Source organism: Oncorhynchus gorbuscha, linkage group LG01, assembly GCF_021184085.1.
Source record: "Oncorhynchus gorbuscha isolate QuinsamMale2020 ecotype Even-year linkage group LG01, OgorEven_v1.0, whole genome shotgun sequence".
Lineage (NCBI taxonomy): Eukaryota > Metazoa > Chordata > Actinopteri > Salmoniformes > Salmonidae > Oncorhynchus > Oncorhynchus gorbuscha.
This window is the reverse complement of record NC_060173.1, coordinates 61,566,342-61,638,430: the sequence shown is the minus strand read 5'-3', so window position 1 is coordinate 61,638,430 and position 72,089 is coordinate 61,566,342. Positions and strand designations below refer to the sequence as shown.

Genomic DNA, 72,089 nt, shown 5'->3' with positions numbered 1-72,089 from the left:
TTCACCACAAATTTCTTAAAATAATAGAATGGTCAATAGTTCATAATGTCGTTGACATCATTAAAATGTTCTCTTTCATTTCTGCTTCTCTCGCAGTGCAAGGACGTTTAGGGACCAGGGAGATTTCCAAATAACATCAGTTTGACCGGTTGAAAGGAGATGAAAAGCTGTGAAAACGATTCAACATGTTTCTGATAGTACTTCAGTTTGTTTTGGATGGATGTTTGATGTGGTTAAAAATGTAATACTGTCAGCTTTTATGTTGCTGAAAGCAATTTCATGTTTAGGCTACACAACAGGTTCCTAAGGACATTCTCTCAAGATGCTGAAAGAAAGAAATCATATTTCTACACTCCTATCATTTTACTGTGAGGAACACTTCATTCTGCAGGTGTTCATATTATAATAGGCTACATGTGAGGCCTACAGTCAGTTTCCAGACTTTAGTTACATTTCAATTATTAGGCTAGCATCCATATAGTGCCAGTTGACAAATGCAAAGAGACATCACTTCCAAAAACATACAAAAAAGTGTTATGAATGACATTCAGTATAAGGGCACAAGGCGAGACCCAAATGCATACACAGGAGGCAGATGGTTGAGCTCCGATATTTTTTACACCAAAATGGGAAGGCAAAAGGCAGGTAGACGAATAAAAATGTTAAGTTCAGTTGATAGGCAGTTCCAGTTGATAGGCAGGCTTGTGGACAGGACAGGCAGGAGTTCAGTGAACAGGTCCGGGTCCAAACAGTACAAGGGGATAGACAGGCTCTAGGTCAGAACAGGCAGAGTGTTCAGACAGACGGATTCGGCGTCAGGACAGTCAAGGGTCAAAACCAGTAAGGGCTAGGGAAAAGCAGAGACTGGGAAAATATAGGAGCTAGGAGAAACACTGGTTGACTTGGCAAAAAACAAGATGAACTGCCCCAGAGAGACAGGAAACACAGACATAAATACACCAGGGATTTATGGGGAAAACAGGAGACACCTGGAGGTGGGTGGAGACAATCACCGAGACTGGTGAAACAGATCACGGCGTGACATTCAGTGATTATTATTAATTAGCCCTACACAAGTCTTACAACCTTAACTGATGCGTACACTGCTGTCTGGGCGCGTCTCGCCACTTATCTTTGCCTTGGCAAATTGTCAGTGTTATCATCAAACCATACTGCAGTTTGGAGCATATTCCACAAGTTTTCAAGTCTTTTCGCAAAATTTGTTTGTGGTAGTGATAATGTGTAACAGCCTATAGTTTTCTTGGAATCTGTGTTTTAATTATTGTGATAGGTTCATGTTGATGGTTTGGATTGGTTGAGGGAACATTGGTTGAGGGAACATAGGTCTGAGGGAACATACAGTGCATTCGGAAAGTAGGTGGTGCCCCGTTTACTGTAGAATATAGATAGATCCATTGTTTATATTTCACAATTAATTCCACAATTAATTAGACATTTTCATAACTTTAGCCCACTCCGCCACAGATGGCCATATTAGCTAGCAATGCTACTGTAGACATTGTCTGTTTTAGCTAGCTAACATTAGCATTGCTAGCTATTATTGACTTTACTAGTAACAGTAATGGCAATATTGCCATCTACTGTATAGCGGAGTGGCCTAAAGGTATGATCATGTCTATCATTGGGTAATTAATTATGGAATATAAACTATGGATGTATCTATATTCTACAGTAAACAGGGAACCACCTATCACTTAAGGCGATAGGAAACGTTCTTAGCAAGTAGGGATAAACCTTACTTATCACAATTATATAATCTGATTGGTCTGTAGAGTTCTTTTAATGACTAGTCAGTTTCAAAATCTCAGAGACAATGATGAAATTTAAGAAAACAAAGATTAATCATAAAAACATGGTGTCGTGACTTGACTTTAACATTAATCTGAAGACTGTTATTTATCTAATTACCTAACTATGTTACTCAATTCAATTAATCAATTAATCAACAACTAACTCTTTAGTATCTGGGGAACCACGAGAGCGGTTCTTTAATTCAACTATTAAAGGTCTTTACCTATCACATCTATAAACAGTCAACTTATTAATCATAACCTCGTATCATGTCAACCTTCTGAACAGTCATTCGTGCAAAAACTTGAGCCTTACTTATGATTCAGTATTACTCAAATTGTTTAATTATTTATTTACTAGCTAATTAAATGGGAACATGGGATAAACATACACACTTTGCATCGGTTATCAACTGGAAATCTAATATGCTGAAAACAGTCCCCAAGCGGAATGACAACAACATTAAGGCTTGTTAAAGAAGAGATGGAGAAAGGGACAGAGACACTTAACATTGGTACATTTAGAAACTACTCTCACTTACATTAACCATATACGTTGCACACGAACCACTGCCCTCTTTGAGCAAAAAAATCATGAATGTATTTGCATGAAATGCCTGGGTTCGCCATTTATCTCTCTCGGAAGGGGGCTTGGGCATTTTCGTGGCACATTACATTTACATTTACATTTAAGTCATTTAGCAGACGCTCTTATCCAGAGCGACTTACAAATTGGTGCATTCACCTTATGACATCCAGTGGAACAGCCACTTTACAATAGTGCATCTAAATCTTTTAAGGGGGGGGTGAGAAGGATTACTTTATCCTATCCTAGGTATTCTTTAAAGAGGTGGGGTTTCAGGTGTCTCCGGAAGGTGGTGATTGACTCCGCTGTCCTGGCGTCGTGAGGAAGTTTGTTCCACCATTGGGGAGCCAGAGCAGCGAACAGTTTTGACTGGGCTGAGCGGGAACTGTACTTCCTCAGTGGTAGGGAGGCGAGCAGGCCAGAGGTGGATGAACGCAGTGCCCTTATTTGGGTGTAGGGCCTGATCAGAGCCTGGAGGTACTGAGGTGCCGTTCCCCTCACAGCTCCGTAGGCAAGCACCATGGTCTTGTAGCGGATGCGAGCTTCAACTGGAAGCCAGTGGAGAGAGCGGAGGAGCGGGGTGACGTGAGAGAACTTGGGAAGGTTGAACACTAGACGGGCTGCGGCGTTCTGGATGAGTTGTAGGGGTTTAATGGCACAGGCAGGGAGCCCAGCCAACAGCGAGTTGCAGTAATCCAGACGGGAGATGACAAGTGCCTGGATTAGGACCTGCGCCGCTTCCTGTGTGAGGCAGGGTCGTACTCTGCGGATGTTGTAGAGCATGAACCTACAGGAACGGGCCACCGCCTTGATGTTAGTTGAGAACGACAGGGTGTTGTCCAGGATCACGCCAAGGTTCTTAGCGCTCTGGGAGGTGGACACAATGGAGTTGTCAACCGTGATGGCGAGATCATGGAACGGGCAGTCCTTCCCCGGGAGGAAGAGCAGCTCCGTCTTGCCGAAGTTCAGCTTGAGGTGGTGATCCGTCATCCACACTGATATGTCTGCCAGACATGCAGAGATGCGATTCGCCACCTGGTCATCAGAAGGGGGAAAGGAGAAGATTAATTGTGTGTCGTCTGCATAGCAATGATAGGAGAGACCATGTGAGGTTATGACAGAGCCAAGTGACTTGGTGTATAGCGAGAATAGGAGAGGGCCTAGAACAGAGCCCTGGGGGACACCAGTGGTGATAGCACGTGGTGAGGAGACAGATTCTCGCCACGCCACCTGGTAGGAGCGACCTGTCAGGTAGGACGCAATCCAAGCGTGGGCCGCGCCGGAGATGCCCAACTCGGAGAGGGTGGAGAGGAGGATCTGATGGTTCACAGTATCGAAGGCAGCCGATAGGTCTAGAAGGATGAGAGCAGAGGAGAGAGAGTTAGCTTTAGCGGTGCGGAGCGCCTCCGTGATACAGAGAAGAGCAGTCTCAGTTGAATGACTAGTCTTGAAACCTGACTGATTTGGATCAAGAAGGTCATTCTGAGAGAGATAGCGGGAGAGCTGACCAAGGACGGCACGTTCAAGAGTTTTGGAGAGAAAAGAAAGAAGGGATACTGGTCTGTAGTTGTTGACATCGGAGGGATCGAGTGTAGGTTTTTTCAGAAGGGGTGCAACTCTCGCTCTCTTGAAACCGGAAGGGACGTAGCCAGCGGTCAGGGATAAGTTGATGAGCGAGGTGAGGTAAGGGAGAAGGTCTCCGAAAATGGTCTGGAGAAGAGAGGAGGGGATAGGGTCGAGCGGGCAGGTTGTTGGGCGGCCGGCCGTCACAAGACGCGAGATTTCATCTGGAGAGAGAGGGGAGAAAGAGGTCAGAGCACAGGGTAGGGCAGTGTGAGCAGAACCAGCGGTGTCGTTTGACTTAGCAAACGAGGATCGGATGTCGTCGACCTTCTTTTCAAAATGGTTGACGAAGTCATCTGCAGAGAGGGAGGAGGGGGGGGGGATTCAGGAGGGAGGAGAAGGTGGCAAAGAGCTTCCTAGGGTTAGAGGCAGATGCTTGGAATTTAGAGTGGTAGAAAGTGGCTTTAGCAGCAGAGACAGAGGAGGAAAATGTAGAGAGGAGGGAGTGAAAGGATGCCAGGTCCGCAGGGAGGCGAGTTTTCCTCCATTTCCGCTCGGCTGCCCGGAGCCCTGTTCTGTGAGCTCGCAATGAGTCGTCAAGCCACGGAGCGGGAGGGGAGGACCGAGCCGGCCTGGAAGATAGGGGACATAGAGAGTCAAAGGATGCAGAAAGGGAGGAGAGGAGGGTTGAGGAGGCAGAATCAGGAGATAGGTTGGAGAAGGTTTGAGCAGAGGGAAGAGATGATAGGATGGAAGAGGAGAGAGTAGCGGGGGAGAGAGAGCGAAGGTTGGGACAGCGCGATACCATCCGAGTAGGGGCAGTGTGGGAAGTGTTGGATGAGAGCGAGAGGGAAAAGGATACAAGGTAGTGGTCGGAGACTTGGAGGGGAGTTGCAATGAGGTTAGTGGAAGAACAGCATCTAGTAAAGATGAGGTCGAGCGTATTGCCTGCCTTGTGAGTAGGGGGGGGGAGGTGAGAGGGTGAGGTCAAAAGAGGAGAGGAGTGGAAAGAAGGAGGCAGAGAGGAATGAGTCAAAGGTAGACGTGGGGAGGTTAAAGTCGCCCAGAACTGTAAGAGGTGAGCCGTCCTCAGGAAAGGAGCTTATCAAGGCATCAAGCTCATTGATGAACTCTCCGAGGGGACCTGGAAGGCGATAAATGATAAGGATGTTAAGCTTGAAAGGGCTGGGAACTGTGACAGCATGAAATTCAAAGGAGGCGATAGACAGATGGGTAAGGGGAGAAAGAGAGAATGACCACTTGGGAGAGATGAGGATCCCGGTGCCACCACCCCGCTGACCAGAAGCTCTCGGGGTGTGCGAGAACACGTGGGCGGACGAAGAGAGAGCAGTAGGAGTAGCAGTGTTATCTGTGGTGATCCATGTTTCTGTCAGTGCCAAGAAGTCGAGGGACTGGAGGGAGGCATAGGCTGAGATGAACTCTGCCTTGTTGGCCGCAGATCGGCAGTTCCAGAGGCTACCGGAGACCTGGAACTCCACGTGGGTCGTGCGCGCTGGGACCACCAGATTAGGGTGGCCGCGGCCACGCGGTGTGGAGCTTTTGTATGGTCTGTGCAGAGAGGAGAGAACAGGGATAGACAGACACATAGTTGACAGGCTACAGAAGAGGCTACGCTAATGCAAGGAGATTGGAATGACAAGTGGACTACACGTCTCGAATGTTCAGAAAGTTAAGCTTACGTAGCAAGAATCTTATTGACTAAAATGATTAAAATGATACAGTACTGCTGAAGTAGGCTAGCTGGCAGTGGCTGCGTTGTTGACACTACACTAATCAAGTCGTTCCGTTGAGTGTAATAGTTTCTACAGTGCTGCTATTCGGGGGCTAGCTGGCTAGCTAGCAGTGTTGATTACGTTACGTTGCGTTAAAAGAACGACAATAGCTGGCTAGCTAACCTAGAAAATCGCTCTAGACTACACAATTATCTTTGATACACAGACGGCTATGTAGTAGCTAGCTACGATCAAACAAATCAAACCGTTGTGCTGTAATGAAATGAAATGAAAAATGTGATACTATCTGTGGAGCGAAGCGGAATGCGACCGGGTTGTTGAGTGCGGAAGTTCTATTCAGTAGACGTTGGCTAGCTGTTGGCTAGCTAGCAGTGTCTCCTACGTTAAGGACGACAAATAGCTGGCTAGCTAACCTCAGTAAATTAAGATAATCACTCTAAGACTACACGCTCTAAACTACACAATTATCTTGGATACGAAGATAGCAAAGACAACTATGTAGCTAGCTAACACTACACTAATCAAGTCGTTCAGTTGAGTGTAATAGTTTCTACAGTGCTGCTATTCGGTAGACGGTGGACGTTTGCTAGCTGGCTAGCTGCTGGGCAGATAGCAGTGTAGACTACGTTAGGACGACGAAATACGAAGTTGCAATAGAAGTGCTGACTGTTTCACTTTGTTGTCCTCTTTCTTTTCCTTTTTCTTCTGTCCTTCTTTTGTCCTTATTTTGTCTTCCTTTCTTCTGTTAACTAGATATTTTTTGTTGTTATTCTTTGTAAGCTAGCTAGCTTCTTCCAGGAGAGTCCCTAGCAACTGCTTAGCAACAAGTAAACAATTCCGCTAGCAATTCAGCTAGCTAAGATAACTGTACAATTTTATGAAAAATAGTTAATTTTTCAAAAGCCTGTCTTTTTTGGTTTGTTCCTTGTTTTGTCTTCTATTGAGTCTTGCAGTTTTCTCTTGATTTTTTCGATGTACTTCACTCTAAAAAAACATTTAAATCTCAATATATACAGGAGCTCATTTTTCAGCAGCTGCTCAATTTAGAACTCCGGAACACGCACACTTGTAAGGCTCTGATTGTCCAAAATAGTTCCAACAAGTCTTATACTGTTGTCCTTCTTTGTAGTTGTCCAGTATCTGGTGACTTGTCGTGTAGTCCTGAATAGAACTACAGAGTTTATTTTCCTTTCATTCGCTCTTGAACATGTTTCTTTGAAGATAGGCTAGCCAGCTGTATCGATGGTTTGAGTAGCAGAATGGTCCTACTTAAATTTGCTTTCGAAGATACTTTACTTAGGACAGCTAATATTTTGGGGTTATTTTTATTTAAATGTTTTACTTATATATTTTTTACTTAACACTTATTTTTCTTAACTGGTTGGTTAAGGGCTTATAAACAATTCACTGTAAAGTCTAAACCTGTTTTATTCAGCGCATGTGACAAATAAAATTTGATTTGATTTTTAACCAGCCATACCAGTGATTGTCCGGGAGGTGAGTTTATCGTCTCTACCTTGTGTTGAGATTCAAAGTTCAAACCACTAAATGTGCAGCTGCAACTTCACACTTTTCTGATCTGGTATGTTAATTTCTTAACTCACCATTTATAAGGTTGTTTTTTATAAATGTTTTATTTTTTATTATTATTTTTATCAGAGGAGAGCGCGGACAGTTTGTTCGAAATGTGCAGTTCTGTCAGGCTGACACGCCCTCTGACCTCACTCTGGGGCGTGACTTGTCATGATCATTTATGTAAAACAATTACCTCTTATAGCTTCTCAAATTTACAACCTTCTCTTTAACAAAAACAGTTTCATCATTTTTCATGTTACAATTACAAGACATAGTATGGAAACTTTTTATATGTAGTGGGTATACATTCCAAGTTACGGTATTTCCTTAGTGTTCTATAGATTGCCTCTGACCATTCCTCACGTTCTATGATAGAAATATTGTTCCAGGGTCTCCCGAGTGGCGCAATGGTCTAAGGCACTGCATCGCAGTGCTAGCTGTGTCACTACAGATCCTTGTTCAATTCCAGGCTGTGTCGCAGCCGGCCGCAACCGGGAGAACCATGAAGCGTCGCACAATTGGGTTTAGGTGAGGGTTTGTTCGGCCGGGATGTCGTTATCCCGTCACGCTCTCTGTGGTGGGCCGGGCGCATGCATGCTGACACAGTCGACAGGTGTACGGTGTTTCCTCCGACATGTTGGTGCGTCTGGCTTCCGGGTTAAGCGGGCATTGTGTCAAGAAGCAGTGTGGCTTGGCGGGGTCGGGTTTTGGAGGACGCACGGCTCTCGACTGCCTCTCCTGAGTCTATATACGAGAGTTGCAGCGATGGGACAAGACTGTAACTTCCAACTGGATACCACGAAATTGGGGAGAAATATATATCTTTTTTTTATAGTAAAAAACAAATAAATAAAATTGTTTCGTTTTTCACTTTTGAACGTGCTAGAGTTTCAGCGGGAAAAGTCTATTGAAACAAAGGACACTCCTTTGGTGAATCTGGGAGAGGGAGACCTGAATCTTCTTCCATTGATTTACAACAGGACGTGAGTTGTTAATCCCCACAAGTTCTTTCCTCCCACCCCTCTGTGGGTGAGAGGGGGTCTGAATAAAGTTATTCATTGCAAATCTGATCTGATCTATTTGGATTCTCGTGGACAGTCATGACAGTCCCTTTCTGGTGGGTTCAATCTTTGAAGGATTCTGCAAGTTGCAACCCATCACAAGAATGACCAAGGTATGTCCTGGTTTGTGGATTATTCTAACAGTCCTCTTCTGATAGTTTAACATGGTAGGATTTCTGCAAGCTGCAGATCCCCACAAGGATGGCCATGGGATGTCCTGGTTGTGGATCGTTGTTCCGTAGCCGTCGTTCGGTTGTTCAGGCTGGTGGATTTAGACAGACGTTAATAGCGCATCACACTCACGCAATACATCATTACGTTTCTTCCCCAATGAGCAGCATTGTTGCCCTAACTGGTTCATGTATGGCAGTATATCTTCCTTAGTGTCAAAGAAAATGAAATAAAAATTAAGAATAAAAACAAACAAAAATATACACAAAATATATATGTCCACAATCTTCGCTAAGTGACTATCATGGCATTTTGTCTAATGTCATATCTAGGGCGATCCTACTTCGCAGTGTGTTGCTTAGGGCACTATCCTACATTGATAACTACATGATAAAGCTACAGCTGTAAGGCACTAGCTTCGGACAGTCGACTGGGATGACCTATGGACCGCTGTGGAGAAACTGGTGACTATAGTAATTAATTTTGCACACATACAATTTGTCACATTTTCATATATTCACAGAATCCATATAGAACGTTAGAGATTTTAGGTACTCACATCCAACACTCCATGTTCATTTTGTCCCATGATATTCTATGATGGGCAGTGATGGACGGAACCCCAAGACAAGGTTATATCAACACTTATTATCCAAATTTAAGAGTAATACTTATTTCTACCCTCACACAATACCGTATCACATTCACAGAAACATATATAAGGAACACACAGGGGAATGGGACAAATGAGGAAAACCAGTTGGCTCTGTTTTTAGATTTCAAACTCCTGTCTATGTAAACAGGGAAACGCATAACATTGTGCTTCACACAGAACCCACAGTCAACCTGACCCCTCACCCCTACAGACCGCACAAATCCCTACTGTGATCAATTCAGCGTCAGAACGGCTCTAAGTCGCCAGCAACCGACCAGTGGCAGAGTATCTTTGAGTTTACAAATTTTCAGATTACTCTCCTCTGAATCGGCCCTGCTTACGTCTCTACGGTGTCCCCTCACACAGGACCACACTCAGAGCCTACATAACCAAGTATTTTCTTAAAAACTCTACTTCGTGTGGTTCGCACACATCTTTCTTTTTCAAACTATGTGAGGGATGTGGTAACCAATCGGCTCACTTCCTCTCAGATCTTAGGCGGGTCCATCTGATCGGTTCCCGAAGTGTGTTTCTCTCCCAAGTTTGAGGAATCCCTCATGCACAATTTACCCAGTATGTCAGGAGAGGTCACCAAGTGAAGACTCACATTCTGTCCTCGTCGCCAAATGTGGTGGTTCATTTCTGTATTCTCAAATTAGGAAAGACAAAAGTCAGAGTTATACTTAAACTGAATCTTTATTAGTGAGAGCTCCACAATTACAATGGCTGGCCGACATTGCAACCTCAGATGATTCGTTGAGAGCACCAACACAAAGGATATAAAGATCTTTTATAGCAAAGATACACCTCCATAGTCTACATGACAAACAATAGATGTGTGGAATGGGTCACAAGGTGAGACTTGATAAATGAGAAAGGAGTATCACCCAGTCAGATAGCATTTGCTAAGAAGACTGTTCTTATTGTACTTATTGAGTTTGGCCCCTAAAACAAGGCTCTGATCTCGTCCCTGATTCTTCATAGTATAATATAGAAACACCAACTCATTCTATGGCATAAATCAATTGTCAACTCCAGATACCCCTATCTCAAGTAAAACCCATGTCCTTGGCCACACGCCTAGACGTGCTCATTGAGGGGAGTGATGGACATCTGTGGATTAGGCGAAGGAGGGGTTGAGGTCAGGAGGTCAGGTCAGTTCCCCTGAAGAGAGAAATAATGGTTTATTATTCTGTTACCCTCTTCCTGTGGAACCATAAGATGTAAGGATTGGAGAGAAGGAGGAGTACCTAAAGTGGAGTATATATACTTGTGATGGTGGGAACATGTTTTTGTCTGAATACAGCTGTGTCAACCTTTTTGGAAGAATTAAGCTTGGTTAAGCTTCTCTAGTGTCCCTGAGTTATTTACTCTGAAAAATTAGAACCCAACAGGTGCAACATCAGAGAGGAAGTACAATGATTCCATACACTACCCCAGACGTCCTGTCTCAGACCTTATCTCCCCAAAGCCGAAGGAGGAATTGATTGGGCACAGACATTGTGGAGACAAGTAATTGGTTCCCCACTAATCACGACATCCCTTAACATGGTTTGTAATAGGTAAAGATGCATATTCACATATGAAGACAATGTTCCCTCCTGTCCTCTTGTCTTTCTGATATTCTGCATAGCAACAGGGACATGTGATAGACAAGCCTGGCTTCTCCCCTCTCTGGGCCCCGGGTGACTGAGGCCCATATGAGGGAGGAAGTGCAACTGCCAACACCAGAGTCCGATGGGATATACTCTAATAACAAGAGTTCAACAGTTTCAATCATATAAGCCTATTAAGCAGCGAAGACATCTGAATTATCTATGTTACCGAGCTAATTCTGATTCTCCCGCCACATACATTTGAGAGCCCATTTGTGAAACATAATTGATTATGTGTTGCTTATTACATTTGATAATCTAATTGTGAAACATAATTAATTATTTGTTACCTATTTTCTACTTCTTAGTTGCATATAATGTCCAGGGCATAACCTAGCCTGGTGGAACCAGCCTAATCGCTGGGTTCACCATTCTATTCCAAATTTTATGATATCTGAAGTGAAATATAAAGGAGAACGCAGCCATCAGGTTGGTTCCACCAAGCAAATTATAAATTGCCATTGAAAATGTAATCAGTGCTTTCTCTCTCTCTCTCTCTTTGTCTCTTTGTCTCTGTGTGTGACAGACCAGTGTCTTTGATGAGGGGCCAGGCGCTGATATCACCTCCATCCTCAACTCTTACCTGCTCACCAACAGTCGTCGATGGAGAGAACAGAATTAGGTAGGTTTAGTCTGACCTGTTTAAACTTCAACATGGTACCTGTTTGTGGGTCAGATATTACCTATCCAAACTGCCATTGGTAATAGAACAGTGACTATGTGTGTGTGTGTTCACAGAAACATGACAGACGAGCATGATACTGATGTCTCTGAATGGACAGACACACAACTTTTACCTGTATTGTCTTTTTTTATGAATTGAGTGATATTAGTCAATATGGGGAGGGAGAAACCCTTTGTATTCTTCACCAGGATCAGGGACCTCCTGTTGTATACGCAACACCCCACAGGAAGGTACGAACACTCTGACATGTTTTCCAAGGTAGCCCCATTACCACCAGACAAAATCCCGACAGACACAGTATCTGTTTTGACTGAGAATGACAATGAAAGATAAAATGTGCAAAATTTAGTAACTCAATCCCATAATGGTTTGAAACGGACACTAGATTGGGTAGTTTATTAATTTAACTCACATTGGAAACATTTTCAGATGTAAATAGTATATGTTCTAAACTCTTAAGTACTAAACTCTTAACTGATAACTTGTCTTATGTTCAGAATCTTTGATTGTGTATTCATACTCTTCAGTGCAATATGTTCAGCACCAGTCAAAAGTTTGCACACACCTACTCATTCAAGGGTTTTTCTTTATTTTGACTATTTTCTACATTATAGAATAATAGTGAAGACATAAAAACTATGAAATAACACATATGGAATCATGTAGTAACTAAAAAAGTGTCCATTGCTTGTGTTTTTTTGGCACAAGTAAGTCTCTTCTTATTATTGGTGTCCTTTAGTAGTGATTTCTTTGCAGCAATTCAACCGTGAACACCTGATTCACTCAGTCTCCTCTGAACAGTTGGTGTTGAGATGTGTCTGTTACTTGAACTCTGTGAGGCATTTATTTGGTGTGCAATTTCTGAGGCTGGTAACTCTAATGAACTTATCCTCTGCAGCAGAGGTAACTCTGGGTCTTCCATTCCTGTGGCGGTCCTCATGAGAGCCAGTCTCATCATAGCGCTTGATGTTTTTTTTGCGACTGCACTTGAAGAAACTTCCAAAGTTCTTGACATTTTCCCGATTGACTGACCTTCATGTCTTAAAGCAATGATGGACTGTCGTTTCTATTTGCTTATTTGAGCTGTTCTTGCCATAACATGGGCCTGGTATTTTACCAAATAGGGCTATCTTCTGTATACCACCCCTACCTTGTCACAACACAACTGATTGTCCCAAACGCATTAAGAAGGAATTCCACAAATTCACTTTTAACAAGGCACACCTGTTAATTGAAATGCACCTCATGAAGCTCGTTGAGAGAATGCCAATAGTGTGCAAAGCTGTAAAGGCAAAGGGTGGCTACTTTGAAGAATCTCAAATATAAAATATATTTTGATTTGTTTAACACTTTTTTGGTTACTACATGATTCCATATGTATTATTTCAGAGTTTTGATGTCGTCACTATTGTTCTACAATGAAACATTTTTAAAAGTAAAGAATAACCCTTTTATTTATTTTTTGATGTGTATTTAACCTTTATTTAACTAGGCAAGTCAGTTAAGAACAAATTCTTATTTACAATGACGGCCCACCAAAAGGCCTCCTGTGGGGACGGGGGTTTGGATTAAAAAAAATAAAAAATAATACAGGACAAAACATACATCACAACAAGAGAGACAACACTACATGAAGAGAGACCTAAGACAACATCATAACATAGCATCAACACATGACAACACAGCATGGTAGCAACTCAACAGGACAACAACATGGTTGCAACACAACATGGCAGCAGCACAACACGGTAGCAGCATAAAATATGGTAGAAACATTATTGGGCACAGACAACAGCACAAAGGGCATGAAGGTAGAGACAACAATACATCACGCAAAGCACCCACAACTGTCAGTAAGAGTGTCCATGATCGAATCTTTGAATGAAGTTATTAAGATAAAACTGTCCAGTTTGACAGTTTGCTGCAGCTCGTTCCAGTCGCTAACTGCAGCGAACTGAAAAGACGAGCGACCCAGGGATGTGTGTGCTTTGGGGACCTTTAACAGAATGTGACTGGCAGAATGGGTGTTGTATGTGGAGGATGAGGGCTGCAGTAAATATCTCAGATAGGGGGGAGTGAGGTCTAACAGGGTTTTATAAATAAGCATCAACCAGTGGGTCTTGCGACTGGTATACAGAGATGACCAGTTTACAAAGGAGTATAGAGTGCAGTGATGTGTCCTATAAGGAGCATTGGTGGCACATTTGATGGCCGAATGATAAAGAACATCTAGCCCCTTGAGAGCACCCTTACCTGCTGATCTATAAATTATGTCTCCGTAATCTAGCATGGGTAGTATGGTCATCTGAATCAGGGTTAGTTTGGCAGCTGGGGTGAAAAACGAGCGATTACAATAGAGGAAACCAAATCTAGATTTAACTTTAGTCTGCAGCTTTGATATGTGCTGAGAGGACAGTGTACAGTCTATCTATACTCCCAAGTACTTGTATGAGGTGACTACCTCAAGCTCCAAACCCTCAGAGGTCGTAATCACACTTGTGGTGAGAGGGGGCATTCTTCTTACCAAAACACATGACCTTTGCTTTGGAGATGTTCAGAACAAGGTTAAGGGCAGAGAAAGCTTGTTGGACACTAAGGAAGCTTCGTTGTAGAGCATTTAACGCAAAATCCAGGGAGGGGCCAGCTGAGTATAAGACTCTGCATATAAATGGATGAGAGCACTTCCTACTGCCTGAGCTATGTTGTTGATATAAATTGTGTGGGGCCTACGATTGAGTCTTGGGGTACTCCTTTCGTGACAGGAAGTGGCTGAGACAGCAGATGTTCTGACTTTATACACTGCACTCTTTGAGAGAGGTAGTTAGCAAACCAGGGCAAGGACCCCTCAGAGACACCAATACTCCTTACCCGACTCACAATAATGGAATGGTCTACCATAACAAAAGCTTTGGCCAAGTCAATAAAAACAGCAGCACAACATTGCTTAGACTCAAGGGCAAGTCCCTCGAATGAGTATGTGTGTCCAAACTTCTGAATGGTACTATATGTCTAATATGAAAAACGTACTGCATTTAAGCTGATTGACCACTCTTTTTAAGGGCAGCAAAATGAGCTGGGGTGCTCCTCTGGGTGTAAACTCTGTGGATTTCCTCCTGAGTAGAATGGAACCCCCTTTTACTGTGACACAACGTACATTCAATTATGTATTGTGCAATATGTGAAGAAAAGAAAACAATTGGATTTAAGCTGATTGGACAATCTATATTGGCCGCCAAACAAGGAGCTACGCTCCTCTGGGTGTAAACTGTGGATTTGGAAACTAGAAGTGGTCCTGTGACATAACATACAGCCAATGATGTAAGGTTCATTAAATGATACGAGTACACATACACAACATGTTGACCATGTAGGCTGAAAATAAATCCATACACTACCGTTCAAAAGTTTGGGGTCACGTAGAAATGTCCTTGTTTTTGAAAGAAAAGCACATTTCTTGTCAATTAAAATAACATAAAATGAATTAGAAATACAGTGTAGACACTGTTAATGCCGTAAATGACTATTGTAGCTGGAAACGGCTGATGTTTAATGGAATATCTACATAGGCGTACAGAGGCCCATTATCAGCAACCATCACTCCTGTGTTCCAATGGCACGTTGTGTTAGCTAATCCAAGTTTATAATTTTAAAAGGCTATAGTGAAGAGACAATTCCGGGATGCTGGCCTTCTAGGCAGAGTTGCAAAGAAAAAGTAATATCTCGTACTGACCAATAAAAATAAAAGGTTAAGATGGGCAAAAGAACACAGACACTGGACAGAGGAACTCTGCCTAGAAGGCAGGCATCCCGGAGTTGCCTCTTCACTGTTGACGTTGTTTTGCGGGTACTATTTAATGAAGCTGCCAGTTGAGGACTTGTGAGGCGTCTGTTTTTCAAACTAGACACTCTAATGTACTTGTCTTCTTGCTCAGTTGTGCACCGGGGCCTCTCACTCCTCTTTCTATTCTGGTTAGAGCCAGTTTGCACTGTTCTGTGAAGGGAGTAGTACACAGCGGTGTACATGATCTACAGTTTCTTGGCAATTTCTCGCATGAAATAGCCTTCATTTCTCAGAACAAGAATAGACTGATGAGTTTCAGAATAAATGCTTTTGTTTCCGGTCATTTTGAGCCTGTAATCGAACCCACAAATGCTGATGCTCCAGATACTCAACTAGTCTAAAGAAGGCCAGTTTTATTGCTTCTTTAATCAGAACAAATGAAATCAAATGTATGTATATAGCCCTTCGTACATCAGCTGATATCTCAAAGTGCTGTACAGAAACCCAGCCTAAAACCCCAAACAGCAAGCAATGCAGGTGTAGAAGCACGGTAGCTAGAAAAAACTCCCTAGAAAGGCCAAAACCTAGGAAGAAACCTAGAGAGGATCGAGGCTATGTGGGGTGGCCAGTCCTCTTCTGGCTGTGCCGGGTGGAGATTATAATAGAACATGGCCAAGATGTTCAAATGTTCATAAATGACCAGCATGGTCAAATAATAATAATCACAGGCAGAACAGTTGAAACTGGAGCAGCAGCACGGCCAGGTGGATTGGGGACAGCAAGGAGTCATCATGTCAGGTAGTCCTGAGGCATGGTCCTAGGGCTCAGGTCCTCCGAGAGTGAGAAAAAAAAGAGAGAAAGAGAGAATTAGAGAGAGCATACTTAAATTCACACAGGACACTGGATAGGACAGGAGAAGTACTCCAGATATAACAAACTGACCCTAGCCCCCCGACACAAACTACTGCAGCATAAATACTGGAGGCTGAGACAGGAGGGGTCAGGAGACACTGTGGCCCCATCCGAGGACACCCCCGGACAGGGCCAAACAGGATGGATATAACCCCACCCACTTTGCCAAAGCACAGCCCCCACACCACGAGAGGGATATCTTCAACCACTAACTTACCATCCTGAGACAAGGCCGAGTATAGCCCACAAAGATCTTCACCACGGCACAACCCAAGGGGGGGGCGCCAACCCAGATAGGAAGATCACATCAGTGACTCAACCCACTCAAGTGATGCACCCCTCATGGGGACGGTATGAAAGAGCCCTAGTAAGCCAGTGACTCAGCCCCTGTAAATAGGGTTAGAGGCAGAGAATCCCAGTGGAAAGAGGGGAACCGGCCAGGCGAAGACAGCAAGGGCGGTTCGTTGCTCCAGAGCCTTTCCGTTCACCTTCACACTCCTGGGCCAGACTACACTCAATCATATGACCCACTGAAGAGATGAGACTTCAGTAAAGACTTAAAGGTTGAGACCGAGTTTGCGTCTCTCACATGGGTAGGCAGACCATTCCATAAAAATGGAGCTCTATAGGAGAAAGCCCTGCCTCCAGCTGTTTGCTTAGAAATTCTAGGGACAATTAGGAGGTCTGCGTCTTGTGACCGTAGCGTACGTGTAGGTATGTACGGCAGGAGCAAATCAGAGAGATAGGTAGGAGCAAGCCCATGTAATGCTTTGTAGGTTAGCAGTAAAACCTTGAAATCAGCCCTTGCCTTGACAGGAAGCCAGTGTAGGGAGGCTAGCACTGGAGTAATATGTTTTTAAAAAATTGGTTCAAGTCAGGATTCTAGCAGCCGTATTTAGCACTAACTGAAGTTTATTTAGTGCTTTATCCGGGTAGCCGGAAAGTAGAGCATTGCAGTAGTCTAACCTAGAAGTGACAACAGTTTTCAGCTGTGCACACATAATTGCAAAAGGGGTTTCTAATGATCAATAAGCCTTTTAAAACGATACTCTTGGATTAGCTAACACAACGTGCCATTGGAACACAGGAGTGATGGTTGTTGATAATGGGCCTCTGTGCGCCTATGTAGATATTCCATTAAAAATCAGCCGTTTCCAGCTACATTAGTCATTTACGACATTAACAATATCTACACTGTATTGCTGATCAATTTGATGTTATTTAAATTGACAAAAAAATGACCTTTCTTTCAAAAACAAGGACATTTCTACCTGACCCCACATTATTGAATGGTAGTGTTTATATATAATAATATCTTAACTAAATACTTTGAACGTATTTCTATGCTAGGTAATTTCGCCAAAATTATACAGCTACAAAAATGTACAGGACATGATTTATTCTGAAGCATCACAAAAAATATGCAACCCGGAAGTAATTAGTTATTCTTGCCTGTTTCACGTTGGTCTACGCAATTAAAATAATCTGTGCTACAATAGCAGCACGAAAATAGACACTTGTTGTCTTTTCTCGTTTTATCTTTTCGTTTTACTTTATTTTCCCTCGCCGTAATTAGTAGTTATCAATTTACTTTAGTGTTTGTAGTTCACATTTGAAATTGATTAGAACGACGTATTCCCAGTGAGGGTTTACGTGGCTAGCTAGGCTAACAAGTGAGGCTAGCTAAACTAGAAACGCCAGCTGCCTTGTTTAGCAGGTTGAGATAGGTACTTAGTTTTGCTAAATTCAAATGAGCAAGTGAGTCAACTACATTTTGAACCGTCGTATTTTATGAAGGCATGTAACGCCTGGTTATGGTTGACGTTTCTGGAAACAGCTAGCTAGTAGCTAGGTAGCCTGTCATACTTTTCATTCTGGCTGGGAATATTGAGCTGTCCACCCAACCTTAGCTAACCATTCACCACCTGGCAAAAAAATCACCATGGACTTCGAAAATGTCTTGTCGATCGCCTCCCAAAACCAGGGCCTCAGTAGCGTACCGGTGAGAATAAAGCTTTTGTTAACATATTTGTAAAAAATATAACGTTATGTTTACAACCAGTAAACAACCATTGAGCAGACTAGCTAACTAGTCTGCTCAATGTCTCCATAGCTTTTACCAACTCTGCTAAGTGACATCCACGTTGGCTGTCATTCGTCGAGATTGCTGGCCAGAATAGGTGCTAGCTAGCCATTCGTTTTGAATGTTTTCTAGATTGTTAACCATGTTGGTAGTGCCTAGTGGTGGACCCGGGTTTATAACTTTGGACTTAGCCTTATGACATAAGTTATGTTACCTATACATAAATCGTTTAAAACTTGGTGGTATGTATTCACATAGGTATCTAGTGACATATTTATGGACATAATAGCAGCTATTGTAGCCTTATTTGAGAATATCATGTTTTCCCATGTATAGGCTGTGATAAACAAAAAAAATCATCATTGCCTGCCTTGTGTATCCCAACTCGTTTTTTTAATGAGTAATTTCCCAAACGACTAGTAGGTTAAGCAACTAACCATCCCATGTTAATCTATATTTATCGATCTTTTCATTTCACATTTCTTTGCAGAAGCGGTACAGTTTACAAACTGGACCACCCAAAAAGGACCCTAAAGTGAAAGGTGTCAACTCAGCAGCTGTGCAGGCTTTCCTAAAGAAACAAGAGATTGAGAGTAAAAAGAAAGGTTTGTTTTTAAATCAATGTATCTGTATTTAGTAAAGTAGTGTGAAATTATGTTGCTTGTTAATGCCGATGCATATAATATTCTAATGTTGGGTTAATTGAAATGTGTTGTAATGTTTCCACAGAGGCCATGAGTATGAAAAAGAAAGAGGGGCTTCTCGCCAAAAGGGTGGAGCTAAAGTCTGACCGGAAGGCTCGAGCGATGGCATCTCGAACCAAGGACAACTTCAGGGGCTACAACGGCATCCCTGTGGTGGAGGAACCCAAGAAGAGGAGATCAAAGGGGGAGAGGGGCGAAGAGCAGCAGAGGAGTGACACTTACGACGAAGATGACGAGGACACGTACGAATACGCGCAGACTGACTCTGAGCCCGAGTCAGAACCGGACCCGGAACCCCAGATACCCAGACAGGCTGTTCCCAACTCCAAGCCCTCAAAGAGACCCAGCGGACCGCCTAAACCCGCCCCTCTACCCATGAACTTTGCCGAGCTGCTCAAACTGGCCCAGAAGAAGCAGTTTGAGCCAGTGGAGGTGAAAGCCAAGCCGAGCAAGAAGGGAGAGCCGGAGAGGCTGCGGACGGCCGATGAGATACGTGAGCTGGACCTGGAACGCAAGGCTAAGCGGCTTGATAAAGGTAGCAGAGACTCCAGACCCCAGGAGAGAGAACGAGATAGAGATGGGGACAGAGATAGGAACAGAGATGGAAGAGACAAATCCCAGGCCAGCTCAAGCTCCTCAAGGAAAAGCACTTCTGACAGAGATGTAAGGAACGGGAAGCAGCCACACAAGAGCTTGTTGGAGAGGCCCGTCCCCAGTGGGTCGGGGAGGAAGCCAAAGCCCCTGCTGCCATCTAGCTCGTCGAGCGAAAGAAGCCACCATGGTTCTGCCAAGCCGTCTCAGGACAGAGACAGAGACCGAGATAGAGAAAGGTCCAAAGCAAAACCTTCTCAGAGCTCCTCTTCCAGCTTGTCAGGTGCCTTAAGCAGAAAAGCCCCCACCAAAGGAGCCTCCTCTCAGGTCTCAGCCAAAAACCCCACACCCAGGCCCACTTCAACAGGCCACAAACCCACTGCCACAAGTGACCTTAACACCACCAGGAAGGGAAATGCCTCACTAACTCCAGGGCGACCCGGCAGCTCCGGGATGAGACCCAGCACAGCTCTGAGTTCCGTCCAGGCTAGACCACAGGGTTTGGGTCAAAGCAGGCCACAGCAAGGGGGCTCTTTGGGGCAGGCTCGAGCCAGCCAGGGCAGCTCAGTGAGGGGAGGACCCACTGGAGGACCCTCCAGGCCCGGAAAGGGAGTACCGGCACGACCTGGTGGTAGCTCCACGGCAAGACCACCGAGTAACGAACAGATGAGACCCACTGCAGTCGGTCCTCTCAGGCCAGGGGGGCCACCTCAGGCCAGGCCGGGTGGAGGTGGTGTCCAAGGTCGCCCTGGTGACGGGGGGGTCAGACCTCCAGGGAACGCACTCAGTCGGCCTGGGGGTGGGGGACCCGTGCCCAGGCGGCCAGCCAGCAGTATGGGCTCCGGGCCTGGGAGACCCAAATGCACTTTGGTGGCCGAGACCATCTCATCCAAGACCTTTGGTGGAGGCAGGGGAGCGCCACCTAGTAGGCCAGGCATGCCACCCAGTAGGCCAGGCATGCCACCTAGTAGGCCAGGCATGCCACCTAGTAGGCCAGGCATGCCACCTAGTAGGCCAGGCATGCCACCTAGTAGGCCAGGCATGCAGCCCAGCTCAATGATGAGACCTCAAGGTAAGGACCAGAAGGAGAAAATATTAGACTTGACATCAAGCTAATCTAAAATATTTATTAAAGGATGTCACTCCATGACAATACAGAATAAACAAGTACTAATATAAAACACATTTGGGGGATATAAACACGATAATAAAGCTAGGGTCTTGGCGTGCAGTGCTGTGTGGAAGACATGAGCACTGCAAATCTGGGGAATAATGAATAGAGACAAAACCAGGCAAATCCTTGATGAGGACCTGATTCAGTGCAAACAACCATAGGTGCTTCTACAAAGTATTGACTTAAGGGTGTGAATAATGTAAATGAGATTTCTGTATTTCATTTTTAATACACTTGCTAAAATTTCTAAAAACATGTTTTCACTTTGTCATTATGGGATATTGTGTGCAGATGGGTGAGAAAATATATTTAAACAATTTTAATTCGGGCAGTATCACAAAAAAATGTGGAATTAGTCAACAGGTATGAATACTTTCAGAAGGCACTGTATCGAAATATACTTCACTTGGCGCTGGTTTCCCGAACAGATCAAGCCTAGTCTTGGACTAAAAGGCACTTTCAATTGAGAATCTTCATTGAGCATGCTTTTTAGTCCAGGACTAGGCTTAATCTGTGTCTGGGAAACCAGCCCATAGGATGAGAAATACTTCAAGAATGATGTGCAACATACTGTTCTATATGTAGTCAATTACAATGATCATCTAGAATGGTCAGTAGAGCTTGGATGATCAACTGAAAATGATCAACACCGACTAAACCGACCATTTATCGAGGCCATTTTACTGAAGTCGTAAAAAAAAGTAGCTTTTACTTGAATGTGAGGTTTTAGAAGGAAAGAGGACAACGTCTTCTAATATGGGCTGTTGCTAACAGGACAAAAGATATGGGCTATTGCTAACAGGACAATTGATAACATTTTAAAATAGTAGGAGTAGTTTTAATGGTAATTTAAACTCTATGGTAATTTTCCATGAAAGATTGTGGGACTTAAGTGTTTTTGTGGTAGTAGAAAAATTTGAAAAAGTTTTACTTAAGCGAAGCAGTTAAACATAGTCAGTAACATTTAGTAAAGTAATTGGTCTGATTACTTTGATAGACTACTATATCAACCTTATTACTTTTGATGAATGGGCAGTTAGATCACACATTTCATCAGAAATAATCACTGACAACTACACTTTTATACACTCTCCTACTAGAATACGACAGTATATGAAAACTATAATAATGGAGTACACAAGTGAAGTTGTAAATTTAAAGTGTTTTAAAGTATTTTATCACTATGGTTTGAACAATAGCAGGATGTTCTTGAAGTCCTCTCTGATCCTCCTCCGGCCCAGTGGGAAGAAAGACCCACTGGCAGGAGAGTGGCACCCCTTCCCTCGGAGCACCTCTGCCCCCAGGGGGTTGAATTTGAATCAACTTTGAGTTATAAACAAAGAAAATTGAAAGAATTGAGGAAATGTTCATGACATGATTTTTGTCTGATTTATGTAGTTGGATAGGGATTGTTCTTTGGACCTGTTAGGAAAGAAAAGTGTGTGTGTCAGACCCTATGTTCAAATACTATAATTGTTTGTGAGGGTACATGTAGTGGTATTCCGTAAGAAAAGGGGAGATAGTCACATTTGAATATTTTCACACATTGGAATACAATAGACAAACAATCAAAACAATGCCTCAAACATTCATATCCTTATGGGAATGTAATTTTTGGATACTCGCCTTTAACCAATAGATTTGTGGACAAAATGGAGCTGCAAATGAGACAATTGTACTTTTTTCCTCATGCACAAAACATAAATATTTTAGCTACAGCAGGTTAATTAGCCTAAATTGTATTATTTAGCCCTACCTTTTTGTCCTATAATCAACAACTACTTTAGATTTAGTGTTCATCAGTATCTTTTAGTATCTGTAATGATCCTAGTGTTGTCCATTTAAAAAAAAAAATACAAATAAATCTACAAGCTAACTTGGCAAACCATGTCTATGATAGCTAGCAAGCTAACTTGCAAATAAACATTTTTCTACATGCGCAACACACACATATCAATATTATGGTCCCTAATCATGTCCACATAACGTTTATCAACGAAGTCAGATGACTGTTTGTGCACGAAGTCAGACGACTGTTTGTGGCACAATAGCAAACCGCCCTCTGCTGGACAGATGTCCCTCTGCTGGACAGATGTCCCTAACAAACAGACAGGGTCATGTGTGTGCCATTTCAGAAGGTTGCAGGAAAATATGAATCACTGATACATTTTGTTCATGTCTTATGATTAACATGGGCAAATGAATAAATGTTCTAAATAAAATATATTTAGGGGGGTTACTAAGCTATATGAAATTGTTATAAAATGGTCATGCCAAGGATCATTTAGCTTTTATGATTTTGAATTTTAACAGCACTTAAGGTATAATGAAAATGTGTATGTGTGTATATATAATATATATATATATATTTTTAAGAAACATTGAATTTGACGTTACTGATAAAATCCTTTAGAAACGCATTGAATAACAGATTCACGACATGGAACAGTCTCCAAAAAAACGTATAGTTTAAAACGTATAAAATATATCAAAGTTGTATGATAGCACAGTATTCCAGGCCGGTCTACACGTTTGGAAGTTTGAATGCCTTTCTAGCTTAAACGGCATAAGAAGAGTAGCGTTCCAAAGAATAACTATGTCAGAAGTATGAAAGATTTTAGAGTTGGGACGTTTGCTGTCGCAAGTCCCACTAAAAAGTAACTGGTGCTTATACATATTAAAAATATATCGTTAAATGTATCAGTATGATAATTCAGTAAATGGATTTTGATGTGTACTTTTGTACATATTGCCCAGCTCCAATAGTCAGCCTCCCTTCCCCGTCCTAGACCTCTCTTACACAGGCACATTTTCCAGGGTGTGTTCACTAGGAAGTAAGCGGACCGAAACGGGAAGGGACTACCTGGATTTGTCCAATAAACACTTGTTTTTGTTTTCCGTTGCAAAAGGTGTTACATTTACATTACATTTAAGTAATTTAGCAGACGCTCTTATCCAGAGCGACTTACAAATTGGAGTTGCTATTGTGCAAAATGTTTTACCACTGTGTGCACTAATGAATACACCCCTGTTTTCCCCAGGCACGATTCGTTCACCAATCACCTCGGCCTACAAGAGGAAGTACGAGGACGAGGAGGACGAGGAGTACGACTCTGAGATGGAGGACTTCATCGACGATGAAGGGGAGGACCAAGACACAGTCTCCAAACACATCAAGGAAATCTTTGGCTACGACCGGACCAAGTAAGGCTCTCACGCAGTCTGGTTGTACTAACCTTGTGGGGACACAATTGATTCCCATTAAAAATACTATTTTCCAGAACCCTAACCCCAAAACCTAACCTTTAACACCAATTCTAACCCTAAACCACATAGAAGCACACACACTGTCAAGGTTTTCTCCAAATAACCCTAGAAATGTAATGGCTGTTTTTGAGGTTGTCTATAGTTATGTCCTCTTGTTTGAAATTCCCAGTTAACTGCATTTCACCAGTGTTTAAGCTTTTTGAAGTCACACAAAACCACTTGGTGTAGCTTGTGGTTTATTCCATTCCACAAAATGTGTTTTGTGTGCTTTTTTTGCCCTAGATACAAAGAGGAGAGTGACTATGCATTAAAATTCATGGAGAGCAGTTGGAGAGACCAGCAAAAAGAGGAGGCTAGGAGGTAAGTCATTGGTGAGGGGAGATGAGACCACTGGGGTGTTCTAGGACTGGTCCAAAAACAACCCCTAGTCCCTACCCCTTTGGTGTACCCATCAACCTATTGTTTAAATTGATTATGCCCTTTCAAATCTGCTAATATCCCAGGAGAAGGGGTTTTAAATTGTGTCCACCTTACTTGAGTATATATTACACACAGTTTCGTCAGCCCGTGATTGTCAAACAAATAACTGTCAGTCTCACGGTAATTGACCGTTAATTAACATAAACACATTTAACATCTCCTGGCTTCCACAAGCCATTTTAAAATGTTGAATAAATCCATGTAATATAGCCTACACCTTCACAATAAATCCATTATTTTACACAGGTCTAAAGAAGCATGATATGAAGAAAATGTAGTCTTATTTCAGAAGCAAAGCATAACATACTCTGAGTTGTCCTTATGTTAGGTCCTGATCTGGCTATGCCAAATGGCTGTGGGCTATACTAGTTCATTTAGCAGACAAGATTTGCTTAGATTTCTGTGGCATTATTTTATATTGTTCTGTAGTATTAAGAATTCAATTGAACAAAGCTGAATAAAATAGAAAGGATATTTTCTCCAAACGATTTGAGGGAGTACGCACATGCAGCTATTCTGTGTTGAGCGCCGGTTAACAAAGAAATAGGTACCCCGATATGCTTAATTTAGAGGTATAAATTAATGTAACATTCGTTATTTTACAAACGTTGGGCTATATGTTTAGGTTTTTCATACATTGTAAGGCTGCATGATGAGGCTCTAATGATGATTTGAAAAAAGTTGCTTGAAAGGCATGAGCTTTGCTTTGTTTTTTTTGCACAGGCTGTACACACTAGAGGTTGACCGATTATGATTTTTCAACACCGATACCGATTATTGGAGGGCCAAAGAGCCGATACATACCGATTGAATCGGCCGATAAAAAAAAAAAAAAAAAAACAACTATATATATATATTATATTTTTTATATATATATATTTTTGTAATAATGACAATTACAACAATACTGAATGAACACTTATTTTAACTTAACATAATACATCAATAAAATCAATTTAGCCTCAAATAAATAATGAAACATGTTCAATTTGGTTTAAATAATGCAAAAACAAAATGTTGGAGAAGAAAGTAAAAGTGCAATATGTGCCATGTAAGAAAGCTAACGTTTAAGTTCCTTGCTCAGAACATGAGAACATATGAAAGCTGGTGGTTCCTTTTAAATTCCGATTTCCGATCGGCCATTCCGATTAATTGGTCGACCTCTAGTACACACTCCAATAGTCTCTCATTCACGTGGTAGTAGGCTATAAGCGCAAATGTTCTATTAGCGGAAAACACCATTATCAAAAGTGACCTCTTGTAAATGCTTTTATTATAAATGTGCATTTTTATGGTGACAATTATCTTCCCCAAATTTGAAACTCACGCACTGCTTATATATGCCAGTTAGGCTCTACACCCCTTGTGAAGCGGATTAATGTGATTAATTTTAAGACGTTATTTGGCCACTTTAGTTGTGATGCAAACCTTATTAAAACATATAGGCCTATGGGCTAGAGGTGTGCAACTACGATTAGAACAAGTAAAAAAAAAACATTGTTTCTTACGCTGGGTATCATTCACAAGTGATAATATAGAATTGATAGGCTAATATTTTCACCCATCAGACTATTCTTGAATCTGGTCCTTACATATACTAAATAAAGTGACATTTGTTAAGATTTAGAATGGATCATTATTATGCACCTGTATCGAAACAGGGGCAGCGGGAAAAATACATGTCATCTATGCAGGGATCCTGAATGGCGCAGTGGTCTAAGGCACTGCATTGCAGTGCTAGAGGTGGCACTACAGACCCGGGTTCAATCCAGGCTGTATCGCAACCGGCCGTGATCAGGAGTACCAAAGGGCGGTGCACAATTGGCCCAGAGTCATCCGGGTTAGGGGATGGTTTGGCCGGGGTGGGTCGTCATTGTAAATAAGAATTTGTTCTTAACTGAATTGCCTAGTTAAATAAAAATGCACTTAAATAGCGAATGGAGGTGTGTTTTATTTTCATGCCAGCCAGGTAGGCTACACACCTGTTGTAAATATAAGCAATGTGCTTAATTTTAGGAAAGTTGAAAAATAAATATACTAGGCCTAGCTGATGGGATCCTCCTCTTTATTAGTGGCCATCACTCTGTTATCTCCCGCAATTGCAAAGCTTATAGAAATGTTGCGCAACATGAGCTCATGAAGTGTTTATTAGATTTTCAAAAGCATTTGCATTGATGCCAGAGTGATTAGAGGGATAATATGTCATTATTTTGTTGGAAGGGGACCCTTCAACTCAGTCTGAGGTTCTGAGTGCTCTGGAGCAGGTTTTCTTCAAGGATTTCTCTGTACTTTGCCCTGTTTATCTTTCCCTGAACCCTGACTAGTATCTCAGTCCCTGCCGCTGAAAAACATCACCGTATCATGATGTAAAACAGTAAAACTCAAAGTAGGCTATTCTGTTCTTCTGAAATAAACTATATTTTCTTCATATCATGCTTGTTTAGACTGGTCTAAAGTATATAATATATTTATTGTGAAGGTATAGGGTATATTATATGGATTTCAGACTTTTTAAAATGTAGATGTTCCTAAGTCAGTGGCTTGTAGGCTATGTAATGGAAGCCAGGAGATGCTAAATGTGTTTGTTAATTAAGTAATTGACCTTGACAGTTATTTGCTTGACAATCGCTGACTGATGAAATGACGTGACCGCCACAGCCCTAATCTAGACAGGTGTGTGGTTTCCAAATCATGTCCAATAATTGAATTTACCACAGGTGGACTCCAAGTTGTGGAAACATCTCAAGAATGATCAATGGAAACAGGATGCACCTGAGCTCAGTTTTGAGTCTCATAGCAAAGGGTCTGAATACTTATGTAAATGTAATAGTTTTAAAAGTTTTTTTTATACATTTTCAATTTTTTTTCCCGCTTTGTCATTGAGGTATTGTGTGTAGATTGGGGATTTTTTGGGTGTTTTATACTTTTTAGAATAAGGCTGTAACGTAACAAAATGTTAGTCACGGGGTCTGAATACTTTCCGAATGCGCTGTAGGCTTATATACCGATGCAAGTAACTTCCCTTGCTAACTAAGTACAAATATCCTACATAAAGCCTACAAACCAAAACATTACAGGTAGCAAATATCCATTTTTTTTAAATCATAGAAATTATGTTGCTTACGGATGGCAGTTCATGTTCTTTCAATCGCATCTCTCTACTCCACTTATCTGAAACGAACTTGAAACATTGTATCAATGAAGCTCTTGTTAGAGACAGGGCAAACCCGATTTTGATTTATTTTGATGATATCAGAAATCACCAATCACATCATTTTTTTGGACTCATTCAGCAGTTTTTAACTGATTACAAAACTATTGGAAATTATTTTTGAAAGTAAAGTTTTATATTCCTAAAACTTAAGTTGAAAAGCATGCTGTCACTGCTTCCAAAAGATATATTGATCAATAGCCCTATGCCAAAACACAGCTTTAACGTGTCCAAATCAATAACCAATATGCAGAAACAGTTTGATATATTGAAAACCTATGATCATTTACATTTAAGTCATTTAGCAGACGCTCTTATCCAGAGCGACTTACAAATTGGTGCATTCACCTTATGACATCCAGTGGAACAGTCACTTTACAATAGTGCATCTAAATCTTAAGGGGGGTGAGAGGGATTACTTATCCTATCCTAGGTATTCCTTAAAGAGGTGGGGTTTCAGGTGTCTCCGGAAGGTGGTGATTGACTCCGCTGTCCTGGCGTCGTGAGGGAGTTTGTTCCACCATTGGGGGGCCAGAGCAGCGAACAGTTTTGACTGGGCTGAACGGGAGATATGATCAAATGTGCAATTATAATATTACTTGTATTTTTTTAATCAAGCACCTTATAAACTGTCACAAGCACATAAATCCTGGTTGTTTTGACAAGTGGCAATGAATCGCATATATTGATTAAATCTGGTTGTACACAACTAAAAAGACATGAAATTACATTACATTTACATTTAAGTCATTTAGCAGACGCTCTTATTCAGAGCGACTTACAAATGGGAGATATGTTTTACCTCACTGGTTAGAGGAGAAGCTGCAGAAGACCGTTAGCTACATTTCATAGTATTGTATTTTGATACGGGGGTCGCCGAAAGAGAAACACAACACTGTTTTGTCAATTACTCATATCCTGTTGAAATCAATAGAGCAAGAGGGGGAAAATCCGTTTGCACGTCCTGTTAAAACAGTTCGAAAACGACACAGAATCTGGGAATAATTTATGTATCACTCGTAGAGGACAACATGTAGATGACAGCCAGCTACATTTTGACGTGTTGCATTTTGATTGAAGTGGATCACCAACGCAGTAAGTTTAACAATACTTTTTTTGTTAATCACTCATATCATTCCATATTGAAATCAATAGAACTGGGACAAAACGTTTGGGTTGAATGCACTGTTTAAACATACATTATACGAAGGTCACACGGAAACTTGGAATAACCTATACATGGTTGATTAAATTAGAATTTGTAGAACGCTTCAATCTATATTTTGGAATGGCGAATGTTGATTTCGGATTTCGGAAAGGGTTTACAAACCACAACGAATCACAACCCACCATAGGATATCAACAGTGACAACGATTGGCTGCTATTTAAGTGATAGTTGACGGTCAAGTCTGTGTATTGGTGTGTGGCCAGAGACTTACAGAGAGACTGCCCCGAATTATTCTTGCCATTTGAGAAAATAAATTATAGCTGCGTTCTAACATGCTGACCAAACTGGACACTCGCGCCAACGCCTGCGTGTTATTTTGTTCAACCACACCAGAAGCGATCAGGACATTCAGGTTGAAATCTCAAAATAAACTCTGAACCAATTATATTAATTTGGGGCCCGGTCAAAAAGCATTAAACATTTGTCAATTTAGCTAGCTTGCTGCTGTTAGCTAATATGTCCTGGTATATTAACATTGGGTTGTTATTTTACCTGAAATGCACAAGGTCCTCTACTCCGACAATTAATACACAGATAAAACAGTAAACCGAATTTGTTTCTCGTCATCTCTCCTACCTTAAGGCTTTTTCTTCTTTGGACTTTATATAATGGTTAGCAACCACATTTTTCAGTGCATTACTACAACTGACTGGAGTGTGGACGTCAGTTCATCTTACAATCACCCACATGGGTATATGATCCTAAAAACCAATGAGGAGATTTGAGAGGCAGGACTTGCAGAGCGTTGAGCGACACAAATTGAACCAACTTTTATTATAGCACCTGGCCACGCAGATGCTCGCTGTGGCGTGCGAGCAGTGTGGTTGCAATTGTTGAATAACATGCATTCATTTTGCAATGCAAGTGGTGTGGTCAGCATGTAAGTTCTGCGACCCCCAGCGTATATGGCAAAATCAACAGTAGAAAACAAAAGATATTGATCTGTTTTATGTAATTAATCTTGTCATCATGTTGACTATAAACTTTTATACAAACATCACCAATCTGAGGTAAAAAAGGTGTAATTCCAAGGGATATAACTATTCACCGATAGGCATCGGTCCCCAGTTCAAATGTTTAAGATATGAGTAGGACCTCAAACCGATCTTAATTTGCAACATTCTATCACTATTCTGGGCCCTCAGAGTTTCCTGCCCCAGTGAGCTCCAGACACACAGCCTTATTTGCGCAAGGGATAAGAAGTAATCGGGTATTTTATGACGCGTGTCCACTGGATCGGAGCTTGTCATTTTCCCTTTCACACCAAGGCTCAGTGGTTAACTCTTTCCAGCTCTCTCCCTTTCGTTTTCAAATACAGTGAGGAACTATTGTCATTCTCAGATGTAAAAACACACTTTGTTTACTTGCTGTTTGTTTGAGGTGAAGAAAAAAATTACTTTGAGAAGCTCCACAGTTTAGTGGTGGTGGGTTAAGACAATCGTAAATACTATCAGAAATCCCCAAAGGACTTGCCTAGTTAAAGTTTTTTTTTTTTTTATGACACATTTGCGCACAGGCCAAAGGCCTGCTTCTATGCGTAGTCAGGTGCTCAACCTCAACATTGACAGGAGTGGTCCAAACAAAACACAATGAATAAATTGACAAAACTCATAAATGGAATGAAATAAACCCAGACTTGTTTCTCACAAGTGTAGTATAGGTTGTGAGCTCTGCAAACAACATGTCCACTCTGACAATCTAAATGGTTACCAACTGTAATAATATATTGAATGCATTAACAGAAATTACCATAACCAAACAAAGAAATGGTGATTAATGGTAAATGTTCTACTGGTAATGGGGAGTTGATAGACACTAACAATCAAAAGGCAAACAATTAAAAATGTAAAAAATAAAGTTATGAAACAATGAATTGGCGGGAGAGAGCACATTCTGGAGAGAGAAACACCTTGTGCATTTTAGCCACACTCCCCTTGTTGCAACATTTTAAATTATACCCAATACAAGTTGTCTTCACGCATATACTGTAGGCCTAAGGAATACTTCACAAATTGTGTCAGGTCCAAAGCAGTAGCCATTATGGAAAACCAATGTAACTTATTTTCTCATTCTCCATTTGATCAAATTGCTTGGCGTGCCAAGGCGAATCTAGCAGGCGTGCCTTCCATTACCGATGGAGTTTTCCGCCTCCGCAGTGTATTAGTCCAACGAGACAGGCGGGAATCTAACAGGCTTCTCATGTGCCATAAAATAAACCATTTGCAACTGCTCCATTAAAAAAATCTGTCGACCATTCAATTAAATGGGGTCAGCCCTATTGTCATTACTACAGTCGTGGTAGAGGGTTCCACAGAGAAATGCCTGCAGGTGGAAGTGTTTGTCTATTTGCAGGGCTGGCCAACCCAGGTCCTGGAGGGCTGCAAGTGTTTTTAGCCTGATTCAAATAATCCACTAACTGTAGTGTTCCTTTTAGATGTCAACACGCTTTATCAGGTATGTTACATCTGGTTTGAAACCAAAGCCTGCACACACTGCAGCCTTCCAAAACCAAAACTTGCCTCCCTCAGTCCATTGCTTTTTTGCCAGATCATGGATTCAACTCACTCACTCCTGTGTTCTGCCTCTCTGTGTGTGCGCTGTCTCTGCTCTCCTGTGCTATGCCCCCTATGCCTCACCCTGTCCTGTAAGCCTGAAAATGGCCGTCTTTGAAGTTCAGGAAGAGGAGAGACGAGAGGGGGAGGATCTCAAACAGAATATGGCCAAAAGGAAGAAAACAAATTGAAGCCCTAGAAACAAAATCCCTTGTTCCATCTTTGACGAGAAACAAAGGGAAGCCCAAGTAGGCTAGACAGTGGTTGTCTGCATGTGTTAACACATCTTCTCTGTTTTGTTTTTCTCTCCACTTCTCCCAGTTTACGCCTGGGTATCAAGGAGGATGAGGAAGAGTTGCGCTTGGAGGAGGAAGAGATGAAAAAGAAAATGTCAATGAATGCGAAACGGAAAAAAGTTTGAGGACACTAAGTTTAACACAAACACAATGCAGCCATTTCCTGGAGTGGGGGGGGGGGGGGGGGTAGGGTGAATTTGCCCCTAGATGTTGCTTCTGAGTCAGTTTAGCATTTTCCCCGCTAGTGGTAAAGATTGGGGGAGGGGAAGATGATCCTAAATCTGCACCTAGGGAAAACTTCACCCTGGAGTGGAATGGGGTGGTCAGACCAATAGCCACTTGCTTCTGTTACATTATTTATTTTTCCCATTGGAAAGGTGCAGGGTTGCACTATCAAGTCTTTCAGTCTTTTCCTAGCTGAGCCGCAGAGAGACGATTTAATATAATATCGATTATGACCTATTTTTGAAACCCATAGAAAATGACAGAGTTATCATGTAAAGTGTGATTGCCTTGCCAAGTTGTGAATGGCATTCATGTTGTATTTTTCCCCATACAGAACCAAAAAACCCACTGGTCCATTTTTTAAATTTATTCTTCTTTAATGTAAAGGGGCAGTCAGCAGTTGAATCAATAAAGCGGTGTCCCCGCCTCTTGTTTCAGTAAATGCTGTGGGATGGGGCTGGAGAAATGTAACCACTCTCAAATTCATAGGCTATGGATGCAAGGGCTGGCCATCCATGATATCAAAATTATAGTTTTAACCATGTTTTGATTCTATATAGTGTTTGTTTACATTTACTTTGTTTCCAAACATTGGAGCAAAACAAGCTTATATTTTGTGTTCTGTGTGGATATGACAGTTGAACTAAACTCATGAGGCATATTCCTCAAGAATCAGTGGATACATATCATTAATTTATAAATCAGAAAATGTATGTAGCAACTGCAGATTGCCCCTTTAATTATGGAGAAAAAGAGACATTGCCAGAGACATTTCATGAAACATGTTGCTATTTTCTTGTTAAAAAGATTTGACATAACTTGTTGGCTGATGGTTTTCATTTGCCTTTGTGGTGTGCCTTTGTTTCCCCCCCCCTGTTATATTTTAATCCCTAGAACAATATGATCCTATTTGTTAATTTAGCAGCTTGACTCTGCTAATTTAAATAGAAATGTAACTATAATTTATCGTCCTTTTATAGGACAAAATAGCATTAATTTCATACTGAGGCAAATAAAATCTCTCAATGTGGTGGAAAACACTATTGAAAGGAATAGTGAATATTGTATGAATGTTTCACCAATTTGACAATGTTATAGGCAAAATGAGTGTTGTCCATGACCATGCATATATTATTTATATTCAAACACGAGATATTTCTCATTCTGATGATATGAAGATGTAGGTGAGCTGCTCGGAATTATCACATCGATTACAAAAATATATTGTCACTTTTAAACATATGCTTCCTCTAATAATAGGTTAACTGAAACGAAGGTATTCATCTTTGATTCTTCACACAAACAGACTGGTTGTAGATTTAAATTACAATGTTGAAAGCTTTGCTTCAGATTACTGTTCTGAAAAATGTAATTAAGTGCTGAGATAGAACTTCCCTTCGGCTTTCCGTACCTGGTAATAACGCCCCTTTTTACAATGCGGAAGTTTGTGTTTTGCTGTCAAGTTATTTACAGCTCGTTTGGGCTGCTTCAGATCACAGAACCTTATTCCTTCACTACACATTATTAATCAACAGATGGTAAACCATGGATCTTAGCTCGGAAGCAATACAGAAGATACTGTCAAGGGTTTGTGTCAAAGTTCTATCCTTCTTTCTATCTTAGTTCGTTTTGTGTGACTAGCTGGCTAGTGTTTGTTTAAATACCCCCTAACGTTACTCATACTATTGTCAATTTGATCAGCTACCGATTAAACCAGCTTTATTGCAGGCTGTTCAGGCCCCTAAAGGAAGTCTGAAGTAAATAAACCGCAAGTGACGTTTCCATGAAATTAAGTTGTCTCCATTTCATTGTCATTACTTAACATTGTTCTGTATCTAGCTAGCTAACTAGGCAACTAAATCGCATCATGTCATGTTTTTTTATTATTATATCAGTACAAGTTTCGTGATGTTGCTATTGAGGAGCTGCAGAAAGTTCACCGGATTCATCCCGCGATGAAACCAGTAGCTGGCACATACAGTACGTTGGCTTCATCCGAATGATCACATAATGGCCCTGTGAAGAGTTTGATTGGACAGACTGTTCCTGTAGCTAACCATTAAAAAAGAAATCGCCCGTTTCTTCTAAGCTTTCAGTGACGGCACCCAAAAAGATCTGCTGAAGTTGATTGGCAACATACCGGTGAAATATGAAGGTGAGTCTTATCTAACATGTTAGTGTTAAAGTGTATGTGTAAAGGCCTAATGAATGCCGTGGGTAAATCGTTAAACCCTAATGCAAAACGTATCTAGCGTGAACTGAGTTTATTCAGTTTCTCCATCCACTACCCAGGTTCAACACTACCACTGTTATTGTCAACCCAAGTACTGACTGATTGTAGCTGAACAATGCTCAATGCTTATCAAAGTTATATGGCTTTACTGTTAATGTACAGTAAGTTCTGTATTCCATGCTGTATAATTCCCAGGCCGTTCATACAACCTGCCCATCCTGCTGTGGCTGATGGACTCCTTCCCCTTCACCCCCCCTATCTGCTTGCTGAGACCAACCACCAACATGGTCATCAGGGAGGGGAAGCACGTGGACGCCAGAGGACGCATCTACCTCCCCAGCCTCCACAATTGGGACCATGTAAGAAGAGGCTCTACTACACAGATACATCTGTGAGAGTTGATCACTGTTGTTTCTCTTGACGGAAAGGCAATCCATGCTGACCAAGACCTGGGCCCGTATCCACCAAGCATCTCTGAAAAGATCATAGGAATTCTGTTTTAAAACTTGTTCTAAGACAAACTCCCAGCTCAGAGTAGGTTTTAGGATGATAAGACACTGCCCATACAAACTCTGAGCCAGGAGTAAAATAAACTCATAAAAGTTTCTCAGCTTGTAATCACAACAGTTTAAGGGACCGCAAGATATTGAATACACTAATCGCGATGAGGCATTGGCAGCTGTGAATACCATAGCAGGTGTTGCTTCAGACAACCACGATAAATTACTGTCCATCAAATGTTGCATTAAAAATTTGATATAATTTTCGCCTGACTATCACGAACACATTGCCTACTCTTAATTATATAGTATGTTATATGTTGGCATGCATAACCTTTAACCAATTCTGATGGATGTTAAGATAATTTTTACAATAATTGCCATTATTATCAACACACTCTTCACTCCCGTTTTAACCATTCTAAATCGCTTTACAACTGTAGGCATCAAGTCACTTGCCGATAACGTTGCATACAACGTTTGAAAGGTCTAATTTTCATCGAACACAATCTATACTGAACCAAAATATAAATGCAACATGTAAAATTTTGGTCCCATGTTTCATGAACTAAAATCAAATATTGCAGAAATTTTCCGTATGCACAAAAATCTTTTTTAGCTCAAATTTCGTGTGCAAATTTGTTTACATCTGTTAGTGAGCATTTCTCCTTTGCCAAGATAATCCATCCACCTGACAGGGGTGGCATATCAAGAAACTGATTAAACAGCATGATCATTACAAAGGTGCACCTTGTGCTGGTGACACTAAAAGGCCACTCTAAAATCTGAAATTGTGTCGCACAACACAATGCCACAGATGTTAAGTTATGAGGAATGTCCAACAGAGCTGTTGCCAGAGAATTTAATGTTAATTTCTCTACCATAAGCTGCCTCTAATGCGGTTTTAGAGAATTTAGCAGTAATGTCCATCCGGCCTCACAACCGCAGACCACGTGTAACCACACCAGCGCTGGACCTCCACATCCGGCTTCTTCACCTGCAGGATTGTCTGAGACCAGCCAACTGGACAGCTGATGAAACTGAGGAGTATTTTGGTCTGTAATAAAGCCCTTTTGTGAGAAAAACTCATTCTCATTGGCTGGGCCTGGCGCCCAAATGGATGGTCATAGCTGCGCCCCTGCCCAGTCATGAAGAATCCATACATTAGTGCCTAATAAATTCCATTTCAATTGACTGATTTCCTTATATGAACAGAAACAGTGAACATTTTAATTGTTTCGTTTTTATATTTTTGTTCAGTATAAGTTAACATAAGCCCTAGATGCCTTCAATTGCCCAATTTAGATACATTTGTACAATGTGATGTTGCGCTCCAAATGCCTTACTTTAAAAAACATGATGTAGGTATTTAGGCATATCATGTGCATATCATGTGAAATAGGCCTTGTGAAATCATTATCAAAAGCGCAAGAGATACTATTGCATGTACGGTGCATTCGGAAAGTATTCAGACCCCTTCACTTTTGTTACGTTAGCCGTATTCTAAAATGGATTAAATAGTTCCCCCCCATCAATCTACAGACAATAACCCATAACGACAAAGCAAAAACAGGTTAAAATGTTTGGCAAATTTATGAAAAATAAAAACACATTTACATACGTATTAAGACCCTTTACTCAGTACTTTGTTGAAGGACCTTTTGCAACGAATTACAGCCTGGAGTCTTCTTGGGTATGACGCGACAAAGCTTGGCATACCTGTATTTGGGGAGTTTCACGCATTTATTCTCTGCAGATCCTCTCAAGCTCTGTAAGGTTGGATGGGGAGCGTCGCTGCACAGCTATTTTCAGGTCTCTCCAGAGATGTTGGATCGGGTTCAAGTCCGGCGCTGGCTGGGCCTCTCGAGGACATTCGGAGACTTGTCCCAAAGCCACTCCTGCGTTGTCTTGGCTGTGTGCTATTTAGGGTCATGGTCCAGTTGGAAGGTGAACCTTCGCCCCAGTCTGAGGTCCTGAGCACTGTGAAGCAGGTTTTCATCAAGGATCTCTCTGTACTTTGCTCCGTTCATCTTTCCCTCAGTCCTGGCTAGTCTCTCAGTCCCTGCCACTGAAAAATATCTCCACATCATGATGCTGGCACCACCATGCTTCACCGTAGGGATGGTATTGGCCAGGTGATGAGAGGTGCCTGGTTTCCTCTAGATGTGACGCTTGGCATTCAGGACAAAAGTTCAATCTTGGTATCATCAGACTAGAGCATATTGTTTCTCATGGTCAGAGTCCTTTAGGTGCCTTTTTACTGAGGAGTGGCTTCCGTTTGGCCCCTTTACCATTAAGGCCTGATTGTTGGAGTGCTACAGAGATGGTTGTCCTTCTGGAAGGTTATCCCATCTCCACAGAGGAACTCTGGAGCTCTGTCAGAGTGACCATCGGGTTCTTGGACCAAGGCTCTTCTTTCCCGATTGTTCAGTTTGGCCGGGCGGAAAACACTAGGAAGAGTCTTGTCATTTGTGTTCTTGGGGACCTCAAATGTTGCAGAAATGTTTTGGTACCCTTCCCCAGATCTGTGCCTCGACACAATCCTGTCTCGGGGCTCTACATTTCTCTGACATGCACTGTCAACTGTGGGGACCTTTATATAGACAAGTGTGTGCCTTTCCAAATCATGTCCAATCAATTGAATTTATCACAGGTGGACTCCAATCAAGTTGTAGAAACATCAAGGATGATCAATGGAAAACGGGATGCACCGGAGCTCAATTTCGAGTCTCATTCATAGCAAAGGGTCTGAATACTATATAAATAAGGTATTTCTGTTTTTTATTTGTAATACATTTGCAAAAATGTCTAAACCTGTTTTCACTTCATCATTCTGGGGTTTTGTGTGTAGATTAAGAAAAAAAAAATCAATTTTAGAGTAAGGCTGTAATGTAACAAAATCCTTCTCTACCTTACTGGAGGATAATGTCAAAGGTCTCTGCCCTCTGGGCTTCTTCTCCAATGTGTTTTGAGAAAGGAGAGGATGTGAGGAATCAAGAAAAGATGTAGTATGGACAATACATATGGAAGTCACGACGAGTGTGACTTTCATTTTTCAGCTCCACCTCAAATGTAGCAAATATGTGCGAGTGTCATGTTATTCATTCTTTGATGAAGCATTTTTGATGGAGTAAATTCTCATGTCATTGACTATGACATTGACGCATCCTCTCTCTCCCATTGTTAAGCTGTGTGTCTTCCTCTTCAGCCCAAGTCGTCTGCAGTAGGTCTCCTGGCTGAGATGATCTCCCAGTTTGAGGAGGAGCCTCCGCTGGGCACCAAGTCCACAGGAGACAACAGAGACCCCAATGTGCTGCTGGCCTTCGTTTCCAACCTGAAGATCAATGAAGGTGGGTAATATAGACTAGATTTAATTGCCTGGTTTGCCGGACACAGATTAAATGGTTAAAGAGCAGTGGCGAATCTAGCATTTCCAAAATGGGCTAATTCTGCACATATGGTTGGTTTGATGTTGGTATCTTAAGCCTAGTTCTTAGGACACCTCATGAGCTGTCCTAACCAGTACCTGTTAAACTCTGAGTGGTTGTTTTTGGACCCGGTACCGGGAACTCAAATCTTACTGCTGGCAATGTCAAAAGAAAATTAAGCGCATTAAGCCACTTCTTTACAAGGGGTGTAAAGCCTAACTGGCATAATTTTCACTCTTAATCTTTATAATAAAATCATTACATGCATAATCACATTTGCGGTCACTTTTGATGGTGTTTTCCCGCTAATGGAACATTTGTGTATATATCCTACTGCCTTGTACACTTATAATGTGAATATATAGCCAAATAGTTTATCAATTTTAAACTACACATTTTGCTCTGCAGCGGGGGGGTTTTATGCTCGTGGTTGTATTAATTTGGATCCTATCACATCCCACAACTGACCCAGACTATGTTTGGAATATGTATTTCTTGCACAGAATAGAATAGGTCAACTTTTGTACTATGGGGGATAGTAGATTGACATAGGCTAGTGCTTTTGCAGTTCATTAGGCCTAATCATCTTGTTGGCTGACAAAAAGTAAATGTTCTTCGAATATCTTCAATAATCCCATCGGAATTGGATAATGATGCGTGCAGTTGGGTCCCTGATGTGTCTGTCTTCGCTTGTCGCCTGTGAGAAAGACCCGGTCACGTGATGAAGAGCCATGTGAGTGAGAGGTGCTTCGGAGCAAGCAGCACTCAGGGAGAAGGGCACAACACAGCACTTCGGGCACAATGGCCACTGGCAGCAAAAGCATGGATTTTTTTTTAGGGTGCATTATGGCCACAAAGGGGATGCTGCCGTGAAATTTGAGACTGGTGAAGTGTATAGCCTGCGCAAAAAACAAAGCAGAACTCTCTTTTCAAATCATCATTAGTCACATCATCAATGTATTAAAAATCAAAACATGTAGCCCAAAGTTTGTAGATTAACTAAAGTTACATTTAACTCTTAAGTATATAGGAGTACCTATTTCTTTGTTAACCATTCATCACAGCATAGCCGCATGTGTGCACTTTTTCAAATCGTTTGGAGAAAATATCCTTTCTATTTTATTCAGCTTTGTTCAATTGTATTCTTAATACTATAAAATAATGCCACGCAATTCTTAGCTAATCTTGTCTGCTACATGAAAACTAGTGTAGCCCACAGCCAGATCAGGACCTAACATAAGGACAACTCAGAGTATGCTATTCTTTGCTTCTGAAATAGACTACATTTCTTCATATCATGCTTCTTTAGACCTGTCTAATATAAATAAGGGATTTATTGTGAAGGTGTAGGCTATATTATATGGATTTATTAGACTTTTTAAAATGTAGGTGTTCCAAATGTCTGCATCATGGCTATGTTTGGATGCCAGGAAATGCTAAATAATATGTTTGCTACTTAACAGTCAATTACAGTGAGACCAACAGTTATTTGCTTGACAATCACCTGCTGACAAATGTAGTGACCTCCATAGCCCTAGGCGTGGACTCTACAAGGTGTCGAAAGCATTCCAAAGGGATGCTGATCCATGTTGACTCAATTGCGTCCCACAGTTGTGTCAAGTTGGCTGGATGTCCTTTGGGTGGTGGAGCATTCTTGATTCACGCTTAACAATTTCCCATGTATACAACACAGCGCTAAAGCAGCCGAAAGGTTGAGGGAGGTGAAAGCCGAAAGTCAGTTTTCATTGTTTAAAAAAAATAAGTTTTCTTTATGATTTTGAAATAAACATTCTCCCCATATCACACATTGTACGGAACTCATAATATAATATTTGCATTGTACAATCAAGAAGTGAGAGCCTCATAACACATGTATTTGTATATATCCATTACACAAATCTTGGCAAATAAAAATGTCTTTGGTCACATTTGCGTGGGTTAAAAATATTAACCCCTCCTCTCTTCGGGGACAAATATCTTTTAGTTTTTAAAAAACTTTTTTGCTACAAAAATGAACATTTTACAAACATGGTACTTTTATATAAAGCAGTCACATAACAATAATACATTAACAAACATAAGCTCTTTAATCCCGCCTCTCAGCCCATCCCACCGATCATCATAGACCACCCTCGTTTGGTTTCCATATGCCATATTTTTCAAATGTGATGTTTTATATACTTTTTAAAAACCTTTCTAATTGTATTGTTTCCACAGATTGTGAGCTAAAGATGAAAACCTTATTGACTGACAATGCCTTTCCAAATCGCCCAACACTGCTATTTGTAAGGTTTATTTTTTTATTTTTGTTGCATGTTGTGATTTTTATTTATTTATCTTTTACCTTTCCTGAACCTGTGATCAGAAACAAGCTACATAGGGGCAATACCAGAATAAATTATCTATTGATTCTGTCTCGTCACAGCAAAATCTACAGAGCTGAGATAGTTGTATGCCCCATATATATATATATATATATATATATATATATATATATATAGCATTCTGTTGGTGGCAAGAATTGTATATAATAATTTAAATTGAACAACTAAGTGTTGAATCAAGTGTGTTTTTTTTTGTACCAGTTCATGAACCATATGCCATGGAATTGGTTCACAAATCTCTTCCCATTTATTTTGCAACCTGTATGGCGCAGCTGTCAACATTTTTGTCCTCAAATGGAACTGGTATATTTTTCTATTTATGCCAGTTCCTGTCAGCCGATTTGTATCTTTAATATATGGCAGGCAAACAAGTTTACCTACCTTTTCCACTTGCCGCCTCCATTTTTGTTGTAGTGCTGCGATCAATTGGTTGTAAGTTTGAATTGAGCAGACATTCCCATATATTTTCGATAACTGCGTATGTGACGTGACATACAGTTTAAGTCGGAAGTTTACATACACTTAGGTTGGAGTCATTAAAACTCATTTTTCAATCACTCCACACATTTCTTTTTAAACCGTGGGTTAGGACATCTACTTTGTGCATGTAATTTTTCCAAAAATTGTTTACAGACAGATTATTTCACTGTATCACAATTCCAGTGGGTCAGAAGTTTACATACACAAAGTTGACTGCCTTTAAACAGCTTGGAAAATTCCAGAAAATGTCATGGCTTTAGAAGCTTCTGATAGGCTAATTGACATCATTTGTGTCAATTGGAGGTGTACCCGTGGATGTGTACCTGTGGATGTATTTCAAAGGCTTACCTTCAAAGTCAGTGCCTCTTTGCTTGACATCATGGGAAAATCAAAAGAAATCACCCAAGACCTCAGAAAAAAATTGTAGACCTCCACAAGTCATCCTTGGGAGCAATTTACAAACACCCGAAGGTACCACGTTCATTTGTACAAACAATAGTATGCAAGTATAAACACCATGAGACCACGCAACCGTCATACCGCTCAGGAAGGAGACGTGTTCTGTATCCTAGAGATGAATGTACTTTGGTGCGAAAAGTGCAAATCAATCCCAGAACAACAGCAAAGGACCTTGTGAAGATGTTGGAGGAAACGGGTACAAAAGTATCTATATCCACAGTAAAACAAGTCCTGTATCGATATAACCTGAAAGGCAGCTCAGCAAGGAAGAAGCCACTGGTCCAAAACTGCCATAAAAAACCCAGACAACGGTTTGCAACTGCACATGGTAACAAAAATCATACTTTTTGGAGTATTGTCCTCTGGTCTGATGAAACAAATATAGAACTGTTTGGCCATAATGACCATTGTTATGTTTAGAGGAAAAAGGGGGAGGCTTGCAAGCCGAAGAACACCATCCCAACCATGAAGCACGGGGCAGCAGCATCATGTTGTGGGGATGCTTTGCTGCAGGAGGGACTGGTGCACTTCACAAAATGGATGGCATCATGAGGAAAGAAAATTGTGTGAATATCTCTAGACATCCGTGAGGAAGTTGAAGCTTGGTCACAAATGGATCTTCCAAATGGACAATGACCCCCAAGCATACTTCCAAGGTTGTGGCAAAATGGCTTAATGACAACAAAGTCAAGGTATTGGAGTGGCCATCACAAAGCCCTGACCTCAATCCCATAGAACATTTGTGGGCAGAACTGAAAAAGCGTATGCGAGCAAGGAGGCCTACAAACCTGACTCAGTTACACCAGCTCTGTCAGGAGGAATGGGCCAACATTCACCCACGTTATTATGGAAGGCTACCCAAAACGTTTAACCCAAGTTAAACAATTAAAGGCAACGCAACCAAATACTAATTGAGTCTATGTAAACTTCTGACCCACTGGGAATGTAATGAAAGAAATAAAAGCTGAAATAAATCATTCTCTCTACTATTATTCTGACATTTCACATTACTAAAATAAAGTGGTGATCCTAACTGACCTAAGATAGGGAATTTCTACTAGGATTAAATGTCAGGAATTGTGAAAAACAGACTTTAAATGTATTTGGCTAAGGTGAATTTTAACTTCCGACTTCAACTGTAACGCCTCCGTTTCAATTCATAGTATCATTAATAAATATAATACCATTTAAAAAAAAAAAATCCAAATGTTTTTTTATTAATCCGTTTATTTGAATTTAACCATAGCATTTGCTGTAATATTTGTTCTCTCTTTTCTGGAGGATAAAACTGAAATTGTAACCAGCTTTGTATGGCTTGTTTTAAGAAAGGGTGATACTTTAAACAAAATGCCATTTTCAATTTGTCGGAAATGTGAAGTTGTAATCCTTACAAAGGCCATTTTTTTTAACAGAGGATATGCTGTTCTTAAAACCCAAACTGGTTCTCCAGTAGATTATTAAATATAAAAACATTGTTCCCCCCCCCCCAAACTCATATTCATTATATAAATAGGCACGTTAATTTTTGTCTGGCTTAGCATGATTTAAAAAACGAGTCACCTGGAGTAGGCAGTGCCATTTAGTAAGTAAGTACTTAACTGATAGGACCAAAGAGTTAATCAATGTGATTTTTCCTTAAATAGAAAACGTTTTTACCTCTACATGGTTGCAGAATCTTATCTATTTTTGCTAACTTTCTATTAAAATGAATTGTGGTAAGTTCATTTATATATATATTTTTTAGATGTTATACCAAGTACCGTAATTTCCGGACTATAAGCCGCTACTTTTTTCCCACGCTTTGAACCTCGAGGTTTATACAATGATGCGGCTAATTTATGGATTTTTCTCGCTTTCACAAGATTCATGCCGTCAAAAAACTGAGCACCGTCACATAATGTGACGGAAATCGAGCGCGCTCAAACTTCCCATCATTCTGATTACGGTAGTCATGTTGTCACCCTCATCATGGCAAAGACACGAAGGAATGCATATGATGAAGCTTTCAAGTTGAAGGCGATCAATCTGGCTGTTGGTAAAGGAAATAGAGCTGCTGACAGCGTGGAGCATTGTCAAAAGAATCCACTATCATCAACAGGATTCGAAAGGCTGGACTGCTGCGTGTTGAAGAGGGCAGCGATCCAACATCGGATGAAGCAATTCTGAGGATATTCAACTCCGCCCATTTTATTGGTAAACACTATTTTTTTTAACGGTAATAACACCAATTATTTTAGGATCGTATAGGCCTATTCCAATAGAGAACCTAGGCGGGTTTTTAATTATGTAAATCTATTCATATTTATTACGTTTTATCTTAAGCTAATCATTCAGATTCAGATCGGCTAAACAAGGCCCGCACTATTTAACAGCTTTTAGTCAAAATATACCCGACCTCTACAATTAGGCCATATCAAACAAACAAAAAACAACATTGGTATTTCTAATGTACAATCGTCAAATTAAATAAAGAGAAAAATCATAAAGAAAAAAGGTCAGCCTTACCCATCTTCGCCTTCCCCTAAATCAAAACCTGATATTAAGTCCATATAGTCCACAGTTCCATATTGCCTGAATAGAAAAATGTTAAGTTCATCATACCCGTTCTGCATTACCATAAATCCAACCTTAGTTTATTTTTTTTAAAGTTGTTTGTGCCAAAAAATATTTTTGGTGAAAAACAAATGAATCCATATTTGCATATTTGTACTGTAATGCGGTGCAAATATGTATCTGGGACTACTTCAACAGGAAGTAGCTATCACTCACAGCCACGTTGTAATCTTCGAGTCCTTGAACATTTGGTTGTTTCCATATAAATAAACGTTCTGCTTCTCTGCTCGGAGCCTTTTGAAAGTGGGGTACAGGGCACGTCTTCGCTACACTATTTCATGGGGAAATTGTTCATGAGTAGAGAATGGGGTGTTCTTCAATTCCCTAGCATGTTGTAACAAGGCAATTTTATTTTTTAGTGGGTTAGCATAGTTCTGATCGGACAGGGCCTTCCCTCTGCTCTGCCATCGAAACGGTGAGCCCTTTGAAAATCAGTTGTTCGTCCGTCATCTTGAGATTACGTTTCATTAACACCTTGATATTTTTTTCCTCCGTTGACTGAGTTTGTTTTCATCTTCCTTTATAACAATATTATTTTTCATACTTCTGCACTTTAGATCACATAATTCCACTTTCATTGTTTTATCAAAACCGCAGCCTCTCTGTAGTGTCTTTTAGGGAGTCCACGGTAGTTTTCAATGTCTTATTTCCGCTCGTATTTCTTCCATTTAATTACTGTAATCCATTCCTGTTTTTAAGGCCTCAATCTCCCCCAGTAGCCCAGGCGATAGATCCAGTTTTTTTAACTGCTTGCTCATGCTCTATCTTCTGGAGACATAGTTATAAAAACGTCACCCTCCAATGTTGAATTTAGACGGCGGCTTCCCTTCAGTTTTGCTCGCAGAACTCGAGGAAAGGTCTTCTCTTGTTCACTTCGACGTATCCGTTTCCTTTTCGAGCCTATCAAAATGCTGATCAATAAATAGTTCCAGATTCTCTATATTATCTCAAATGTTTGTTTTTGTAGTCAGCTAATCCTACATTTTGCGATTGATTAATGGGACAAGCTGTGCCTACCATGTCATCACCCCTGCAGGATGAAGAGCAACTGCAGTAACTTGCAGTGGACTGCAGTCAAAATGTCATGACCTTTTGATCACACGATTTTTGTAAAGTTCATGCAGTCGACATGTAGGTCGACAATTTTTATCCCCAGAATGCAACACAGTTTTAAGGGCGACTTGACAAAACAATCCGCTCGAATACGCCCATTGAGATTAGCACAATACAAGACTTTGTTGTCACACAGAGTATCTGTGAGCACATGCTCGGGTGCACTTCACACAGCTACAACATAATAGCTAGGGGACCAAAACAGATTAAATGTTGCAAAGGTAAAAAGTTTTGATATAGGGATGGTGTCCTGGACACAGATTAAGCCTAGTCTTGGACTAAAAAGCATGGTCAACGGAGAATCTTGATTGAAAGACTACACGGCTGTGTCCGTAAAACCGGGCCCTGAAGTTTAGCCTTGCGCTTCAACACTCCTGGTTGTTGTGGAAATTGACCCACTACTACTGTTTACTTTGTGCATATACACCATCTCCCTGAGTCTACCTTTTAAACCTGACCAATGACCAGGCCAATCACCTTATTCCTGTTGCCCACAGTGTCAAGAAGTGACATCCCAAAAAACACTAACTATACAGCAACTAAATGGCTCCTAACCTCCCACATATTGGCAACTTTTAGTCCAACACCAAAACTAAAACTAAATAATAAAGACGTGTTTTTATAAAACCTTTAACTAAATAAACTATTGTAAAGTGGATCTGAAAACTGAAACAAAACTGAATAAAATCTTTTAAATAATTTAAATGAAAACTAATAAAAACACAACTATATTAATGTTGCGTTGCACAAGGCCTGCGCTTTTAAAACACTGCTTTCTATGGAAAATATATATTTTAAATAATTTTGGAACACTAATTGGTGACATATTTTATTTCAAACCTAGACTTAAAAATATCTTATTCCCCAACATGGGGAAAATTAGTGGGACCCCTCCTGAAAAAACAAACAACATTTCAGTTTTTTTTGGCATGCTCTATTTTGGGCTCTGTAGTAGTCGCATTGTTTCTGAAATGTAGTATACAATATTATCTGTAGTTTACAAAATGCCACCAGAGGGCGTCAGAGTTTAAGTGGTGTCTTTTATAATAAAAAAGCTAGTGAGTCAGTGGTTCCTGTTACACATGAAATTGCTTTGGAGTTGTTTTGATATTTCCACACTACCGGTCAAACATTTTAGAACACCTACTCATTTCAAGGGTTTTTCTTTTCTTTTTACTATTTTCTACAATGTAGAATAATAATGAATACATAAACTATGAAGTAACCAAAAAAGTGTTAAACTAATCAAAATATATTTGAGATTCTTCAAAGTAGCCACCCTTTGCCTTGATGACAGCTTTGCACACTCTTGGTATTCTCTCAACCAGCTTCATGAGGTAGTCACCTGGAATTCATTTCAATTAACAGATGTGCCTTGTTAACTTCTTATGGGCAGGTGGGACAATAGCCATTGTAAATAGTGGTAGGCTGAATATTTTTGGGGGGATGGTTTGTCATCAGGGTTTCGCCTGCCATATCAGTTCTGTTATACTCACAGACAAAATTTAGAGTGTTTTCTATCCAAATCTACCAATTATATGCATATCCTAGCTTCTGGGCCTGAGTAACAGGCAGTTTACTTTGGGCACACTTTTCATTCGGACGTCAAAATACTGCCCCTACCCAAGAGAGGTTAAGTTAATTTGTGAAATGTAATTCCTTTAATGCATTTGAACCAGCCGGTTGTTTTGTGACAAGGTAGGGGGGTATACAGAAGAAAATCCTATTTGGTAAAAGACCAAGTCCATATTATGGCAAGAACGTCTCAAATAAGCGAAGAGAAATGACAGCCAATCTGGATAATGTCAAGAACTTTGAAAGTTTCTTGAAACACTCCCTAAAACACTGTTGCGAGCGGGCCTGGCCCAGGTATCCTGGTATCCTGGAAGGATATTGACCTCATCCCGTCAGTTGAGGATGCCCGCTTGTTCTTTAAAAGGAATTTCCTCACCATCTTAAATAAGCATGCCCCTTTCAAAAAATGTAGAACTGAGAACAGATATAGTCCTTGGTTCATTTCAGGCCTGACTGCCCTCAACCAGCACAAAAACATCCTGTGGCGTATTGCTCTAGCATCGAATAGTCCCCGCGATATGCAACTTTTCAGGGAAGTCAGGATCCAATACACACAGTCAGTTAGGAAAGCAAAGGCCCGCTTTTTCAAACAGAAATTTGCATCCTGTAGCTCTAACTCCAAAAAGTTCTGGGACACTGTAGCAAATTAACACTGAAGTGATAGATGTGCCCGCCCGACTAGCATCACCACTCTGGACGGTTCTGACTAACCCAACTACAAATACCTAGGTGTCTGGCTAGACTGTAAACTCTCCTTCCAGTCTCATATTAAGCATCTCCAATCCAAAATTAAATCTAGAATCGACTTCCTATTTCGCAACAAAGCCTCCTTCACTCACGCTGCCAAACATACCCTCGTAAAACTGACCATCCTACCGATCCTCGACTTCGGTGATGTCATTTACAAAATAGCCTTCAACACTCTACTCAGCAAATTGGATGCAGTCTATCACAGTGGCATCCGTTTTTTCACCAAAACCCTATATACCACCCACCACTGCGACCTGATTGCTGCAGCTGTACATAGCCCATCTGTAAAGAGCCCACCCAACTATCTACCTCATCCCCATATTGTTTTTGTTGACTTTTTTGCTCTTTTGCACACCAGTTTTCTACTTGCACATCTTCATCTGCACATCTATCACTCCAGTGTTAATTTGCTAAATTGTAATTACTTCGTTACTATGGCCTATTTATTTGTAACTCTGTTGTTTTTTGTCACACTGCTTTACTTTATCTTGGCCAGGTCGCAGTTGTAAATGAGAACTTGTTCGCAACTGTTCTACCTGGTTAAATAAAGGTGAAATACATTTTTTTAAGTGCAGTCGCAAAAACCATCAAGCGCTATGATGGAACTAGCTCTAATGAGGACTGCCACAGGAATGGAAGACCCAGAGTTACCTCTGCTGCAGAGGATAAGTTATTTTAGAGTTACCAGCCTCAGAAATTGCAGCCCAAATAAATGCTTCACAGAGTTCAAGTAACAGGCACATCTCAACATCAACTGTTCAGAGGAGACTGTGAATCAGGCCTTCATGTTCAAATTGCTGCAAAGAAACCACTACTAAAGGACACCAATAATAATAAGAGACTTGCTTGTGCCAAGAAACACGAGCAATGGACATTAGACTGGTGGAAATGTGTCCTTTGGTCTGGAGTCCAACTTGGAGATTTTTGGTTCCAACCGCCGTGTCTTTGTGAGACGCGGTGTGGGAGAACGGTTGATCTTCGCATGTGTATTTCCAACCGTAAAGCATGGGTGAGAAGTTATGGTGTGGGGGTGCTTTGCTGGTGACACTGTCTGATTTATTTAGAATTCAAGGCACACTTAACCAGCATATCTACCACAGCATTCTGGAGCGAAATGCCATCCCATCTGGTTTGCGCTTAGTGGGACTATCATTTATTTTTCAACAGGACAATTACCCAACACACCTCCAGGCTTTTACCAAGAATGGGAGTGATGGAGTGCTGCGTCAGATGACCTGGCCTCCACAATCCCCCGACCTCAACTAAATTGAGATGGTTTTGGATGTCGGACCGCAGAGTGAAGGAAAAGCAGCCAACAAGTGCTCAACATTAGTGGGAACTCCTTCAAGACGGTTGGAAAAGCATTCCAGGTGAAGCTGGTTGAGAGAATGTCAAGAGTGTGCAAAGGGTGGCTACTTAGAAGAATATAAAATATAAAAATATATATATTATTATTATTTAACACTTTTTTGCTTACTACATGATTCCATGTGTGTTATTTCGTAGTTTGATGTCTTCACTATTAGTCTACAATGTAGAAAATAGTAAAAAAGAAAGAAAAACCCTTGAATGAGTAGGTGTTCTAAAACATTTGACCGGTAGTGTATATGATCAATCCATAAATAATCTACCTACATGCAACAGTATCTCTTGTGCTTTTGACAATGATTTCACATGAGGCCTACTTCACATGATATGCCTAAATAATTATAACCACTAAGGTAATAAATAAACACATTTTTCTTTAGATTATTTAATTAACCGACATGTTATCTTTTTGAGCGCAATATCACATAATAAAATTATCCCTTATTGGGTATGCCTATAAGAATTGGGCCATTTTAAGACATCTAGAGCTTCATGTTAGATTAAAATGATTGACCTTTCAAACATTTTATGCAACATTATCGGGAAGTGACTTGATCGATTTGAGTTGATAAAGTGACGAGTGTGTTTGCTATAACAGTTATATCAAAAATCCACATCCGAATTTGTTAAAAAAAAGGTTTTGCATGACAACATTAGGCAGAAATTCAGACTTGGCAAAGTGATCGTGTCGTGAAAATTCTATCAAACCTTTTTGTCGAAAGCGTGTTTCCTCATTATTATTATCATTATTATTATTATTATTAGTAGTAGTATTATTCTCCATCATTTGCAACAATGTCAACGAGCTTCACTATCTTTTGCTGTACCTCAAACTGTCATGATAACAAGCTGAGAAACTTTTTATGAATTGATTTTACTCTTTGTCTGAACAACAGTGTCTTTAACCTCATCCTAAAACCTCCTCTGAGCTGCGAGAAAAAACTTGTTGTTTTTTAACAGGATTCCTAGAACCTTTTTCTGAGAAGCTTTGTGGATATGGGCCCTGGGTTTAAAACAACTTTCAATAGAGATTCTCCATTGAGCATGCTTTTCAGACCAGAATTCGGTTTAATCTGTGTCTGGGAAACCAGACTTTCTGGACATATACTGCCAGAATGCCACTTGCTGAATGGTTCATTGGGTTTAAAAAGATAAGGCTATATTTGGGCCCAGAGGATAACACATGACTGCTTTATATTACAAGTATTTCCAAAGTGTATTTCTTCATTCAATGAATCCTGTCACCTACAAATTAGCGTTTTGATATTCACCAGAAACCGACAACACAAACTCCAGATTAAGCTGTGGCTGGGTCTGATAGTTTGCCATCAATAGCCAAGCCAGCTTTCTCTAGTGATGATGTGTTAAATTGCAGAATGTTTAGATTGAAATGTATAATTTAGAACATATCTGATTGTCTGTCATGTAGAACTGGGAAAAGCGTAATCTCTGTTTAGTAAACTTTCTGTTTGCAGCATTCTGAAGCTAAACATTTCACCTGACGTTAACATCCCTGGCTCTAACTCAAACCATGTCCTCCTATCACAGGTGGAGTACAGCATCATGATCATTTAATCAACAAAGTCACAGTCATTGGGGGCGGAGACTTGGGAATGGCATCAGTGATGAGCATTTTGGCAAAAGTATGACTGCCTTTTTTTTGCTTTGACACTCAAATGTTAAAACCGGGTCGTGTTCATTAGGACATGCAACAGGAAACCTTTTGTGACGAGAAATTGACATTTGTGTTTCTTATTGGACAAGTCCATGTAGTACTTATCAGTCTGCACTTTGCCCTCCCTCCAAAAGATTGCACATTTTGTCACAAAGCAGAATCAAAGGCTGATTTATTTTAAAGTGAAATGTATTTAAACCTACTTGACAAACAATTATAGGTCACCCTGTTTGTCTGTTCTCTTGCTTTTGGTGCCATATTAACACGACCCAGGTACATTGATGTAACAAGCCTTTCTTAATCACTGTTGTGTCTAAAGGATGTGTTTTGAGTATAGATTTTTTTTCACCTTTATTTAACCAGGTAGGCTAGTTGAGAACAAGTTCACCATTTCCCATGTATCCTTCATAACAGTGAAGAGTTCACATATTATGTTCTCTCTCTCTCTTTGCTTTATAGGGTAAAGTGGATAGACTAGTCTTCATTGACGTAGCTGAGAGCTCCACCAAAGGTGGTAGCATGGATCTAGAGATTTTCAACTTACCGAAGGTGGAGGTATCTAAAGGTACATCTCCTATAAACTTATTTAGACACTACTTTTACCCAGTAAAGCAGCAGTGAACTGTAAACTAAGCCTGACCTATTCATCTAAACCTCAGCCTAAGTATATAGTCACGAGTTTGGACCACTGATTTACGTCTAGCGTTCCCTCCCCAAAAATTGGCACTGAGCAAATTTCAGGTCTTGTGAGCGGGAACTTAAATATTGCGAGCATTCTGTGCAACTTCCAGCACGCATTAATTGTGAACACAGGCTCCACCTGCTTTAAATTAGTTTCACAGTGATCAATAGGCTATTGTTGTTATTTGAGCATAATGTAGTCCTATCAGAGTGGCCTATCAACAAAACCAATTGAGAAAATGCCATAACATTTCCACATGGATATAGGTGTTGACTTCTATGATATCCCCTACAATAGCCAATGTGTGGTGTTCATTGTAGGCTTGACATAAACCATTTTAGGCATGATGTTTTAATTTTAAAGCTCAAATCACTTTGTAAAAATAAGAAATGATTTATAACACAGTTTGCCAAATATGTGACTGAAAATTGTATTGTGTAAAAAAAAAAAAAAAAAAAGTGGTGCGTGCATATGTATTCACCCCCTTTGCTATAATTAAGATCTGGTGCAACCAATTACCTTCAGAAGTCACATAATTATTTAAATAAAGTCCACCTGTGTGCAATCTAAGTGTCACATGATCTCAGTATATATAAACCTGTTCGGAAAGGCCCCAGAGTCTACAACACCACTAAGCAATGGGCTCCATGAAGACCAAGGAGCTCTCCAAACAAGTCAGGAACAAAGTTGTGGACAGATCAGGATTGGGTTATAAAAATTATCTGAAACATCCCACAGAGCACCATTTAAATCCATTATTAAAAAATTGAAAGAATATGGCATCATGCCAAATCTGCCAAGAGAGGCCTGCCCACCAAAACTCACGGACCAGGCAAGGAGGGAATTAATCAGAGGCAACAAAGAAACCAAAGATAACCCTGAAGGAGCTGCAAAGCTCCACAGCAGAGATTGGAGTATCTGTCCATAGGACCACTTAAGCCGTACACTCCACAGAGCTTTACGGAAGAGTGGCCAGAAAAAAAGCCATTGCTTAAAGAAAAAAATGCCAAAAGGCATGTGGGAGATTCCCCAAACATATGAAAGAAGGTACTCTGGTCAGATGAGACTAAAATGGAACTTTTTGGCCATCAAGGAAAATGCTATGTCTGGTGCAAACCCAACACCTGTCATCACCCCGTGAACACCATCCCCACAGTGAAGCATGGTGGTGGCAGCATCATGCTGTGGGTATGTTTTTCATCAGCAGGGGCTGGGAAACTGGTCAGAATTTAAGGAATGATGGATGGCACTAAGTACAGAGAAATTATTGAGGGAGACCTGTTTCAGTCTTCCAGAGATTTGAGACTGGGACGGAGGTTCACCTTCCAGCAGGACAATGACCCTAAGCATACTGCAAAAGCAACATTCAAGTGGTTTAAGGAGAAACATGTAGATGTCTTGGAATGGCCTAGTCAAAGCCCAGATGTCAATCCAATTGAGAATCTATGGTATGACGTGAAGATATCTATACACCAGCGGAACCCATCCAACTTGTAGGAGCTGGAGCAGTTTTGCCTTGGATAATGGGCAAAACTCCCAGTGGCTAGATGTGCCAAGCTTATAGAGACATACCCCAAGAGACTTGTAGCTGTAATTGCTGCAAAAGGTGGCTCCACAAAGTATTAACTTTGGGGGGGTGAATAGTTATGCACGCTCAGGTGTTCTGTTTTTTATTGTCTAATTTCTTGTTTTTCTTTTTGTTATTTTGCATCTTCAAAGTGGTAGGTTGTGTAAATCAAATGATTAAACCCCCCCAAAAATCTATTTTAATTCCAGGTTGTAAGGCAACAAAATAGGAAAAATGCCAAGGGGGGTGAATACTTTCACAAGCCACTGTATGTTAGAGTGTGCAGGTCCTTCTTCAAAAGGGATGTTTATTAAAGGGATGTTTATTAAAGGGATGACTATCAACGCTGGGGCTACCACTTTCCCAAAAAACGTGTGTTACAATGGGGCCTTAAGATACTCCACTTTTGTTGAAGAACCTTTTGTTTTCCAATTATAGACCTGTCGGCGTCTGCCGGCTCCAGTGTGATCGTGGTGACGGCGAACGCGTGGAGCAACGAGCAGTCATACGTGAGCGTGGTCCAGACCAACGTGGACATGTACCGGGGCATTATCCCAGGCCTGGTCCGCCTTAGCCCCAACGCTGTGCTGCTCATCGCCTCGCAGCCAGGTCCGAACACACACACACACACACACACACACACACACACACACACACACACACACACACACACACACACACACACACACACACACACACACACACACACACACACACACACACACACACACACACCTACCAGTCAAAAGCAGCAGAAGCCACTGAACTAGAAGAATTGTGAACTAGAAAAATTGTGATCAAATCTCATTTTGGCATTGGTGTATGATTTACTATCCACAAAAAAATATCTGCGAAAATGTCATAAACCCTCTGTTCTAATATCTCTGACAGTGGACATCATGGCCCATGTGGCGTGGAGACAGAGTGGCCTGCCACCATCCAGGGTGATCGGGGCGGGGTGTAACCTGGACTCTGAACGTCTCTGTCACATCCTGGACATCAGTCTCAACACACACAAACAGGCCTGGGTCATAGGAGAACTCTCAGACAACAAGGGTAAGATGGAGACAGGTCTGAGGATTTCCTTCAGTAGTGGTGGCAAAGTTAGCATGGGGGGTGGTTTGGCATGGCCAGAAGGCATGGTTACCGACCAAATGTTAGAGGCCCTACTCTTGGCCGCAGTGACAACATTTTGCGTTTTTTAAAGCTAATTAGTACACATTTTGCCAAGGCTTATGCTGTATTCTTATGCTAGATTCTCCCTGACTGTCAAGTTTTATTTTGGTCATTGTTAGTGCTCAAAATTATCTTATAAAAATATAGATATTTAGCTACATTATCATTTCTACATATTTTGTGGTTTTAGTCATTTCTAGCTGCATTATGTCACTTTTTGGACGACCTGACCAAATTCAGACATTTTAGGTGTAGGTCTGTCACTCTCATTGAAAGCAAGTCTAAGAAATTGTAAATCTGTTCTATGTGTGCTATTTCTATGTTTCGTTTTTGCATCTTTTACTTTCGGTTTTGTACGCCAACTATAAACTGAAAATATATTTCAGTGGTAAATGATGGTAAAATGATTCACTACACATTGCTTGTATTGTCACAAACTGAAATGGAATTGGAATTTTAGCTACCAGGAAATTGCTCCTCCATTTCTGCATATTGCACTGAAAACATTTTACCACCCTGGATCTCCCCCAATTATTTATTTTTTTGTAATCCTTTTCTTGGGATTGGTGGAAACTATTTAGAAGCAGTGGCCTACTGCCGCTAAATGAATATAGGGGAAACATTGCATACCAAACTACCAAGGCAGTATCTACTTGCAGTATCTGATGTTGTGGGTGAAGTGAATGTTTGTTATTACTCTCTGTGGAGCACAGGAGCCATTTAATGCAATATCTCTGGATATTAATGGGATTTCTATAACACTCACTATCTGTTTTTGTGTTGCAGTCCCTGTGTTGAGTAACATTTTGATGGGGGCTAGCCACCAACATCCAGAGATCGCACCCAGATCCAAAGCTACCAAACCTCTGTTAGACAGGTAAGTAACAAAAACAACAACGAGGTCTTTATCCCTCAGAGCACTGCCAAGAACTTTCCCCGGAGACTGGGGTGACTATGACCCAAAATGGCATCACACTGACTGAAGGTGTTCCGGATACATGTTGCCCGCAGGCACAGATCTAGGATCAGCTCACCCAAACTTAATATAAAAGAGAAGACGGAACAATGATATAGCGGACCTCGTATCAGTGTCTAGGGCAGAGTGCAACTGTATTCTAATACTGCACATTGTTCACCTATACAATACATTTGTAAACTATTCAGATCCCTTGACTTTTTCCACATTTTGTTACGTTACAGCCTTATTATAAAATATATTTTTCCCCTCAATCTACAAACAGTACCCCATAATGACAAAGCGAAAACAGGTTTTTACATAAGTATTCAGACCCTTTGCTATGAGACTCAAAATTGAGCTCAGTTGCATCCTGTTTCCATTGATCATCCTTGAGATGTTTCTACAACTTGATTGGAGTCCACCTGTAGTAAATTAAATTGATTGGACATGATTTGGAAAGGCACACACCTGTCTATATAAGGTCCCATAGTTGACAGTGCATATTAGAGCAAAAACCAAGCCACGAGGTTGAAGGAATTGTCCGTAGAGCTCCGAGACAAGATTGTGTCGAGGCAGAGATCTGGGAAAGGGTACCAAAACAAGAACCCAATGGTAACTCTGATAGATCTCCAGTGTTCCTCTGTGGAGATGGGAGAACCTTCCAGAAGGACAGCCATCTCTGCAGCACTCCACAAATCAGGACTGTATGGTAGTGGCCAGAAGGAAGCCACTCCTCAGTCAACGGCACATGACAGCCCGCTTGGAGTTTGGCAAAAGGCACCTAAAGGTCTCAGACCAGGAGAAACAAGATTCTCTGATGAAACCAAGATTTAAAAAACAGGCATTAAATATCACTTTGGATGGTGTATCAATACACCCAGTAATTACAGGCGTTCTTCCTAACTCAGTTGCCAGAGAGGAAGGAAACCGCTCAGGGATTTCACCATGAGTCCAATGGTGACTTTAAAACCGTTAGAGTTGAATGGCTGTGATTGCGACAACAACTGATGGATCAACAACATTGTAGTTACTCCACAATGCTATCATAATTCATAGTGAAAAGAAGGAAGCCTGTACAGAATACAATTTTCCAAAACATGCATTCTGTTTGCAACAAGGCACTAAAGTAATACTTCAAAAAATGAGGTAACGCAATTCACTTTTTGTCCTGAATACAAACTGGTATGTTTGAGTCAAATCCAAAACACACACAAATCCAATAAAACACATTACTGAGTACCGCTCCATATTTTCAAGCATAGTGGTGGATGCATCATGTTATGGGTATGCTTGTAATCGTTAAGGACTGGGGAGTTTCAGGATAAAAATAAACGTAATAGAGCTAAGCACGTTTTCTCGGGCGGTAGGCGAGTGGTTAGAGCATTGGACTAGTAACCGAAAGGTTGCAAGTTCAAATCCCGAGCTGACAAGGTACACATCTGTCGTTCTGCCCCTGAACAGGCAGTTAACCCACTGTTCCTAGGCCGTCATTGAAAATAAGAATTTGTTATTAACTGACTTTCACTTTGACAGAGTATTTTGTGTAGATCGTTGAAAAGAAATTAAATCAATTTTAATCCCACTGTGTATCAACGAAGTGGGAAAAAGTCAAGGGGTGTGAATACTTTCCTACTCTAACCGAATGGGCCAACATGGCGTTGACCAGTTTCCTGTTTTGTGCAGGGCGTTTGAGATGCTGAAGGGCCGTGGCCAACGCTCCTGGTCTGTGGGTCTGTCTATCGCTGACATCACCCACAGTATCCTGGTGGACCAGAGGAAGACTCACTCTGTCTCCACACTGGCACAGGTAACACAGCTGCACATGTAGCAGTATTGCTTCCGTCCCTCTCCCCGCCCCGAACCAGGGACCCTCTGCACACACAGACAACAGCCACCCTCGAAGCATCGTTATCCATCACTTCCCAAATGCCGCGGCCCTTGCAGAGCAAGGGGAACAACTACTTGAAGGTCTCAGAGCGAGTGACATCACTGATTGAAACGCTATTAGCGCGCACCACCGCTAACTAGCTAGCCATTTCACATCAGTTACACACAGACTGACTGAAACGGGGAGGGACTACCTGGGCTTGTCCAATGATAAAAGCTTATTTTTGCTTTCCATTGCAAAATGTATAAAAAGCGTTTTTTGTTGCATACAATCTAGAGATCCCTCGAAACCACACTTTACTATATACACCTCAGCTCAAGTAGATGTGTATATAGAGGGTTTTCTCAGCAAAATGCACTGCTGTCATGTTTCTCATCTTGTGCTTTGTGCTGCATCCTGTACCTGTGTTAAGTTTTGTATCCGTTTCCCTGGGAAGATCTCAATTGCATATTCCTCCCGTCCTTCTTGTCTCCTTCTCAAAACCCATTGGATATGAGAGCCAGAGGTTCGTCCTCGCTGACCTTCTCCTCCAATTGGTTTTGAGAAGGAGGTAAGGAAAGAAAGCAAGAGGAGTATGCTATTGAGTTTCTCCCTGTGTGTGTTTCAGGGCTGGGGCGGTATCGGTGCGGAGGTGTTCCTCAGCCTACCCTGTGTCCTGGGGGTGTCGGGTTCAACCCGTCTAGCCGGCGTGTCCCTGGGACAGGAAGAGGACGCCAGACTGAGGGAGAGCGTCACGTCGCTCTGTGCCCTCCTCTCACAGCTAAGGATATGATGCCCTTGCTCCGGGCAGCACAACACAGCCAATCAATCTGACTGATGAGGCCATCAGCTGATCAGCGTTCTTCAGTCCTGGGCCCTGTTTCCTAAAAGCATCTTAAGGCTAGGTTAATCTTAGAACAATAGGATCCTATGGTTCTAAGTCTTAAGATGCTTTTGGGAAACCAGGTCTTAGACCTGGAAGGCAGGTTTTTGCACCTGTAATCTCACCTGTAATCTAATGTAATCTGGTTGAATGGTTAAGGTAACTGTTCATTATTTATGAAGAAAATTGGATGCAAAGGAATCAGAAAGATGTCTTTATTATATATTTAACATCTTATTTACAGCACTCCAATGCTATATTTCTGTATGCCAATCATTCCTGGACTTTTTAGAGAAGGAAATAAAAATTAACATCTTAATTGACCAAATATTGACTTGGTGTCATTACTATTACGTTGTTATGTACATTTGTACAGTGCTCTTTGCACTCCACATCCCCTAACCACAGTAAAGGTGTGGCTTGTTGTTGAAATTTATGTGTTTTGGTAGAGGGATAAACCTGGGTCGTGTTATTTAGGCACCAAACGGAACATGGAGGGACTACCTGGACTTGTCCAATAAGAAATGTTTGACTTTTCCGATGGAAAACCATTTTTCGATTGCGTGCCATAATGAACATGACCTAAGCTTAATGGCCTTACTTTACTGTCTTATGCTGTTTTTCACTGTGTTAAATGGCTTTATAAAGTGCCTTCTGTTAGCTATGCCTTGCTAAACTACCTGCAGTGTGTGTTAAACTTTGAAACCTGGTGTTGTACATACACTAACTGCTGGAGATGAAATGCTATTACATACTAAAGTAAAGATTTGTACGTTTAACTGTCTCTTGGATGTAAAAAAATATATTTGCACCTTAAATGTCATTAATAACAACTCACAAGAACTTCCTATCTTTTTTAAAAACTTGGTTTAATTTGGAAATTACAAGGCTCTACCAGGCATTTGAGAAGTCAATGCCACATCAGAACGACAATTTGCATAGCATTTTAGTAATCTAAAACATACTACAAATTACTTTAGGTCTACTTCAAATGGCTTTCATAGCTAGGTAAGCATTGTTAAATGAGGACTGATGTCAAATTTCAGCTAATTATGGTAATTGTATCAGCATTTATGTGTTTTCAGGTGGTGTATAGTGCAATCTCCACTAAAATGGTTTTCTTCAATTTCAAATGTTTTAGGTTCTTCCATAATGTTTTTCACATTCAGACTACATTTCAGGGATAATCAACGAGGAGCTATGAGTTCTCTGGAAAATAATGAAATACGTGGAAGGAGTTACATTATTTTCCATAGAACGCATAAAGCCCGGAGATGATTATCCCTTTTATACCATGGCTATAACTTATAACTTATAACACATTTACCTCTAGAAATGTTCAACATCCACTGCATACATACATATAATGAACAGAAATCTAAATGCAACATGTAAAGTGTTCCCTTGTTTCATGAGCTGAAATAAGATCCCAGAAACGTTCCACATGCACAAAAATATTATTTCTCTTAATCTGTGCACAAATTTGTTTAAAGGAGCATTTATCCTTTGCCAAGATAATTCATATATTTTATTTTTACCTTTATTTAACTAGGCAAGTCAGTTAACAACAAATTCTTATTTTCAATGACTGCCTAGGAACAGTGGGTTAACTGCCTGTTCAGGGGCAGAACGACAGATTTGTACCTTGTCAGCTCGGGATATGAACTTGCAACCTTTTGTTTACTAGTCCAACACTCTAACCACTAGGCTACCCCGCCACCCCAGACAGGTGTGGCATATAAAGAAGCTGATTAAACGGAATGATCATTACACAGGTGCACCTTGTGCTGTAGACAGAAGGCTACTAAAATGTGCAGTTTTGTCACAACACAATGCCACAGATGTCTGACGTTTTGAGGGAGCGTGCAATTGGCATGCTGACTGCAGGAATGTACACCAGAGCTGTTGCCAGAGAATGTAATGTTAATTTCTCTCATGTGCATGCTCTCTTTGTAAATCCCCATCTTGTGTAACACGTGTCATTATTGTGTTAGTCCGCTAGGGACCTGTTTCATTGTACTAAGTTCTAATCAATAGCCTAGACTGTGCTTATGTATGTTATGTTATCATTTAGCTTGTTGGTAAATAAATAATTAACTCAATTGGTCTGGTACAGAATGATTTAGTGAGACCTGGGTTTGCGCAGATTTACGAATTATCCGACGTTCAGGATGAGACTGTAGAGGAAATTAATTCATTAGTGACTGGTCTAAAATCAATATTCTGATATTGAGTTCATTTGGGAAATGGAAACTCATTAGACAAAATTTTCCCATGGTGCACCAGGTTACTGAGTTAATGATTACCGGATAAATTTCATCACGTAATTATAAACATAGTTAATTATTCAATAAACAGCAGTTGTCACATTAACGACACAGTCATGACAATGGCCTAGTTAGGCCAATCCGGATGATGCTGGGCCAATTGTGCGCTGCCTTATGAGACTTCCCAATCTTGGCCGGATGTGATTCAGCCTGGATTCTAACCAGGCACTGTAGTGTCGCCTCTTGCACTGAGATGCAGTGCCTTAGACCGCTGCACCACTCAGGAGACCAAACGATGCAGCACTCCATCAATCTCCTTCTAGGTCAAATAGCCCTTACGCAGCCTGTAGGTGTTGGGTCATCGTCCTGTTGAAAAACAAATGATAGTCCCACTAATCGCAAACCAGATGGGATAGCGTATCGCTGCAGAATGCTGTGGTAGTCATGCTGGTTAAGTGTGCCTTTAATTCAAAGTAAATCATTGACAGCGTCAACAGCAAAGCACAGCCTCAACATCACACCTACTCCTCCATGCTTCAAGGTGGGAACCACACATGCGGAGATCATCCGTTCACCTGCTAACTCTCACAAAGACACTGCGGACTCATCAGACCAAAGGACACATTTCCACTGGTCTAATGTCCATTGCTCATGGTTCTTGAACCAAGCAAGTCTCTTATTATTATTATTGGTGTCCTTTAGTAGTGGTTTCTTTGCAGCAATTCGACCATGAAGGCCTAATTCACACAGTCTCTTCTGAACAGTTTATGTTGAGATGTGTCTGTTACTTTAACTCTGAAGCGTTTATTTGGGCTGCAATTTCTGAGGTTGGTAACGCTAATGAACTCTGGGTCTTCCATTCCTGTGGCGATCCTCACGAGAACCAGTTTCATCGTAGTTCTTGATGATTTTTGCACTTGAAGAACCTTAAATTCATGAAATGTTGCATATTGTCTGTCCTTCGTGTCTTAAAGTAATGATGGACTGTACTTTCTCTTTGCTTATTTGAGCTGATCTTGCCCTAATATGGACTTGGCTTTTACCAAATAGGGCTATTTTCTGTATACCACCCCTACTTTGTCAGAACACAACTGATTGGCTCAAACGCATTAAGGAAATAAATTCCATAAATGAACTTTTAACAAGGCAGACCTGTTATTTGAAATGCATTCCAGGTGACTACCTCATGAAGCTGGTTGAGAGAAAGCCAAGAGTGTGCAAAGCTGTCATCAAGGCAAAGGGTGGCTACTTTGAAGAATCTCATATAATTTGTTTAACACTTTTTTGGTTACATGATTCCTTTGTGTTATTTCATAGTTGTGATGTCTTCACTATTATTCTACAGTGTAGAAAATAATACAAATAAATATCCTTCAATGACTTAATGACTTTATTTTTAATACATTTGCTAAAATTTGCCCAAAAAGTTTTTGCCTTGTCATTGTGGGATATTGTGTTGTTGATTGCTGAGGGATTTTAATTTAATTTAATCCATTTTAGAATAAGGCTGTTTCGTAACAAAATATGGGAGAAATCAATGGGTCTGATGACTTTCCGAAGGCACTGTATTTGGCCAATGTACTACAGCTTAAGGCTGTTCTTATGTATAAAGCAACACGGAGTGCCTGGATACAGCCCGTAGCTGTGCAGTGGAGTCTCGTCAGTGAATTTCATTTAAAAAAATAATAATTAACTTGAAAAAGTTATCCTTTTTAGATAAAACTATACTAAATATATTCACGTCACCAAATAATTGACTAAAACACTGTTTTGCAGTGAAGGTCTAGAGTAGCCTCAACAGCACTCTGTAGGGTAGCACCATGGTGTAGCTAGCAAATGGAGCTAGCTAGTTTAGTAACAAACACCTGGCTCAAACAGAGGGATACTATGTTAGTTAGCTGGCTATGACTATCCAACATAACACTGGAAGTCAAGATAAGCATTTATCTTTACTAATTTATTGCCACCAGGCCCACCGGTGTAACTGCTTACTGACTGTACACTAACGTTACTGCATGATTGTAGCGGGTTTACCAACACATTAATTATTAATTAGCTATATTGACTAGGACGTTACTTTAGATAATATGGGGACAACGATGTAGGCTGTGTAGCAGTTATATGGTTTGGCTTGGAAAGATTTTCTCACCTGGTCACATAGCTGATGTGTTGTTCATTGAAGTCCACAAATGGAGGGAAAAGGTGAGAGGAGAGTGCAAAGAGGCGAGAAGGAATATAATGTGGCTGCGTTTATGCGTGTTCAGGGTGTATTCATTCCGCTGATTCTGTTGAAAAACATTTCTTAAAACGAAAGCAAACGAAATAAGGATAGAAATACCTGAATTTGTCCAATTGAAACTCTCGTTTGCAACTGTTGGACTAACGATTACACCCTAGATAAGCTAGATGCAGGCAAGAGTGTGCAAAGTGTTGATAAAAGGATATGTAGAAGGGTGAGCCGGTTAAGAATCGATTCAGACAAGGTGGTAAAATTTGTACGACAAGCGACAGTTTATTCAGAGTGAGAATATCTGGTACACGTAAATACGGCCCTTCCGTTAGCCCATCAGACCAGCAGGAAAAGAGAGCGAGTTAACCGCTACACACACAATTTATACAGAACAGAAAGTAGGTTGCTCCTGGGAGATCGGATCTTTGGATTGGTTCAGCTGGGGTGTAGTCTGTAGTCTTCCGCCATTGGCTCAGTTGTCTGTCCGTCATCGTAGAATCCTCTTCGGGCACACAGTGTTCGACTAAAAGGGAGATTATGTGTGTAATGTGGGAGCTATCCTGTAGGGGACCCCACAGGCTTTACTGTGAGTTGTAGCCATGTATTTAGCAGTAGGCTGATCACTTGCATAAGAAATAGCAATTCTTTACAAAACCCTCTCTTCACGTCTCACCAGAGACGTGACACAACCTAACTAGATCCATACACAAAAAGAAACTTCTCCCAAAGGGACTATGAAATAAGGCACGGTATTAAACAGAAATAGATATATATGTATTACCATCATGTTCTCCATTCAATCCCACTATGTACTAAGTTGGCTACCAGCCACCTAGGAACTTTACAACCCTCATTTAACAGAGCGGAGAACAGCTCAAAATAAAAGTAAAATGATTGTCCACATAAGCCAACTTTTTTCCAGCAGGAAAAAGTTGTGATTCCCTCTCTTCACATCTCCTAAGAGATGTGATATAGTCCAGATACATTACTCCAAGCAAAAACGAAAACATAATCCAAAAAGGAAAAATAGCCTATACTAGGTAAGTCTATACGGAAATGGCCCACAAAGAAAAATAATTTCCCCCTCTTCCCATCCCAGATGGGACACGATATACAATGGAGAAGCTTAATCAATAAAAGCAACTGGATCCCCCTCCTAAAATGGCTGCAAAAACTGAAAGATGGGTCTCATGCTCCATACCGTTATCTCTCACCTGGCTCCTGTTATCTAACAAAAAGACCGCTTGTTCTCGCAACCCCACGCTCTGAATGTGCCCTCCCTTCTGTATTTTTCCAGCATGAGAAAGTTCCATGGCCCTGATACTTTTAACAATGTTTCAAATCAGCTAGGTAGCATAACACATACATACCTCCACACAAGGCAACAGCAGATCATATTCAATCTTATATATGGTAATGGCTATAATGTAAAATAACCCCAAGGGTGTGAACAAAAATTCAGCAATGAATCATATAACAGTTACAAAGTTTAAACTACCTTCATGTCAAAAGAGAACAGCTCATTCAAAAACAGAACAAAAGAAAATAGTGTGAAATTTAAGTCCCCCTTTTGACACCCGCTAGGGTGTCACTCATTATCCTTTATTTCAGCAGTCATAGCATTACATGAAAATAATAAAAAGTTTATTATTAATAACAAGTGATATATGCCTTTGTTGTATGCTTTTGTTTCCCCCTTTTGTCACCCACAAGGGTGTCACTTATGAAAAACAGGATAAAACTTTATTGTTATTGACATGTAAGATGTAGGATAAAACTTTGGTCATGGAAAACAGAGTAAAGAATTATTAGAAACCATCTGGTCCTCTCAGCTACTCCTATCCTGTACCAGGTGGGCTCCTTGCCACCCAGGGACTCCAAACCTTCACAACAGGGAGAACAAACATACTGGAAAGAAAACCTATCATAAAAATGTATAACAAGGAACTGTGGTGGTGTAAAATCATTCTACTACCTCACCCAGCATACCATGTGTCATCCTCAGTCAGTCCCATCCTCCCTGAAGCCTTCATCACATCTGTAACAGACTTCTTAAAACACAGTATGATGCAAGCAGCACATCACATCAATAACAAATAATACAAGAATTAGGGTCAGAAACCCAGTAACTATCATACCAGTGTACTTACCAAACCAGGCCAAGAGAACAGACTCCTCCAACCCCCCCCCCCCCCCCCCCCCGTGGACCTCATCTTAGCAGATAGTGCATCAAGCCCGCCTTAGATATACCACCATCTGGATTGGTATTATTAGGAATATACGTGCAACATTGTTTACCGAACATCTTGCAGACGTCCCCCTGACTGGCAAGAAGCATATCCAAGGCAAGTCTATTCTGTCTGGAAACCCCAAATGTGGCCTCAAGCTGTTCAGACATACCAGTGAGTGCATCACGGAGTAATTCACCAAACGCTGTTGATTATAGTAGATATAATTAATCCATGCAGTCTGTCTAGCATCCACTATGGCTGGACCCATAATAGGTAGTAAGTGCCAGAGTCCATCATTCCTACCCAAGGCCTGAAACTCATGAGGAATCCCCACTGGCACTCCCAACAGGTTGGTGTGTATGTCAACTACATCCTCTGTCCATGGAGCACTACATCTATGTCTCCCATGGGATGGAATGTTTTCAGGTCCCCTGGTTACAGAACTCAGCAGCTGTTCAGCAACAACATCAACAATGGTCAGTGGAATTATCACTGGTCAGACCACACGTATCTTGCCATTCTCCTCTAAGAATGGGTCTCAGCACTCTTTTGCATCAGCCAGACCACTAGTTTGGTTTAGTCCTGTAACTGGCCAAGTGGAATTAATGGTTATGTTACTACTGCAATCAGCTTCAGGCAATCTCCCATAATCAATGCCATTACCTGTACCCGTGATGCACTCGTAATTGCCCCCATATGCCCCAACACCCCAAGAGGCCCGGTGAGGAGGTACTGCAGGAAACACAAGGCTCAAAGAGGAACAGCGGGTTGAATTGGGCTTAACCTGGTAAAAACTTCTCAGAATACACAACCACCCCTCTCCTTCTCCTACAGCAAATGGATGTGTAGCCAGAACAGGTCTAGCATGACTACAAATAATGCAGTCCTTTCTTCTCAGGGTTTTAGCTGTGTACCTCATATAAGACAGCCACAAATTGTCCCTACCATCAAAACCAGTCCCTGTTCCTAATTGATCAATAGCCGAATAGTCTCTAACATTAATTACCTGAATGTTATTTTTAACACAGTGGTGGTAGAGGAGTGTGTCCGGTTACCTCTGGTCTTGGCAGTACCTTAATAGAAAACACACCCATCATGTCTGTCCTCGTCCTTTGTAGTCCGAGGGTGTGAGTGCCTGCATCAGAGAGCTTAATATTTTTTATGGTAAGTAGGATTTCATCACCTTTACAAAGTTCAACATTGCTCCCAGGTTTTCCCATATCATGGAAAACCTATCCACCTTTGTGGGATCCTCTATGCTATAAGGATACCCTCTTCTCCAATCCTAGAAGAGTCCGAAGTCGGTTATCATGTAATCTCTACTCTAACTTCCTGTCTACCCAGATCTAGGGATCTCTTATGTTCATTTTGGAACAAAATACACATCACTTAGCCAGAGCCAGACACATCTTCACTTCTATGAACAAAAACAGGGGTGATAGGACAGGGATAGGACTCTTCATTCGAGAGTTGGCCCCCGGAATTCTGTTAATTCCAGTTCTTCTCCCGAACTCTGTTTATTGTCCGACAGTGAAAAAGTGGCTTACCCTTCCGCCGTGCGATATGAATCTGGGTAGCTCTTTCAGCTAGCTGTCACCAGGGGTCTTCTATGGTCCCCAAGCCTCTGGGACTGGATTGAGTGTCTTCACCTGTAGTTCACCTGTAATGCATAAAATCCTGGACATACAGGCGCTGGTTAACAAACAAACAAACAATTTCTCATATGTTTTATCTGATTGTATCTTTAACTTCTATGTCCATTTGTTAGCTACATTTTTAAATTATTAGTTTCTTATCCAATAGTCCTCATCCTATCCTAGACCACAATTTACCCATCCCCCTTTTGATACCTGGCTCTGCCCAGGTATCAACCTTACCTACTCTAAATAATGACTTAGGTAAGATTAGTATAGTATCCTTATGTTCTGACATTATCCTGTAGGAGCGCCCCCTACATTTTCCACATGTCCAACTCTCCCCCCTGTCTCCACTCAGCAACTACTATCTTTGCCTGTCCTGGCCCCCCCCTTTCCAAAAACCTCTCCTCTCTTCTCTCCAACTTTCAAGGTCTCTGCAGTGCGGGGGAGGGCCCCTCCGTCTGCCTTTTCCCCTATCTGTAAAATACCATGTCTCTGGGAACGTGAAAATCCCCTTAACCCAAACGTTTACTACAAAAACAAAACCTAATAATTTTGATAATCCCCTCAAACTCAAATAATTTGTCTCGGTGTTTCATGTTTTATTCGTGTTTCTCCAAATTGTCTCCCCAAAAATACTTCTTAAATCCCCAGCCATTAGACACACACACAACTGTGATAAATGTGCACTGTCCCTTTAACATAAAAACCTCAGCCTGCAATCCCCTCTGCGGGCATTTCATTGTTCCCCATAATGAAAACAGATTCTCATGTTAGTCTACCTTAACCTCCTGTTTAATTTCAGTGGTGTTATCTGAACAATCAAACCAAAATCAATAACCGGGGAGTACTTGTGTAAATTAATTAAAAGAACAAAATAAATCTACCTTATTTCAAAGCACTTGGTTAGAACACCACTCCAGTCTTACATCGACCACACCCGTCGCCCCGTACCTAGTGTATATCTTATCTATTATTCAGTGGCTCAATTAATGTTTATCGTAAGTATGTTCAGATGTTGATTATGTAATTCCACAATATTAGTATAGTTCAAACCTCATAATATAACTCTACACACAGAATTTTACGTTAATAGAGTTTAACACCTTTTCCAACAGTCATGCACACCCCCTCAATATTCTATGATATTACTCTCATCAGCAAGCCTGCGACTTTTTCAACATTCTCACCGGTACCAGCTCCAACTGAAGTACCTAATGTACCACACTCGCTTGGTCCCCGACCTCATTCATACCGATATTAGTCCCCGACTGAATATCAAACGTATTTCATGCACACGATTTGAGTCTCACAAATCTTCATTTACGCCAGTAAACTTCAATTTATATTATTTTTTAAAATGGCATATATTTTCATATATAATTTACACCAGACACACACAAATCTTCATTCTCCCCAGCAAGCAGACCAGTAGGAGATGCAATAGATGCAACCTTCTGTCCATACTCTGTACAGCTTCTCACCCAGTCTCCTCCACTCCTTGCCCTCTCTGCCTTTATTTAATCCTAGAGTGGACTTCAGCGTTCTCAACACCTTTTCCGTTTCCAACGATATTCCATGTACACTACAATACTGCCAACAACCCATGCCTTTACTGAAACCCAAGTGATACCCTTTCCCTACGGCTAAATCGGCCCCCAATTAGGTCTAAAGTAAGAACTCAATTATGCACTGTGGGTCCCCTAGGGTATTAAGAAGTCTAGTGTCCCCCGGATTATCACCTTTACTTCACTACCCAATGTACTTCACACACACTTATGCTTTGTTAGGACCTTAGAGAGACCCTTTCTCGAAGGCTAAATCGGTCTCAAGTCCGAGTATTCAATTTAAATATCCGTCATTCACACTTGGCCCTGCCTAATGCATCACGTTCGCATCATACGACTTTCTATTCACACTTTGGTGATCACTCGTTACTCACCACTCATACATGTAGTCCCAGACTATCCATTCAAGCTTTGGTGGCCACCCGTTACCCATCATTCATACATGTGGTAAGTGTTCTCTGTTACCAACTACCAACCAGGCATACTAGTACATCCCATACACAATGCACCATTAAGTATGGTTGATCAATAATAAAATTGCAGTTGCCAATGGAGATATTACTTTCTCAACTATTTTCCAATCTCACACATCATAATAGTTTAAATTTAGTAACTTACATCAAACAGGTGTCTCACAAAACTAAATTTGGATAACTCCAATGTGCAGAACTTTAGTTTTTCACAACAGGTGTCTGCTTACGCTTTTTAGTTGACCGGTCAGGATTTGTGAGACACACCGTCCGACGACAGTACTGGCCAATCGGCTGGCACACCAATGTCCAGCGATGTCTTTTTACCAGATCACGTCGGGGTCACCATTTGTCATGTATTGTATGTTTTAGTAAATATATATGTATATTTTGACCAATTGAAATATATATTCAGTTGTACCCTGCGTGTCTCTTTGATAGCCCAAGTGTCCATTTTTAACTTCAATCCCTCCCAGACTTTCTTTATAGGCTTCCATTGTTCCTTTCCCCCTGATCTATATTCCATTTTTTGGTCTAGGAACTCATTAAACTTCAGCTTTGGAGTATTGGGGGTCGCCATTGTGAATTTGTTTTAATCGTAATTCAATTTAATTCAATCGGATATTTATCGTAACTTAATCGGAATTTTACCAGACTACTTGAATATAATTAGAATATACTTAGCCTGTCGTTAGTTAATAACAACGATTTATTCGAGGAAACACTATTGCTCGCACTCTGCCTTATCTCAGAGCTTCTCCTTTGTATATTCAGTTCGAGAAAAACGATTGGGTTGGTATAGCTTTTGTGGAGCGCGCAACCAAGGGAACTGTTCGACTATATAGTTGCATTATTAAATATTATACTCAGATCTTATTTCAATTATACATCAGTCATTTTGTTCCTGATTATACATTTAACACAGATTTATCAAATAACCCTTCTTGAGCTCGCTCTCTCTCTCTCTCTCTCAACAATCTTAATGGAAATGATTACAACCACATTACATTTTAATATGAACAGTTACAAATACACGTTATATATCTGACCCCTATCAGCCGACCTCTATCATTGGACCTCTTATCAGACTGGTCTTCGACCGAGTCGCGGGACAAAATTACAATTTTTCCCCTCGGCGCCAGGTTTAATGAATAGTAATTAGCTATCCCCTTACTGATATATATCCCTGATCTCTATCGTGCTGACCCCTATCAGAATTATTACACATGTCCGACCCCTATCAATGGACCTCATCAGACTGGTCAATTTTTCCCCTCGGTGCCAGGTTTAATGAATAGTAATTAGCTATTCCCTTACTGATCTCTATCCCTGACCCCTATCGGAACTAATCCAGGCCTCAAAAGTGATCCCTCATCATTGAAAGCTATCAGACTGCGCTGACCGGGTCGCGGGACAAAATTACAATTTATCCCCTCGGCGCCAGATTTAATGAATAGTAATTAGCTATCCCCTTACTGATATCTCATCAATGATTTAATCACCCGGCCGTCGCCGGTTTGTACCACATATGTTCACTTCACTGTTCTTTGACTCGTCAGCAAATTATAAATTTACACAAGAATTCATACTTACTCGGAAATACTGATCAAAATTTAGACAGACTATACGACAATATGCAAAGTTTGATTAAACAGGTTTTGCTTACAATGTTTATGGTGCACCTTTTAGATCAGTTTCCCGAGTTGAGCAGAATTTTTGTCCTCCCCCGAATGTCTTCACCAGTCTTCCTACAACCGTCCTTCCGTCACTCGCCTTCTCACACCCAAATCAACTCACTTCGACCGGACCGTTATTCAACCATCCTCTGGCTACCAAGTTTCTGTTGATAAAAGGATATGTAGAAGGGTGAGCCGGTTAAGAATCGATTCAGACAAGGTGGTTAAATTTGTACGACAAGCGACAGTTTATTCAGAGTGAGAATATCTGGTACACGTAAATACGGCCCTTCCGTTAGCCCATCAGACCAGCAGGAAAAGAGAGTGAGTTAACCGCTACACACACAATTTATACAGAACAGAAAGTAGGTTGATCCAGGGAGATCGGATCTTTGGATTGGTTCAGCTGGGGTGTAGTCTGTAGTCTTCCGCCATTGGCTCAGTTGTCTGTCCGTCATCGTAGAATCCTCTTCGGGCACACAGTGTTCGACTAAAAGGGAGATTGTGTGTAATGTGGGAGCTATCCTGTAGGGGACCCCACAGGCTTTACTGTGAGTTGTAGCCATGTATTTAGCAGTAGGCTGATCACTTGCATAAGAAATAGCAATTCTTTACAAAAGCGGTATAGAATGTGTCACTGTCTTATCTCAAATGTTTATCTTGACCTGTGTGCACCTAGGTTGTAAACTTTCATTCATATCAACCTCATGATGGGTATATGGAAAATGTGAGTATCATGTAGTAGTCGAAATCTATCGATGTTACATTGAACTGGGTGAATGGAATATGAATGACAGTCATCCAACATGCTGTAATAGAAAAGGACATCCTCATGGAAAAAAAAGTGTCCTCCCTCATCATGAATGGCACTGACCGCCACTGTAGCCGTGGTATATACCACAACCCCACCGAGGTGCCTTATTGCCATTCTACACTTAACGTTAGAAGAGTAAAAAGGCATATTTGTTCATAACCAATCAGCATTCTGGGATCGAACCACACATTTTATACATGAGAAATTACAAAGTGTAGTTTTTATTACTATTATAGACATTATTTGATATGTGACTTTTAGACAGAATGAAATGTGGTTTAACCCATTTATGTTGCATAATAGTGTCTCAACATTTCAAATCATATTTTTCCTCAAAATAAGTATTTTACAAAAGAAATGTATACACCCTATTCTTAGTCCACCATAATTTTTACTGACATACAGTGCAGGCTGTAGGTTCCATCACCAAGCCACCATAAATCAATTGCCAGCGCCAAGCCCCAGATGCCCAACTCAGTCCCACAGGCACAGATGAGAGAGTACTCATCAAAGCTAGCCGATGCATAAACAGTATTATAACATCATCTTGCAATTTTTCTACCATTATCTCCCATTTTGAGACTTGTCTCAACTTCAAAGCATTTTTTTAAAAAATACATTAATACAAATGTAGAAAAACACGAGGCATCAATTTCTAACTTAAGCATAAACAAACTTCCTTGCACTAGTATATTACCATTGCAAATGACCACACGTTGGTTAATTGAGTTTTCAACCTTAACATAAATTATCGGTACATTTTTCATCAGTACGAAACACAATCATGTTGACACTGAGCATACTCCCATTGGTCACCATCTGTAGAAGAATATCTTAGAATATCTTGGACAAACCCAGGTAGTGACTCCCTGTTTAAGTAAAATGTATTCAGTTTGGTGCCTAATGAACATGACCCAGGACAAGCATCATGATCCCATTATTTATAAGGGCATCGCCCTATGGACTCTATGTGCCATTAGCACAAACCTGCTATAATTCCTGAGTATTATCATTATCAAAATGTAAATTGGTAATGGATATAGGTCAAACAGATTAGGATCAGATTCAGTCAGGATCAAAAAGGGTTCCCCCCTCTCCGTTCAGCCTGGGGCACGGTGAGAATAGTGTCAACATCTTTAGTACACAACTTCTTTACACATGTCATAATCAGCATAACAATCAATTCATAATACATTAATTGCTTCACTCATATAGTTATTAACATACCACAAACTTCTTCAAATCAGTCAGCTTACAAAAATCTTTGATTCCAAATGATAATTAATACCCAATTAATTAAACAACCCAAATTTAGAATTACAATGCTGTGATTCAAGATTCACTCAACTTGGCACACGTCGACCCTGGCAGAATGTACATTTATATTAATAAAAAGTATATTAACCTTAATTCTAGTATTAACATTTCTCATCAGGGTTATAATTAGATTCCTCCCACCAAAAC

The 72,089-nt window shown here is 40.9% G+C and overlaps 2 protein-coding genes across 3 annotated transcripts; both read left to right on the top strand.

The window, feature by feature from the left end:
- The first annotated feature begins 17,651 nt into the window (after window positions 1-17,651).
- Window positions 17,652-32,839, top strand: spty2d1 (SPT2 chromatin protein domain containing 1). The gene is made up of 6 exons (XM_046357998.1): window positions 17,652-18,211; window positions 18,783-18,897; window positions 19,022-20,659; window positions 23,803-23,965; window positions 24,311-24,388; window positions 31,822-32,839. The coding sequence occupies exons 1-6, from the start codon at window positions 18,152-18,154 to the stop codon at window positions 31,919-31,921; spliced, it is 2,154 nt and encodes a 717-aa protein (XP_046213954.1). The 5' UTR covers window positions 17,652-18,151; the 3' UTR covers window positions 31,922-32,839.
- Window positions 32,840-32,958: 119 nt separating this feature from the next.
- On the top strand, window positions 32,959-58,060 carry uevld (UEV and lactate/malate dehyrogenase domains). 2 transcript variants are annotated; one of them, XM_046358008.1, is made up of 12 exons: window positions 32,959-33,608; window positions 33,917-34,001; window positions 34,111-34,176; window positions 34,450-34,613; window positions 37,963-38,104; window positions 50,473-50,567; window positions 51,059-51,164; window positions 53,287-53,457; window positions 53,740-53,904; window positions 54,811-54,901; window positions 56,666-56,789; window positions 57,478-58,060. In XM_046358008.1, exons 1-12 carry the CDS (start codon window positions 33,567-33,569, stop codon window positions 57,640-57,642), a joined length of 1,416 nt encoding a protein of 471 aa, XP_046213964.1. In that variant the 5' UTR covers window positions 32,959-33,566; the 3' UTR covers window positions 57,643-58,060. The 2 variants fall into 2 exon arrangements, with proteins under 2 accessions (XP_046213964.1, XP_046213971.1); XM_046358015.1 differs by lacking the exons at window positions 50,473-50,567; window positions 51,059-51,164.
- The last annotated feature ends 14,029 nt before the right edge of the window (window positions 58,061-72,089 follow it).

What these genes read in the sequence shown, in the direction of transcription:
- spty2d1 (XM_046357998.1), top strand. Translation starts at nt 18,152, where the DNA reads ATGGACTTCGAAAATGTCTTGTCGATCGCCTCCCAAAACCAGGGCCTC. An exon ending in GATTGAGAGTAAAAAGAAAG is followed by an intron (nt 18,898 to 19,021) that starts GTTTGTTTTTAA and finishes ATGTTTCCACAG; the next exon opens with AGGCCATGAGTATGAAAAAG. An exon ending in TTTGGCTACGACCGGACCAA is followed by an intron (nt 23,966 to 24,310) that starts GTAAGGCTCTCA and finishes TTTTTGCCCTAG; the next exon opens with ATACAAAGAGGAGAGTGACT.
- uevld (XM_046358008.1), top strand. Translation starts at nt 33,567, where the DNA reads ATGGATCTTAGCTCGGAAGCAATACAGAAGATACTGTCAAGG. An exon ending in GCCTCCACAATTGGGACCAT is followed by an intron (nt 34,614 to 37,962) that starts GTAAGAAGAGGC and finishes CTTCCTCTTCAG; the next exon opens with CCCAAGTCGTCTGCAGTAGG. An exon ending in AGAACTCTCAGACAACAAGG is followed by an intron (nt 53,905 to 54,810) that starts GTAAGATGGAGA and finishes TTTGTGTTGCAG; the next exon opens with TCCCTGTGTTGAGTAACATT.